Source organism: Triturus cristatus, chromosome 12 (assembly GCF_964204655.1).
Source record: "Triturus cristatus chromosome 12, aTriCri1.1, whole genome shotgun sequence".
NCBI classification, from domain to species: Eukaryota; Metazoa; Chordata; class Amphibia; order Caudata; family Salamandridae; genus Triturus; species Triturus cristatus.
The window spans coordinates 369,479,372-369,551,460 of NC_140595.1; positions in this window are offsets into that span (position 1 = coordinate 369,479,372).

A 72,089-nucleotide genomic window follows, 5' to 3' on the forward strand; every position below is an offset into this window, starting at 1 on the left:
ATCCTCCAACTACTATGGGGAAGAATTAAACAAAGAATGTGTGAATGTAATTTACAGAAAAAGGGATTAAATCTGGAGATGGGTAGCTGCAACTTACCCAGAAAGATCACTTACTTGCAGAGTCGATCGTGGCATGTATTTAGTCTACAGAGCTCTGGCACAGATGTCTACCAACTGTAATGTGGCCTCTGGCCAATGGACCACTACCTCCTCTTAACAATTTTTAAATCCAGTTTCATTTTTTGGTATTAATGCATCCCATTTTCCTTTAAGGAAAACGGGTTGCATTTAAAACAAAATGATAACTTTATTTAAAAGCAGTCACAGGCATGTGATGGCTGCGATGCTCAGTGGCATACAATTTGTGACCTACCTCATTATTATTCATGAGTTAGGCCGAATTTTGACACATTATGAATCGGTAAATTGCAACATGACCTATTTTTACATTGGTCACTTCACAAATTACCACACCGGTCGCAAAAATATGTGACCAATATTTTGCAACCAGTTCTATGTACATCTGGCCCTCTGTTTGTGTTCTCAAATTCAAACTGCAATTCGGGAGCAAGTTACTGAATCGTAATTTTGAGTTTGTACATTACAAGAAGCATCTTTGTGAATCGGGCCATGTGCAACATCAAAATGCTTTGTACATCTAGCCAATAGAGAAGGGTATATTGATGTATCTTGGGAGAGAAACATTGATAATTTAATTCATCAAATCTTAGCTCACTTGAAGGTTATACTATTTGTTGTATGTTGTTGTATCCTATATCTATGAAGCAATGGTAAAGGTTTTTTTCTTATGTAAAATACTTTAGACATTCATGATATATGTAAAATGTATTTGAAGTAGTTGTGATGTTTAGGTAGAAACTAATTGGTGAGCAATATAATTCTGATGGATATTTGTAACATTACAACTTAAACAAAATCTATCTTGGATATTCACAGCAATGAACAGGGTGTACGTACAAATAGAAGTTAGTAGTTAGATTACTATACAGAGAATGAGTTTATGTCCAAGACCGAATAACGTTGATAACATAGTAATTATTTATGTGCTAATATTCAGAACAAGTAGTATTTCACTTCAACACAGAGAAATATAGAGATATTCCAAAGGTACATAAGTTCCATGATGCACTATAGTAATCAGGTATCAAAATACTTGTCTTGTCTTTCGATGCCACTATGATCTTTGCGTTCAGCGTTGCTCAACTCAGAGCAATTTCAGAGTCAATCTAGGCAAACCCATTAATACCAGGGAGATGTAATATTCACACCCAGACAGGGACCCAGACATTGCCATTTACCACCCCTGTCTTGGGTCCTCCCCAGTCCCGCACCCTACTTTCCTTTGTTATGTTTTTGTCTGTGTGTTGTCTAAAATCTGACGCCACCACCTTTGTCTCCCAGGTTGGTTGGCGTGCGTACCTATGGCTAAATTAGCCCCAGACAGAAGTGGTAACACTTTTACCTTAGATTGGTAAGTGCCTCTTCTCCTGCCACTTTTGTATAAATATAAGAGTGTCACAATTGCGTGGAGCATAGTCCACTCCACGGCCGCTGAGATTTGGTATAAACAAAGCTTGCATTTGTCTCTCTCTCTTCTATCTTAGGTTCCATCGGTGAGGCCTACTGGACACAAGCAAACTGGTTCAGTATAATATACCGAGGCACCTTTGCATTTATCCATTTTTGTTGTGCACTTCATACTAGTTGCAGTAGTTGTTTATCACCTGATCCTGATTAAAGCCTGATGGCTGAAACATGTTGATCTTGTATATGTGGCTGTCTCTAATGGTGGAAACATGTTGATCTTGTATATGTGGCTGTCTCTAATGGTGGTCAGCTACATAACCCAGCTCATTTCTTTTTAATCCTGTCGCTAGGTAGCTAAATAAGGTTCATAGTCAGCTAGCCTCGCAGGCAGTTTGAAATTCACTATCACCTCCACTTTAGCACTGCACATTTTTCATGATTTTCGCATACACCACACCCACATAGAGTTTTAGTATAACCCAGTTGCCAATACCAAAAACATCCCTGAGCTCCTCCCTCATAGAGAGGGGGTTGTAGCCCGTGTTAGGACTAGGTCTTGACGTGAGGAGGCACCCCTATGATGAAGTATGACACCTTTGGTGTGTGAGGGGAACCATTCTGATAAGGGATTTCCCCTGCGTTGCGCTTGGCTTCTTTAGTCCACTGTTCTCTTAGGCATTCCTTCTGGACCCGCTGGCTCGTTGTGTGTGGTTGTTAACAATTGGGGAGTGCACCCACGCAGGTCCTTAAATCTCCTCTAGGCCCTCTTTGTGTGTTCACAGTGATAATTATTTGACAGAAGATTTGAAAACATGTCTTCATCTCAGACATTTGACACAATGAGCAACAAACAGAGTTTCCAGAATTTTTGGCATACAGTGGAAGTCATTCATTCTTCAAATGCTAAAACATATTAATCCTTTCGGTATCTACCACTGTACATTTCTGAGAATCATGTGTTAAAATGAGGACTCTGAGCCTGATTTAAAAATAGGGGAGAGAGTAGCAAGTTGCAAAAATGATGGAGAGTGCCCTGTCCGACAAACCATCAGTCCTCCTGCCTCATTTAGAGTCGGGGGGACTATAAGTATTTCATCAATAGAGCCACCATTAGCTCTGTTGACAGAATACTTCCTCTGACAGCCCAATGCAGTAGGGGGCGTGGAAGGAAGGACTTCACATAGTCTTCCCGATTTAGGGAGGATGGTGCAAAATCTTTTTTTTCCTCTCCGTAACTGCCAGGCAAAACCTGGTAGTGAGGGACGACAAAAAAATAATGACCTTGGAAAAAAACAAAAACATTTGAAGTTTTTCACTCCCAACCTTCATGGATAACAAAACCATCATTCAAAACTTTTGCACATTGACAGGAACCACCATGTCATTTTTGAGAGTTGTCCGCAGGGCCGGCAGACAACTCTAAATTTGATGGGAAGAGGTCCCTTTGGATGTCGGAAGTAGTGTCCTTGGCTATGTATAACTCTAGATCTGGCTCTCTGTATAAAACACAAAATGCAACACTTGATGTTATCAAGTATTTATTAATGTCCTGACCATATTCATATGACTGCTGTAGGATTAGTATATCTGTGACTGTCAAGATTACATTTCCTTGCCGGTCTCTTTTCTTCATGTGCTTTTCTCCCATCTGACAATCAGGACCCACTCAAGTTCAAGTTCAATGACTTAAATCAGTCACTCGACCATAAAAGCATTATAAAATCACAGTGAAACAAAATTAAAAACATCTCATTACAGCACTTCCTTTACAGAATTGCAGGAAGACAAACTAAATCATCTTGCTACAGTTCATCCACATCACAGTCAGGCAATAGGTATTAAAAAAGGACTATACCCCCTGCTAAGTATAGCGCATAGAGTGTTGTACCAAGTTTGATAATTGATCCATTTTGAACATTAAACATTTTAAAAAGCTAAAATTGCTTCGATTACGTAGCATATTTTCTTCTAATTTTCAATGCTTGTGTAGAAAATTAAAGACTGCAGAGCAAATCAGTTTGGAGTTAAGGTGCTGAAGGAAAAGCAGGCCACCCTGGTGTATAATAAGGTGCTTCCCACTAAGGATAGATTGGAAAAACCATGACCTGAATGGCACATATAAAGTGCAGAGAAGCATAAAGTGCTAAGTTGACTGGTGTGATCTCCCATCACAAGGACAGCATGGTAATGCTGGAAACCAGATCTCTAGAATTGGAAAAGCCAATAAAAATTGAATCTTATTCCCTCTCAGCTGTGTAAAATAAAATCTAAGCTCAGGGTCCTTTGCCCACATACTGTAAGGCTCCATACCATTTGTAGTGGAGAGTGGCACATATGATTGGACCGTTACTGAGTGCAGGACTTTTACAAGCCTGGCTTCCTCTTTGGGTGCACAACATGTTTCCTTTACCAGTTTTCTTGGAAAGGGGTGTCTTTGCTTGGTCATCAAAATGGTTAGTCAATCAGAACCAGACAAGATTTCCCATTCTGTCATGGGAAATGAGGAATAACTGGCTTGAACTCTGTCAAGAAATCCTTATGCCACTCCAATCAACTTTTGAGGCAGTAGAATATATTGGCCAAAACTAAAGGGGCTTCAGGATGACTCCATGAAAGGGCATCAGCCAGAATATTTTTGAAACCTGGAATATTCATGATGATAAAGTCATACTCATTAAAGAAATGAGACCATCAACCTTGGCAACTGTCCTGGTATTGCACATTCCTGAGACATTGGAGATTGCCATGATCAATGTGAATTTTGAAGAGTTCTGAAGCTCCCATTAGAAAATGCCTCCATTCAGAAGAAGCCTTCTACATAGCTAAAAGTTATTTTTCTAGAGCTGATTAATTCTTCTCAGACTCAGACAGAATGTGAGAGAGATAGAATATAGGATATTCTAATTCACCTTCTTCTTGAAGCTGAAGATAAACAGCACCAATAGCTATGTCAGAGGCACTAGTCTCAATGATAAACTTTTTATTTTGATCAGGATGACTTAAGATGGGAGCTTGAACAATAGCCTGTTTCAGAACATAGACGGCTTCCTCAGCCAAAGAGTTCCACTGAAAGCCTTGGCTAACCATTTTTTCTAGGTAATTGAGTGATGTTGTTAGTTAACTGGGCAACATTGTTAATGAACTGATTATAGAAATTGGCTAGACCAAGAAAGCTTTGGATTTCCTTGACACTTATTGGAGATGGGCAATCCAGAATGGCTAAAACTGTGTGTGGATCTATAGAAATTCCAATAATATTTATGTGAAAACCTAAGTAATCAACTTCAGACCGGTCAAATCCACATTTTCAAGCTTGCAGTTGAGTTGACTTTAGTGCAGTCTAGTTACCACTTGCCTGACATGCTCGTGATGCAACTGAGGATGTTTTGAGAAGACAAGAATATTGTCAAGGTAAACTATGACAAATTGAGTGAGCATGTCTGTCTGTGAATATGTGATCCATAAAATGCTGAAATACGGATGATGTGTTGTATAAGCTAAAAGGCAAAACCTGATATTCAAAGTGACCTAATGGAGTCCGAAAGGCCTTCTTTCATTTGTTCCCTTCCTTTACCTGGAGAAGATGGTAAGCTCCTCAAAAATCTAGTTTGGTTTATGTTTTACCATTTCTTATTAATTCTAAGATGTCCTTGATTAAAGGAAGGGGATTATTTCTCTTGTGCCATGATGTAGATCCAAATTCACTGGTAACACAAAAAAAGTGGAACTAGAGTCTCACCTGATCCTCCAACAAAAAGGACTTTGGATATTCCCATCCTTCTCCCTTTCATAAAGGACCTGACCTCACATTTCCAAAAGGTCTTGGAGGACGAACTGGACAATCATGGATCAGATCACAATATACACACAGGCATGTCTTCTAACCAGTTTCTCCTTCAGCATCAGGAAGACCTGACAAGGCCTATTTGCAAATGTTTTTCTTTTGGAATTGAAGATGAGGATTCTTCGGACGGAACCTCGACCCTCTGACATGGAATTTGAGTTGGGCTAAGGCTGGAATAAGAGTGAACCCTTTGTCATTCTATCCAACTATCACATAGGTGGTGTTCAATCTGAAGAATATGATCAATCAAGGTAGATAAGGAATCTGATTTGGCTGCATGAACAAGTTCATCCTCTGTGAAAGAGGGTTATCAGAGTTTGTTCAACCCAAGTCGTTTCAGCTGTCAGTTAATGGAAATGGGTTAAGTATGTTAAAACATACTGATTTCCCTGTTGTATTTCACAGAGGGCTTATACTGCTGAATGGTGAATTTTGACACCATCCACATATAATACCCTGAGACAACACTGTTGCACAATCTTGATGTCACAATCAAATAAGCAACTGTTATTGTAATATACTATTATTAAAATACAACTATCTCACTCAAACATTTATTTACATACCTATCCTCATATACATACAATAATGTTTTTTTTCAATAATATTATGTATTTTTTTAGCCTTTCAATACTATTCCACATATTGTAAAACAAGCAATCGAGTCCCACACATATTTTCCTTCTCCACTGTCTCTATTAAGATCTCTGCGCGTGGAGATGAGATCTCCATGTATGGATTGAGGTCTCCAGACTGATACAGCGGTCTCCAAATTCATGCTGAGATCTCTGCATACTGTGCCAAACAGGAAATGACATATACGAACAGGAATTAGGCTATTCTTGAGTCATTATTTCACCACAACAGATTCCCCCTCGATCCTGGTGCTACTTTGGGCACAGATTTACCATGGGGACATAATGTGAGAGCCCCCCAATACTTTGATAAAGAATTAGAGATAAATATGAGGGGGTTCTACACCAGTATCATCATCCATATGAAGGGCCTGACACCCAGCTGGTTAATACAGCATAGGCATAGATCTGGAGAGACATAACCATTCACTGCACTGCATGCAGTGGGAGTCCACACCTGCAGAGAGGAGAAGTGCCACAAGCACTAGGAGGAGCCCTGGCACTGGGCATATCTTAAGGCATAGAACTGGCTGAGGATATCTTCCTTGCTATATACGCTACACACCCATGGTTATTTGGGCACCGAAAGACGTTTGGGAACTTTTTTCAAAGACTTTTGCCCTAGAGCGTCTAGCAGACCACCATGAAAAGTATCAGTTTCATGGCGTTAGACTGAATTTCTGGTTTGCCTTACTTGGAGAAGAGTTTTTCATTAGAAAAACAACAAAGTTCCTTTTCATATTGGAACATAATTTTTTTTTAAACTTCCCTATTTCCAGGCCCTAGCAGGGCCTCTATACTTCTGGTCCTTGTTCCACTGCAGTAGGTCTCAAATCTCATCTAGGTTCTGGTGTACTGCTACTATAGACTAATATTGGTAAATCACCCGAAAATGCATTCATCCAGTTCCTCTTTTGGATTTTTTCATTTTGGTGTCATTTTGCTTATTAAAGCTTTCTCTATTTATATAAATTGGAGAGGGATTTTCATAGTATAATGATTTTGATTCTTTCTTAACTGTTATGGTACTTCTAAGTGCTTTACACATTTTCTGCTCTGTGCCATAGAAACCATGGGTTAAGCTCAGCTTCAAACTGCTGAAACCTTTAAGTGGACCTAACAATGAACAATAAAGGTTTAGTATGATTTTAAATGTACTTTGTTGTATATTACTTTGTCCTATACACATAATATTGAACAGACCATTTTGCCCCTTTAGCATGGTAAGGAGCATGCTAGGGGAACTGGTGGCTGAGCTGCAAGCATTGACATGCCCCAATCAATTCCACCTGGCTGTAATCTGAGAAAGATGTTCAACATTATGGGCATAGTTTCCGTTTTTCAAGTCAGGCCTAATGTTGATTTCCACTTTTAGGCTTTAAATAAAAAATGTGAAAAGCAGAAGTTTTTTGGGAGGGAGTAGTTTTCTATTGCGCAAACTGGGCCTGAAAGTATCAGAGTGCTTTACATGCGCACCAGTTGCATTACAGACGAACACGTTCATTTTGTTAGGCAAGGGCAGATGAAGTGATTTGCCCAGAATCACAGGATGTTGAGCATCCCTGCAGAGACTCAAACCCAGTTCCCCAGCTTTGAGGTCAACCACTGTAACCATTAGGACACATCTATATACAATTGAATGCAAAGGAAATTGAGCACCTGACAATGTCAGTCCATATAATATTAAATTCACATAACTTCTTCATATGTAAATGAATGTTGAGGCTAGGCGGACACAAGACTTTTTCCACCACTGAGGCAGGGGAACTAAGCACCAGTGGGGACAGTGTGCTTGCCTAGAGACTCATACTGCTGAACAAAGACTTCAGACAGAAGCTGTTGAGCTTACTGATGGGGGAAGAAGTAAACATCATATCCCAGGAGGTGGTGTACAATAGCACTCTTCCTGGTCCTATAGAAGATGATACAGTGGTGTTCCAGGAGAAAGACCCAACATCATCAGGGCAAACAGCCATCCCTCCATCACTTCTTATACCCTCATATCAACATGCTTACCAGCTGCATCCTCTGCTAAATCTCCATCTCCTTCAAGCACTCACTAAAAGTATTGTGGCCAAGGGATCTTTTGCCCCTAACCCAGGACTCCAACTTGGATGCTTACAAATTTATTTGCAACATTTGAAATTAGATTTTGGGCTTTTTTCAGTTGAACTACTGTTATTTCATTTCAATTTGTTAGTCCTTTTTTTCACGTAAATAGACTTGGCCCTGATGTTCCCAACATGAGATTCTAATTCATCCAGTTTCCTCCAAGTTCATACTTCCTATCTGAACTGAGGCACTACGTTCTTTAATTTGCATACTCCCCAGAGCTGATCCTAAAAAACAATGAAAAGATCTTCTCCAATAACAATACAATACTTTGTCAGAGTGTTAGGTGCACTGACAAAGGATATTCTGAAAAGAGGCCATTGCCATGACTGTCAACTTGATGTCAATCGTTTTCATACAAGCCTTTCAGTCAATGAAGATATGTATAATGCTTAAGAAAACACCAGAATTCAAAAAGGGTAAACATTTGTAGAAAACATCTGTAAAACTTTCAAAATAGTAAAAGACAATAATCTTTTTTTGGAGTGCCATTTACACCCTTAGATGAAAATAAATTTCACCTAGCATTACAAAATGTCCTAAAAGAGTGTTCAATGTTCAATCTGATATTGAAACAGTGATTATGGATATCTTATGATAATATTGTTCTCCAAAGTAGGTACATTTGCATATGGTTGAAGATGACATATGAGCTAAAATTATTAAGTAGCTACTTACGATTAGAAACAGCTCATCCTTATATGTTAAAGAGTGATCAGTCTTCCAGAGAATATTACTGTAATGTATTAAAACTGAGGTCTCTGAGACAAAATGGACCATTGTGAGTAAACCAGTAACTAGCAACAGAGATACTGAAACCTGAGTTGCTATGCAGACTGGCATCCCCAATTAAATGCTATTGATGGAGCAGGTAGAGCAAAATTTTGTATACCTCCTCTATTTTGCATGAAAAGACTTACAATATAACCTACTGATTATAATATTACTAACGGTTTGCGCTGTGATATTAATTCAACCTTTTGCATACACCAATTACACGTGTACGCATATTAATAGTAGAACATGCGGTAATAGATATCGCATGATTTATGTTGCTTATGTGATGTTTGCATTTCTGATTGGATCCTAAGGGTGAATATTATCACTTTAAATGTCGCTATATGCTAGGAAAATACTAATGCATAAAGGGATTAGTGAGGGTATAACATTAGAATCATCATTTCTTTGTATTAATTATTCTTTTATGTTTGTTTCGCCTAAGTTGACATTTGGGCCTACCCTAAAATGGCGTCGGAAATCGAGTTCAGAAGTGGCCACCATCTTGTGAGCGCGATACCTACTGCGCAGACTCAGATGGCCCCGTGAACTTCCTGAAGACCTGAGCACCCAATGTCCTCGGTCAAGGATAGGATCTTGGTGGACTGCCAAACCTAAGTCAGTAAATACTGGTCTAAATGAACAATTGGATCATACGAGTAAACCTAAAACATTGTAACATAAGGACAAATATACGCTACGGAAGTGAACCAGCAAAATCCATGGGAAACCTAACTGAATAAAATCGGACGTTATCAATCAGCCAATCACAGACTTTCTCCGCCTAAAAATGTTTCATGTTATCCCGAAATTTATTATAAAAAGAGTAGTAAAATAGGGTGTGGTCTGGCTTGTTCCAGTTTCCTGACGTCTATGCTGGCGATGACAGATGCTTGCACGATTTCTGGTCCTTTGGAGATCTTTGGGACTGTAACGTGCTGAGCAAAGAACTTTCGGACTTTGAGCTTTGGCCTGCTTTATTTGGTCAATTTAACGGCTAATTCGGATATGCAGAGCCAAATGAATTAGAGAAAATTCAGATAGCGAGAATAGGTAAATATAATGTCCTGTGATTTGAATTCATTAATCTAGAAATTCTAAAACTTTTGATAAAACAAATGCTAATATTAATTGCGAACAAAAAGTTAGATAAACAAATATTTGATTAACGGAAATTACGAGTTTGTGGTTTTTCGATGAAGAGAAAAGGGATTCTGAGTCTTAAAATGTGTTTTAGCTGATTCTAAATCACCATCAACCAATCCAACTAATTGGTCCGTCGACCAAGTGGGTGGAGTGCCTTGATGTTTGGGATTAGGACTCTATAGGTGGCGAATGTTAATGTATATTCTGTAAATTTACTTTTTCTTCCCTATAGGTTATAAGGTACCCCCCCCACATGTCCAGCGCGAGATCATCATCCCTCCTGTGTGCAGACTCGTGAGTGGAGGCGTGCGAGTGTTGGTGTTATGGGCCCCACCAATGACTGCATGTGAGAATGAGCTAGTGTAACATTGGGTCTGTGACGCAGGGAGGATAGCTGTGTATATATATATATATATATATATATATATATATATATTCACTGAAAAAACCATAGGTTTCAGACATGTTATAGTTAGCGGAAATTTTACTGATAAAAAACCAATGAAATTCCCCCGTTATAGTTAGTGCAGGCAACTATAACTCACGCGACCGCAATCCTCTGCTGATGCTAATACTGTATTTAGACACTTATTTGCCCATGTCTTCTTCCATAAATTTTTAGCTATACATATATTAGAAATATTTTTTTTTCATAAAGACACATATGTCATCAGCAGAAGATTGCGGTCGCGTGAGTTATAGTTGCCTGCACTAACTATAACGGGGGAATTTCATTGGTTTACCGCGCGCCCACTTTACGCAGTTAGTGCCGTACACGCAAGGTGGGCACGCAGTGCGCTACGCGCACCGCGTGCCCACGTTACGCACCGTGCGCACATGGAGGACATATTATGCGCTTCCTTGTGATAGGTAATCTGTTAAATTTAATTTGTAAGTGATGACAATAATATGCCATGCACAGAGAGTTTTTTTTTTTTATTAAAATTTTTAGCGTAAGCGCACCGTACGCGTACGGTAAGCGTAATCGGCGAAATTTTCAAAAAATAAAAATTTACCGTTTTTGGCCTTTGAGGACTCAACTAACATGGCTATATGCATGGGCGCTGTCTAAACAGCCCCTTTATATGTTTTTTGCCTTTATTTACAGCCCCCCCCCTCAGAGTGCGAGAGAGAAAATGGCGGCCGCCGCTTCCTGGTTTCGACCGATTCGAATGTTTACTTAGATGTAACAGCCAATCAGAATCGCGCTCGCGCACGCAACCGTACGCGTACGGTAAGCTTACGGTAAGCGTACCGTAAGCTGGCTCAGATATATATATTGATTTAAAGGCTATTTTCTCAGAATCTACTGAACAGATTTACACCAAACCTACAAAAGGCACTTCCTTGACCTGAGGACTACCTCTCTGCCAAATTTCTAGTAATTCTGTTCAGCCGTTCGGGCTGTAGCCCTGTCTAAAGGTCCTATGGAAAAATGCATGGGAAAAACGCGTTTTGGGACCCCCTTTTATCTCAGCCCCCGCTTGACAAATCCCCCCGAGACTTTCAGGGTAGGAGCGGAGCGTAGCGCCCCACCTATTTTGAGAAATTCGCGAGGATTCGTCGACCGGCGCCAAAGTTATTCAAAATAGAATGTTGCGGATTTCCTATGGACTAGGGGTCCTAACTATAACTACCTACTGGCGACCGCCAGTAGGTAATTACCTACTGGCAGTCGCCAGTAGGTAGTTATAGTTAGGACCTATTTTCCATAGGAAATCCGCAACATTCTATTTGGAATAACGTTGGCGCCGATTGATGAATCTTCGCGAAATTTCCAAACTTTTGGCCAGCTCCGGTCCGCTCCTATCCTGAAAAATTCACGGTGATCCATCAAGCGGGGGCCGAGAAAAAAGTGGGGTCCCAAAACGTGTTTTCCCCATGCTTTTTCCCATAGGACCTGTTGACACAGCTACAGCCCGAACTGCTGAACAGAATGACACCAAATTTGGGAAAGAGGTAGTCCTCAGTTCAGACTCATGCCTTTTGCTTAAATGGTGTAAATCCGTTCAGTAGTTCCTGAGAAAATTAGAGTTAAAAAGATAGATTTATCTGGGCGGAGCCTAACCACACATCTCATCGTGAGATCTGATTGGCTGTCAGTACTTCATCCAAGAAGTGTTGGCAGCCATCTTGGGACCAATATACATGATAGCACCTCATTAAAAAGCATTGCAGTTAATGGAAGGTTTTAAGACTTTAGTTACATTATAAATCATTTGTTGATGGTACCATACTCATTTTAGGAGTTGTGGTGTGTTCTAAGGTGATTTTACCATGTGAAAAAGCCTTCTACTGTGATATCATGAATCATGTTTGAGAGAAAACTATTTTCTCATGCTTGTCCCACAGAGGTTTGGAAGGTGATCTATAAGCTAAACTGAGAGCATATTTTCTGTAAATTCACATTATCTTTCTCAGTCATGTTAGAATGAAGTCTGACATTCTCAGTAAAACATGTACATCCAACAAGGTCAGAGACTGTCAGTTGATTCCTTTGTGTTCTACTGCAGCTTCCCAGAGTGTTCTAAAGAACAACTAGAGCGCTAACTGTCCTACTTATGACAAACGTATTGCACACCTGAAGCCATCTTGATTGGAATAAAGTGGTAACTCTTAAAACATTTAATTTAAAAAGGAACAAAATGAGAGGGTTCATTTTGCCATAGAAAGTATGATTAGTGTTGCAAAAATTAGGGCACATTTTGAGTGACTTCTCAAATCCTCTTCTATTTCATTAACAAATTCTGATATGCAGACTGAAACATGCACTTTCAATACCAGCAGCAGACTTCCCTGGTGAGCAGTAGCTTTACTACAGTGATCTAATGAGCAACTAGAGTGCTAACATTCTGAATTTATGGCAAATGTGTGGCACATCTGAATGACTTCTTGATGGAATCAAAGTAAAAACCTGAAAGTATTTCCTACTAAGGAGACTGTAGTAAATGAGGAAACTAGGAAACTTCATAACAAGTAAGTCTCCCAAAATGGCCACCAGAGACAAAATAGCCCAAATGTAGCACAAATATCACCCAGATGTAGCCCAAGTATAGCCCAATGACAGAATGTCCCAGAGTGTTCTAACGAACAACTAGAGCGCCAACAGTCTTACTTATGACAAAAGTATGGCACACCCAAAGCCAACTTGATTGGAATAAAGTGGTAACACTTAAAACATTTAATTTACAAAGAAACAAAATGAGGGGGTTCATTTTGCCATAGAAATTATGATTAGTGCTGCAGAAAGAATAATTAGGGCACATTTTGACTTCTCAAATCCTCTTCTATTTCATAAAAAAATTCTGACATGCAGACTGAAACATGCACTTTGAATACCAGCAGCAGATGTCCCTGTTGAGCAGTAGGTTTACTACAGTGATCTAATGAGCAACTAGAGCGCTAACATTCAGAATTTATGGCAAATGTGTGACACATCTGAATGCCTTCTTGATGGAACCAAAGTAAAAAACTGAAAGTATCTCCTACTGAGGAGACTGCAGTAAATGAGGAAATGATGAAACTTCGTAACAAATAAATCTCCCAAGATGGCCACCAGAGACAAAAGAGCCCAAATGTAGCCCAAATATCACCCAGATGTAGCCCAAGTATAGCCCAATGGCAGAATGTCCCAGAGGGTTCTTAAAAACAACTACAGCGCTTACTGTCTTAATTATGACAAAAGTATGGCACACCTGAAGCCATCTTGATTGGAATAAAGTGTTAACACTTAAAACATTTAATTTAAAAAGGAACACAATGAGGGGGTTCATTTTGCCATAGAAATTATGGTTAGTGCTGAAGAAAGAAAAATTAGGGCACATTTTGAGTGACTTCTCAAATCCTCTTCTATTTCATTAAAAAATTCTGATATGCAGACTGAAACATGCACTTTTAATACCAGCAGCAGACTTCCGTGGTGAGCAGTAGCTTTACTACAGTGATCTAATGAGCAACTAGAGTGCTAACATTCAGAATTTATGGCAAATGTGTGACATATCTGAATACCTTCTTGATGGAATCAAAGTAAAAAACTGAAAGCATTTCCTACTGAGGAGACTGCAGTAAATGAGGAAATTAGGAAACTAGATAATAACAAATAAATCTCCCAAGATGGCCACCAGAGACTAAAGAGCCCAAATGCAGCACAAATATCACCCACATGTAGCCCACATGTAGCCCAATGACAAAAGTGTGCAAAACACTTATTTTTTGTGTATTTGTAGTTTTATATTGTGCAGACTTGTCAGGTATTGGAGTGCTTTATATGAGCATTGGATACATCACACAAGATCAAATTCATTTTGGTTGTAGACATGGGGAGATTAAGTGATTTGACCAGAATCACAGAATGCTGAGCTGCAGCAGAAACTCCAACCTGGTTCCCCAGTTACAAAGTCTGCAGCTCTGGAAGTAACACCACATCCTCTCCCCTAAGTGCAACATTTAATCAAGTGGTCAACTGGATAAAAATAACATAAAGATTACAAATAATTTAAAAGTACTTTGTCGCTATTTTAAAACTCAGAAAATATGTCCTCATTTTAGTTTTTTAGAGCACTAACCATAATTTTGATGCAAATAAGACCCTCTCATATATGTAATTTCTAAAGGAAATGCTCTAGGTATTACAGTTTTGATTACATCAAGATGTCGTCAGGCGTTCCACACTTTTGTAATAAATATAGAATGTTAGCAATCTAGTTGTTCAATGGGATACTGTTGAGAGGCAGAGGCCAGGGGCATGGACTCTGAAAATTGAAGGCAGGTAGGAGAGTGCAGAGGCAACAATTTGACCACACTGGGCAGGCAGGAAGGGCAGTGGCAGCACAACAGACTATGGAGGGCAGTGGAAAGGGGGGCACGGGCAACAAACCAACAATACAGGACTGGCAAGAGAGGCTGTGGCAATATAATAGACCATTGTGGGCAGAAGGAAGAGGCAGTGGTAGTACAACCATACATGCCAACAGACCCGTTTCAGCCTGGAAACGTCCAATGTTTTTAAGCTCAAATGGGCTTTATTTGATCTGTCTCCTGTCTACAATCTCCTCTTTGTCAATGTAACTCAAAGGGGAAAATCAATACCCCAGTTTTTTTTCAAAATCTCCCTCTTACCAAGCTCAAAAAGGTTCGCAAGTATGGTACATTGGATCATGGTAGGCAGGAGGAATTGGGGTAGGGAGTGGGACATAGACTCGGATACCAGAGGACAGGAGGGACATGGAGAGGTGCACCAAACTGACCCTACAGGGCAGGCATCAGGGTTTGCAGTAGCACAATACACCACACAGGGCATGCGGGACAGGAGTGCAGCACAACAATCCATAGAAAGCACTAGGGAGGGGACAGGACCATGCACATGGACAACAGAGAACACAGGGGAAAAAGGCAATGGTAGCTAGCTGACCATAATGGACAGACAGGAGAGAAAGCTGCAGCATAACAGACCATAAAGGACAGGAGGCTCGGATCAGGGGCATTACAATAGAACAGACAAGCCAGGAGGGAGGGAATAGGGGTCTGCACATGGAAACAGAGGGCCGGGGGCAAGGGGGCAGGGCAGGAGCAGCAAGATGACAATGGAGGTCAGGCAGGATGGGCACTAGAAACAAGAAACACCATGGAGAGCAACAGTGAGACTATGATGGCATACACACAGACCAAGGAGGGAAGGTGGGAGGGGGTCAGGGGCAGCTAGCTGACCACACAGGGAAGGTGGGAGGGGCCATGGCAGCACAGAAAACCATGCATGGCAAGCGGGAGGGTTAGTGGCAGCACAATGGCTATGATGGGCAAGAAGGAGGGTGCAGGGGCATGCACAAAGGACCAAGGAGGATAGAAGGGAGGGTCAGGACCTGGGCACAGACAAGAGAGTTCAGGGGAAGGGGTCTCACAACAGACCGCGAGGGGCAGGCAGGAGGAGCAGTTGCAGCACAACAGACCAGGGAGGGCTGAAGGGCGTGGCAGTAAAAGGACAGGCAGGGTGGAGGTGGCAGGGACAGGTTACAGTCATCTGACAATGCTAGGCAGGTGGGAGGGGAGTGGCAGCTCAACAGAACACTCAGAGTAGATAGAAGTGGCAGGTCCATGGAACATGGTGGGCAAAATGGATGGAGCAGGGGCATGCACAAAGACTTCGGAGGACAGGGGGAAGGAGAATAGGGGCAGCAAGCTAAGCACAGAGGCTAAGCAGGAGGTCAATGATGGGCCATAGAATTGGGCAATGGAGGTCAGGAGGAGTGGACTGGTATATCATGCTAAATGGAGGGCAGTGGCAGCACATCAGACCATGCATGGCAGGAGGGAGGAGGCTAGTCCATGGATTCAGACAACAGAGGATAGGGAGGAGGTGGATGGGGCAGCAAGCTAACTGTTCAGAGAAGGTGGGTATTAGGAACTGTATTGTTTTTAAACTGTGTGTCTGTGCGAACTACTTAAAATAAGAACAAGTATGCTGCATAATCTCACTTTTATTCAGGAAGAAGAGGATGTTTGTGACTGTGACTCCGGGCTCACGTGGCAGAATCACCCCCTGACCCTCCGCCCCCATCTCAAAATGTAATGGCCGTGAAAAGTGTAGGTGGACGCAGTGTTATATAGAACATAGTCCTGAGAGCACAATTGAAAATGAATACTGTTGGACAGGCCACACGAAGGGCTTGCTCCCTCCCCGCATGACAGGGCCCAAGCCCCGGCCCGCCAGGCGTGACCCACGAGAATCACCCGCACCCCGTCTCCCGACGGAACTCCTGCCCTCGGACCTCCATGTATCACGGGCCCAAGCCACCACCGGCTCCCTCGGCCGGGTCAAGCCGCCATCTTGGGCCCTGCGCCGCGAGGCCGCGTGGCCTCCCCCCGACCCTAACCCTGGGCCTGGCCGGCCCCGACATCCCGGCACCACCATCCACCCAGGAGGTGAGCGGACCACTTGGCAGGTCAATGGGAGAACGAAGCGCCAAGGACTCTCCCCCGCCAGGTGACGATCGCCTCCAGCTCCCCCAGGCACCGGCTCCACCCTCCCGCTGGGTGTCTGGACACCTTCATCCCGGACCCTCCGACCTCCAAGTGCGAGGGTCCGGACATCAAAGGGCACCTGCCCGATAACTGGGGCAGCTCCGGAGCAGGAAGGCAGTTGTATCCTGGAGTCGAGAGACACCGAGAGAACTCAGCCCTGACGGACTACTGGCGCTGCCGTAGCCCTATCTTGTGAACTATCGTCCTGCCTGCTGGCGCGGCCTTCTGCAACATCCATCCTCATCGGGACCTGCTGGCGCTGCCGCGGCCCGTTGTAACGACCACCTTCACCGGGACCTGCTGGCGCTGCCGCGGACCGTACCTCGACCATCTTCACCGGGACCTGCTGGCGCTGCCGCGGCCCGTACCAGCTAGACCACCAAGCTCGAGGATTGTGAGCTACCCACCATACCATCTCAACTACCAGACTGGTAACCAGACTGTCCCGCTACCCCCCTTTTCCCATCTTGAGAGACTTGAATCGAGGGGACCCCTGAGTCCAGACCTCCTTGTACCTTGTTATCGTACCTTAAGAAGTGCTTATAAAGAACGCTAACTCATCTCCTTGTGTGGTATCTGTCTGTGGGGGGGAAGTTATTTGTCTGTACGATCGCTGGAGACGGCTCTCCCCGGAGACCTCTCCCCTTGTCCTCGGCCGACCCTCCCGGTCCGTCTAACATTGGTGGCCAGCGGCGCGATCCGAATCAACGCGTAATCGTACAGAGAGTAGCTCACCCCACGACAAAACCACGATGTCAGCCAAAGATAACGGTTCCACTGAAAAGTTCCAAATGGATAAGTTGGAAGAATATAGCCACCGCGAACTTAAACAATTCTGCATGGAACTAGGCATTGCTACCACCGGCCTGAGTACCAAAGATGATTTGAAGCGCGCCCTTGAGTCGTGGGCAGAAACTGGGATCGCCGGATCCTCCGACCAAAACAGTGTCGCACCAGAGGGGAACGCCACGGCTCCCGAGGAGCGGGGAACGGGCCTCTCGCAGGAAGAGATCCAGGAAAGAGAAAGGACCAGATTACACGAGTTGGAAATGGCACGACTCAAGATGGACGGTGAACTAAAGTTGGCCGAGCAGAAACTAAATCTAGAGCACCTGCGGCTCCGAGAGGAACGAGAAGAAAAACAGAGACAGAGAGAGCTTGAGGAAAAAAGAATAACACTCGAACACGAGCGCAAACTGGCGGAAATAGAACTTCGGAAACAGAATAAAGAACCGGGGGTGCCTGAGCGACCGCACACCCCAGGGGCAACCGAGAAAAAAGTCCACATCCCCAAGGATGTTGTCCGAGAGTATGTCCGAGAAGACGACATACAGCAGTGGTTCAAAGCCTACGAGATCGCCATGACCTCCCACCGGATCGACCGGAGTGATTGGGGAGCCGGACTATGGGGGAGGTTCGTCAACGAAGGTCGCGATGCCCTGTTGCAGCTCCCAGATCACCAAATGACGTCCTACGACCACATGAAGGCTGCCCTCCTCACCCGCTACGGTCTCACACCCGAGATGTACCGCCAGAGGTTCAGAGATTGCACCCGGATCCCGGGTACAACTTGGGTGGAGTACGTAAACTATTTCAGCCGAGCCTTCGAGGGTTGGATCAAGGGGAGCCATGTAACGACCTACGAACAACTCTTTAACCTTAAGGTATGGGAACACCTGTCGAACAACTGTTTCGTCGAGCTCAGGCAGCACCTCCTCGACAGTAAATTGACTGACCCCCGGCAGCTCGCCGCTGAAGCTGACCGATGGGAAAGCACCCGAGTGGGCCGGAGAGGACCACACGAGCAGAACCGAAGCAACCAAGGCCAGCACCGTCCTCGGGGAGGAGGAGGAGGCCAGGGGCGAGGGAGAGACACCCTCCCGGCAACACCCGTGGCCAGCACCCCGCCCCCGGCCGGCCGGGGAAACCCCCCGATGCGTCCAGGGTTCCGAGCCAATGTCACATGCCACCGATGCCAGCGAGTCGGCCATTACGCCAATGACCCGAGCTGCCCGCAGAACCAAACGCCCAAGCCCCGCCAGGTAGCTGCCGCCGCCCTGGGGGAAGAACGACTATCAGAGGAACAGGAAGAGTATGAGCCGGCCCAGCAAGAGTGGGAACCGGCCGCCATGGTTCTAGCGTGCCTAGGGGGAAAAGACATAGTCCCGCGGGCTCCCCTACCCGCCAACACCAGGAAATACGGTCAGTGGGTGACCATTAATGGGCATCGGGCCGAGGCCTTACGTGACACAGGCGCCAGTGTGACGGCCGTCCGCTGTCACCTGGTGAAACCCGAGCAGATCCTGCCGAACATTCTCTGCCCCGTCCGCTCAGCCGACAATTCCGAAAGTCTGTGTCAAATGGCCTGCGTCCCCTTCGAATGGGGAGGGCTCTCCGGCCTGTTGAAAGTGACGGTCCGGGATGATGCCCCCGTGGACTGCCTCCTGGGGAATGACCTGGAGAGTTCCCCGTGGGCCACCGTCGAGAGAAGAGAGCACCTGGGGATGCTGGGCCTCCCGGACTGGGCCTGCGTAACCACCCGGTCCATGGCCGCCCGTGCCGTCCCCCGACCAGAAGAACCGGAATGGCCGGCACCTCCGCCCCCGGTCGCCCCAGTAGAAGACAACGGCGAGGCCAACCCCCCGGGACCAACGACCGAAGGGGACGCGCAACCCCAGGACTTCCCCGGCCTGGCTCAGTGGCGTCAAGAAGGGGGGCCCACCCAAGAACAGTTCCGCCAGGAGCAAAAGACCTGCCCCTCCCTCGAGGGACTCCGCCAACAAGCCAGCGCCCAGAGCGCAGGGGACTCCACCGGAACTCACTGGGTCTACTGGGAGAACGACCTGCTATACAGCGAACAGAGAATCGCAGAGCTAGGGGCCGGTCGAGTACTGGTGGTACCTCTCCGCTTCAGAGACTTCCTGCTCAACCTGGCCCACGATGTCCCCCTGGCTGGACACCTGGGCCAAGACAAGACTTACAGTCGCCTAGTGACCCACTTTTTCTGGCCGAAGATGCGGAATGACGTCCTGAACCACTGCCGGTCCTGCCCCACGTGCCAGGCCAGCGGGAAGAGTGGCCGTAAGCTGAAAGCCCCTCTACAGCCCTTCCCAGTGGTCACCACCCCGTTCGAGAGGGTAGGAATAGACATTGTGGGGCCCCTGGACCCCCGCACGGCACAAGGACATAGGTTCATCCTGGTACTGGTGGATCACGCCACCCGCTACCCCGAGGCGGTGCCTCTACGAACTGTAACAGCTCCGGTGGTTGGCCGGGCCCTAATGGGGATCTTCTCCCGGGTGGGCTTCCCCCGAGAAGTCGTCAGCGACCGAGGCACGAACTTCATCTCAAAATACATGAAGTCCCTCTGGCAACAGTGCGGGGTCACCTACCGATTCACGACCCCCTATCACCCCCAAGGGAACGGACTAGTGGAGCGATTCAACCGCACTCTCAAGGGGATGATTGGGGGATTGGAAGAGCCCCTCCGTCGCCAGTGGGATGTACTACTCCCGTGCCTCCTCTTCGCCTACCGAGAAGTTCCCCAGAAGTCCCTCGGCTTTAGCCCTTTCGAACTCCTGTACGGGCACCCTGTGCGAGGGCCCCTCAGCCTAGTCAAAGAAGGTTGGGAGATGGCCCCCCTAAAGACCCCTCCAGACGTCTTCAAGTACCTCCTGGCCCTACGCAATCAGACCCGGCGCTTCAGGGAGATGGCCAAGGCGAACCTCGAGGCCAGCCAGGAAGACATGAAGAGGTGGTATGATCACAATGCCTCCTCCGTCGAGTTCGAACCTGGTCAACAAGTGTGGGTGATGTCCCCCACCGAACCATGTGCCTTGCAAGATAAGTGGACGGGGCCCTTCAAGGTGGTCGAGCGCAAAAGCCCCGTCACTTACCTCATCGACATGGGGACCCCCCGGAACCCCCTTCGGGTCCTCCACACCAACAGACTCAAACCACACTTTTTGCGCTCAGAACTCAGCCTCCTGATGGCTACGGACAGTGGGGCAGAGGAGGACTCCGAACCCCTCCCGGATCTCCTGAAGACTCAGGAGAACGACGGTTCCGTGGACGGGGTCCGGCTCTCAGATGCCCTCACCCCAGAGCAACGCCAGGGCTGCCGGGATCTCCTGCTGCGGTTCGCTTCACTGTTTTCCCTCACTCCCGGGGTCACCCCTTGGTGCTTGCACGACGTCGACACCGGGGACAGTCCCCCTATCCGACACCGGGCCTACCGCGTACCAGATCGGGTACGGGCCTGCATACAAGAGGAAGTGGCCAAAATGCTCACGATCGGGGTCATCGAGCCCTCGGACAGTCCCTGGGCCAGCCCGGTTGTACTGGTCCCCAAAGCCGCTGCCCCCGGCACCACACCTGAACTGAGATTCTGCGTCGACTACCGGGGCTTGAACGCTGTCACCCGAACCGACGCTCATCCTATCCCCCGAGCGGATGAATTAATCGACCGGCTGGGGGCCGCCCGCTACCTCAGTATCTTCGACCTAACAGCGGGCTACTGGCAGATCGGTCTCACACCCCGGGCTCAGGAACGGTCCGCCTTCTCTACCCCCGATGGCCACTACCACTTCAAGGTCATGCCCTTCGGCATGAAGAACGCCCCCGCTACATTTCAACGTCTTGTGAACCAGGTCTTGGCGGGGCTCGAAGAGTTCAGCGCTGCCTACCTGGACGATATCGCTGTATACAGCCGCCACTGGTCCGACCACCTCCGCCACCTCCAGGAGGTCCTACAGGCCCTCCAGCGGGCCGGCCTCACGATTAAGGCCGGCAAATGCCAAATTGGCCAAGGGTCCGTGACCTACCTGGGGCACCAGGTGGGAAGCGGGCTGGTGGCCCCACTGCAACTTAAAATTGCTGCCATCCAGTCCTGGCAGCCCCCCGTCACCCAGACCGAAGTCCGAGCCTTCTTGGGGCTCACCGGCTACTACCGGCGGTTCGTGAGGGACTACGGCAGCATTGTGGGGCCCCTCACGGGTCTCACGTCCAAGAACCAACCGAAGCGGATTAACTGGACCCCCGATTGTCAAGCGGCCTTCGAAAGGCTGAAGGCCACCCTGTGCACCGCCCCTGTGCTCCAGGCCCCCGATTACAGTCGGGAGTTCGTGGTACAGACAGACGCCTCCGACCACGGCATCGGGGCGGTTCTTTCCCAAGTGAACCCCGAGGGTCACGACCAGCCGGTGGCCTTCATCAGCCGACGTCTCCTGGCCCGAGAACAGCGCTGGAGCACAATCGAGAGGGAGGCCTTCGCAGTGGTGTGGGCCCTCAAGAAGCTCCGGCCCTATCTCTTCGGTACCCACTTCCGGGTACAAACCGACCATAGACCCCTGCAGTGGCTGATGCAGATGCGGGGGGAGAACCCAAAACTATTGCGCTGGTCCATCTCCCTGCAGGGAATGGACTTCACCGTGGAGCACCGACCGGGCCAAGACCACGCCAACGCAGATGGCCTGTCACGCTTCTTCCGCCTCGACGAGGAGAGTCCCCAAGAAGATGGGTGACTCTCCCCGCCTTCAGCTGGGGGGGACGCATGTTGGACAGGCCACACGAAGGGCTTGCTCCCTCCCCGCATGACAGGGCCCAAGCCCCGGCCCGCCAGGCGTGACCCACGAGAATCACCCGCACCCCGTCTCCCGACGGAACTCCTGCCCTCGGACCTCCATGTATCACGGGCCCAAGCCACCACCGGCTCCCTCGGCCGGGTCAAGCCGCCATCTTGGGCCCTGCGCCGCGAGGCCGCGTGGCCTCCCCCCGACCCTAACCCTGGGCCTGGCCGGCCCCGACATCCCGGCACCACCATCCACCCAGGAGGTGAGCGGACCACTTGGCAGGTCAATGGGAGAACGAAGCGCCAAGGACTCTCCCCCGCCAGGTGACGATCGCCTCCAGCTCCCCCAGGCACCGGCTCCACCCTCCCGCTGGGTGTCTGGACACCTTCATCCCGGACCCTCCGACCTCCAAGTGCGAGGGTCCGGACATCAAAGGGCACCTGCCCTATAACTGGGGCAGCTCCGGAGCAGGAAGGCAGTTGTATCCTGGAGTCGAGAGACACCGAGAGAACTCAGCCCTGACGGACTACTGGCGCTGCCGTAGCCCTATCTTGTGAACTATCGTCCTGCCTGCTGGCGCTGCCGCGGCCTTCTGCAACATCCATCCTCGTCGGGACCTGCTGGCGCTGCCGCGGCCCGTTGTAACGACCACCTTCACCGGGACCTGCTGGTGCTGCCGCGGACCGTACCTCGACCATCTTCACTGGGACCTGCTGGCGCTGCCGCGGACCGTGTATCGACCATCTTCACCGGGACCTGCTGGCGCTGCCGCGGCCCGTACCAGCTAGACCACCAAGCTCGAGGATTGTGAGCTACCCACCATACCATCTCAACTACCAGACTGGTAACCAGACTGTCCCGCTACCCCCCTTTTCCCATCTTGAGAGACTTGAATCAAGGGGACCCCTGAGTCCAGACCTCCTTGTACCTTGTTATCGTACCTTAAGAAGTGCTTATAAAGAACGCTAACTCATCTCCTTGTGTGGTATCTGTCTGTGGGGGGGAAGTTATTTGTCTGTACGATCGCTGGAGACGGCTCTCCCCGGAGACCTCTCCCCTTGTCCTCGGCCGACCCTCCCGGTCCGTCTAACAAATACTAGATATAGTATATGGTATAAACTATGCACCAAAAAGTGTGATATAAGATGAACCGGGCGTGAAATATAATATGCAAAACATTGCGCGCAATGACAGATTCATTGGAGAGCGCGAGATAGCACAGGCACTAGCGCGTACTATGCGATATGCGCCTTGGAGTGTAATATGTACAGGGCAGTGTTGTGTAACCTAACTAGTCTCTAAAGTTGTAATATAAAATATGTGCTGGGGAGTGTATCATTGCATATGCACTGTGACAAAGATATGGATCCCAGATTGTAGTATGTATGGCATAGCGCTGTGCGTTATAACAGAGGCATCGAGGAAGGCACGTTAGATGAGGCAATATAACCCGTGCGAAGGAAAATGTGTGGCATGACATATTCACGGGGTGGTGTTACAGTGCACATGGGCTAGAGAGTGTCATAGCATACGCACTAGCTGGTAGAATACAACTTAGACGTGTGTGGCAGTCGGTGGGCACTGGTGGGTGTAACACAGCATTGGGCTCAGCCAGGAGCACGCTGTGACTCTCAAGTGGGGTTCGTCTCCTTTCCAGAGAGTAAAATAAAAAGTATTACACATCCAGCAGTGAATGTGTGTTTCATTAACCGTGAGGGGGGTTTCTTGCATAGTTTGGTCGAATTTTTGTTGAATCCCCTTTGAATGGCTTGGTGTGCCTGTGTATTAAATGTGCCCGTTAATAGCTACCCATGTTTGTATAAATAAACAACAAGGGTGTCTACTTGGAGAGTACCCACCAGCGGGGGCGCCGGGATTAGGCACGGTAGGGCGTCAGACACATCAGAGCTTCACTAGCGGTGTAAATACATTCCCCGTGGATTCATTGTATGCATAGTCACCTTTTAATGAATATCACGCAAATCGTCATGGTGATAGGTACATACGGTTTGTCCAGCATGTCCTAGGTGTTTCTATAAATATATATTTTTTTTAAATAATAAAACACAAAGGCCGGCCCTGGGGGATGGGGTCCCCAGGGGCATAAGTGGCCTGAGGAGGGGGGCAACGTAGCCCCCCTCCTAAAGAATTTTTTTTTTAAATGAAGGCCTTGACCCGGGGGTTGGGGTCCCCGGGGCCGATTAAGGCCTTGGGAGGGGGGCCACGCGGCCCCTTCCAAATTAATTTTTTTCACCCAAAAAAATTAGGGTGAAGGCCCTGGGGGATGGGGTCCCCAGGGCCAACTGGGCCAATAAATTAGAAAAAGAAGGGGTGCCACACAGCCCTCCTTCTTAAAAAAATAAAATAAATAAAAGACCGGCATCGAGCCGGAGGCCATGCCCCCTTCTTGCAGCACTCTGCAAACGCGCCCCCTGGCCAGTTGTAAGTTGGAGAATTAATTCCCCTTCAATACTGAGGGTCCCTGAGGGCCAACTAGCCCAACAGGTATCTCCAGTATGCGCCAGGGAGCTGCGTTGCAGACAGGTGTTCTGAGGCCACGCCCCTTTTTACACCTCTATGCAACGCAGCTCTGTGGCACTTACTGGAGGTACCTAGTGGGCTAGTTTGACCCTAGGGACCCTTAGGATTCAAGGGGACTTAATCTCTCAAGTTAGAACGGACGCAGGGCGCGTTTACACAGTAGTGAAGGGAGGGGACGGGGCCTGAGGTGACGTGTGCAAACACGCCTTGTGGCGCGTTTTAAGTTGGGGAAATAATTCCCTTTCAATCCTGAGGGACCCTGGGGGCCAACTAGTCCACCAGGTGCTTCCAGTAAGCGCCACTGCTCTGCGTTGCAGAGAGGTTGTGCAGGCCGTGCCCCTTTTTACACCTCTCTGCAATGGCGCTTACTGGACATACCTAGTGGGCTATTTTGCCCCTAGGGACCCTCAGGATTCAAGGGGAATTAATCTACCAACTTAAAACGGCAACAGGTGTGTTTACACAGTGGGGAAGAGAGGGGACGGGGCCTGAGGTGACGTGTGCAAACACGCCCTGTGGCGTGTTTTAAGTTGGGGAAATAATTCCCCTTCAATCCTGAGGGCCCCTGGGGGCTAACTAGCCCACCAGGTGCTTCCAGTAAGCGCCACTGAGCTGCGTTGCTGAGAGGTGGTCCAGGCCGTGCCACTTTTTACACCTCTCTGCAACGCAGCTCTGTGGCGCTTACTGGAGGTACCTAGTGGGCTAGTTGCACCCTAGGGACCCTCAGGATTCAAATGAACTTAATCTTCCAACTAAAAATGGCCACAGGGCTTGTTTACACAGTGGTGAAGGGAGGGGACGGGGCCTGAGTTAACGTGTGCAAACACGCCCTGTGGCGTGTTGTCAGTAGGGGAAATAATTCCCCTTCAATCCTGAGGGACCCTGGGGGCCAACTAGCCCACCAGGTGCTTCCAGTAAGTGCCACTGCGCTGCGTTGCAGAGAGGTCGTCTAGGCCGCGCCTCTTTTTACATCTCTCTGCAACGCAGCTCTGTGGCGCTTACTGGAGGTACCTAGGGATCTAGTTGGACCCTAGGGACCCTCAGTATTCAAGGGGACTTAATCTCCCAACTTAAAACGGCCACAGGGTGTGTTTACACATTTGGGAAGGGAGGGGACGGGGCTGAGGTGACGTGTGCAAACACGCCCTATGGCATGTTTTAAGAGGTAGTTTTAATCCCCTGCCCTATTACATACTAGGGGCTTACAGAGGAGGTTATGATAATAACAGGGGGACCCCAACGCATAGTGTTCCCTAGTGTATGTAGGTGTTTTGACTGTATTCTGAGTGTCTTTTAACATAGCACTGGCTCTAGGACTGGTTAGTCAGACTCAGTTACCACCAGTATCCGTCTGAAAAAGTTGAGGGTACAGGATGATTTTGCAACAAGGCTTCTTTCTGCTCTTCTGTTTGTTCTTTCATCACGTTATCCTTCTTCCTGCACTTTTCTTCGTCTTTGAGGACTTCTGTTGCTTCTTTCTGCATTTCTATTTTTTCTTTCTGTGCGTTTTTTCTTCTTTCTTCACATGTCCTATCTCTGTAGGCATAGTTAGAAATTAGCATTTAAAAAACCTTTGAAATTCACTGAAAAAAACATAGGTTTCAGGCACGTTATAGTTAGGACTTAGCATTTAAAAAGCCTTAGAAATTCACTGAAGAAACCATAGGTTTCAGGGGCGTTATAGTTAGCTGGACTTTTCACTCGTACAAAACCATTCGAAATTCCCCTGTTATAGTTCGTTCAGTTAACTATAACTCGCGCGCCCGCAATGCACTGCTGATGACGTCACATATTACATCACTCATGACATGGTCAGTGACATCACTCATGACATCACTGATGACATCTCAAATGACATCACTGATGACATCATCCTTGTGATAGAGTGGCACACCTCCTCTCCCCTAATATAACCTTTGATACACACATTCAAAAATAGAAACTAAAATTTTCAAAACAATGGACATACCAATGCCAATTACAACAACCTATTCAGTAATTCTAAGATCCACATACACATCCACTCATTCACCAACAGTCCTATACAGTCACTCATACATGTACTCACTCATCATATGTACTCATACACCTATACATCCTGTTACACAACGCCACTCAACCATAGAGTTACTCACACACATAGTCACTCATGCTAATAAAGAATCAAACATCCATTTACTTGCATATACAGTTATACACACACCACCACACTTACTTCTACAGAAACTTACACATACTTAGTCTTTTAAACAATCACCTATAGAAACACATACTTATTCATACAGGAACTCTTCCAATCTCTCACTCTCACATATACTCACTTATATACACCAATAGTCATATATACTAGTTTAAAACATATGGAGTTACTCATAAAGACACTATTGAGACAGTCATTCCCTCACTAACACACCCATGCACACACTCATCCACCCATACAGTCCTGCACACATGCTGTCTTCAACACATACAAACAGTGAGTCACTCATTCATGCACCTATGCACTACGTAATACCGAACACCGAACCATACACTCAGACACTCATACTGATACTAAAAAAACACAACTAATAACCTATATAGACACTCGTAGCTACTCACCAACCCATGCAGCCACTTATACATAAAGTGAGAGACTGATACAGATATTTACATATTTAAACATTACTCACTAAGCCATGTATTCACTGAGATACACTTAATCAGTCAGTTATACAATCAATTTTTCAAAAACAAATCATCCATTTAGACACGTATATACCCATTTATTCTTCCATCGACCTTGAGATATACATATATAAAACATATGTAATTTTCAGAAAAACACTCATTCACTGGATGATGTCATCAGTGATGTCATTTGAGATGTCATCAGTGATGTCATCAGTGATGTCACTGACCATGTCATGAGTGATGTAATATGTGACGTCATCAGCAATGCATTGCGGGCGCGCGAGTTATAGTTAGCTGAACTAACTATAATGGCGGAATTTCAATGGTTTTGTACGAGTGAAAAGTCCAGCTAACTATAACGCCCCTGAAACCTATGGCTTCTTCAGTGAATTTCTAAGGTTTTTTAAATGCTAATTCCTAACTATAACGTGCCTGAAACTTTTTTTTTTTAAGTGAATATATATATAGTTTCCCCTTTTTCTCTGGTCTCGCGCAGGATCACTATGATGAGTTCCCAAGCCTGGATTGGAGAATATCATCCTCCACATGGAAAATAAAGGTTTCATTACTGCATGTGGTTCCTGAATTTGGGCACTTTTCTAAGCACATTTTCCTCCAACATTCAGTGGAAAATGTATGTGAAAATCAAACACAGTTTGCCGGTTGGATTCTTGCATGGTTAAAATATAGATGTGGATTTAACTCTTCTATTGAGATAAAGCCCAGCACAAATCATAGTGGGATCCAAAGTGACACCATCTGAGAAGATCAGTTTGAGAACCTAAGTGTAGCATATGTGTCTGTCACTGGATAGAATTTATGAGATACATTCTCAACAAAAACATTCTCCTAGGGCTCTAATCTAGGGCCACTTGTGTGCTTTTCATCAATTGAAATAATGAGGAATGGGTGAAAAATGATGATTCAAGGTTTGCATCTTTGGAACAGCATAATAAACAAATACAAAGGTTTTCCCACAGTAATTGCTGTTAAAATCCAAAGTCTAGCGATGTGGATACTTAATTATCAACCTAAGAACAACAGATATAACTTTGCTGTAAAAAAATAATAGCCAATTATGCCCCAAACACAATATTTAGATTGTGGTTAGAGCATAATTGGTTTTGATGTAAAAATGTAATGACCAGTTATGCTCCAACCACAATATTCAGATTCGAAGTATTGTGGTTGGAGCATGATTGGTTATTATTTTTGACATCAAAGTAATATCTGTTCTTCTTAGGTTGATAATTAAGCTTCATACAAACCCATCTCTTTGATAAACGCAGACAAGAAATTATATTCTAAGATCATTGCGCTCCAATTAGCAAGAATTATCGCCTCCCTGGTCAGCCCATGGCAACATGGCTTCATCCCAGGGAGAGGGACTATGGATCATGTCCGATGGGTAATATAATTATTTGATATAGCAGACGCTTCAGGAGAACAGATGTCCCTAAATCTTCTTGACGCACAAAAAAGCCTTTGACCAGGTCGAATGGGCATCCCTGTTGAGTAATTTAAGAACTAACCGATTTGGACCAAGTATATTAACTGCCTTAAAAGCAATGTATGTACAATCGTACGCAAGAATACAATTGATGGGTAGGTAGTCTTAAAGGATCCTGATCGCTTGTGGTACAAGTCAGGGCTGCCCCTGCTCTCCAATACTTTTTGCACTTCATATAGATCCACTAATTAGATCAATGTTACATGATCAGACACTTAAACCAATAGTGGTCAGGGGATTTAACACCAAAGTGTTAGCTTGTGCTGACGATATAGCAGTTGTCACCCCTGACCCATTGGGAGCAATAGAAAGGATCAAAGCCCTGGCCCTGGAATTTGGTAGGCATTCGGGGTACGGCTTGAATACCGATAAAACTAAGATTGTCTGTTCTAAAACCACTCCATGTCAGGACCCACGTAAGACGGAGGCTGCCACATACTTAGGGATAAACATATCTGCGGATGTTGGATCTATATGGGATATTAACTCGAACCCTCTCATAGAGAAGATAAGTGGAGATCTAAAAAGAATGGATAATTTACATCTGTCTAATATAGGAAGAGGCAATGTGCTTCAGATGATAATGTTTCTTTAAGAAATTAGACAGGATTTTCTCACAATTTATATGGGGCTATAAGAAGATCAGGAGATCGATGACATTAATGACTTTACCACAAGATCGAGGGGGACTGGCCATTTCCAACCTTTTATATTACTACTGGGCTATAACGCTGCAGCAAATGACCATATTGTTTAAAACTAAAATATGGGCAGAAACATCTCAGGGAGGTCAGGAAAGGGAAATCCCTCCTTCTATTTTTGAGCTAGCCATAGGTGGTGCAGCACCAGGGGTACTACGGAGGCAGCTGGAGGGTAGTTACTATAAGAAAACTCATTTCAAACCCCTTAGAGCACCCTGGAACGTTTGGCATAAAGTGTGTAAGATTCTAATTATGGCTCCGGTATTGAAGGACGTGTACCTGGAATCCATGGATGGTGGTAGGCTACCCCCCTCTATGAGAACAGCGCTGACCTCGTCGTTACTTAAACCGGGCAAGGACCCTACCTCCTATGACTCTTACCGGCCTTTGTCACTATTGAATTGTGACACTAAAATACTGGCCAAGGTCCTAGCCAATAGATTGCTGCTCTTAATAGATAAATTGGTGCTACCGGACCAGGCTGGCTTTGTGCCTGGCCGTGCCACATCGCATAACCTCCGTACATTGTTTTCCATACTTCAGAACGTGGCTCCAGATCTGTCCATGGCCGCAATCTTTCTCGATGCCACGAAGGCATTCGATTCCGTGGAATGGGATTACTTTAATGCAATCCTCCTTCGTATGGGCTTTCCATTACCCTTCGTGGCATGGATACGCCTGCTGTACACTGATCCCACCGCTCGGGTTCTCATAAACGGACATGCCTCCGCTGACATCCCCATATCCCGCGGTACGAGGCAGGGATGCCCACTGTCCCCCCTGCTCTTCGCCCTAGCGATTGATCTCATTGCGTGTAAATTACGGCAGCAACACCGTGAACGCGCTCTACGCTGTAACCTGAGACACATCCTCATATCGCTATATGCGGACGATATGACTTTATACATCAGAGACCCGCAGGATAATCTGAACCCAGTTTTATGTGAATTTATAGTGTTTGGTCAGCTGTCGGGCATCCAGATCAATTGGGTGAAATCCCTGATTTTTCCTCTCACACCTGCGGTGCCCCGGTTCACGCCTGATTTCCCGTTGGTTTGGTGTGACACAGATTTTCGTTACCTAGGGGTTAATATTGGGAATACCTGAGATGAGATACTGCGGCTTAATTATGGGACAGCAATTGATTGTCTGGCTTGCACAGTAACGAGATGGATAGCCTTGCCTTTGTCTATGGCCGGCCGGGCCTCCCTGCTCAAAATGGTAGTGCTTCCACAGTACTTATATCTGTTCCTGAACATTCCCTATCCCCCGGGTCAGAATTTCTTCACCTCTCTTAGAACAGAATTGCTGAGACTGTTTTGGGGAGGTAAACAGCCCCGATTGAAATGGACGGTGCTTACGCGCCCGTATGCGCAAGGTGGATTTGACCTCCCAGACTTTGAATTGTATTATGCATGTGCGCAGGTGCAACATGCTTATTACTGGATGAAACCTTCGAGTTTTCTGCCGCAGGTGGCGGCTGAGGACTGGCTGTCGGACCCAGTTCCATTGAGCGGAGCGCTTCATGCGCACTCACCTGCCAGAAACACGCCCCCCACCACTGTCACAGGCACGCACGCAGCCTGGCTTACCATCGGGAAACGTCTTAATGCTACAATGTTATACTCCCCACTGCTGCCACTTTCCTATCATCCACAGATGCCTTTGCTGCAAGAACAGGGGTTTCGTAGATTGTGCGCGCGTCTGCAGATTGACACCTGGGGGGATCTTTTTATACAGGGCAGATTTAGATCGAGTGCTCAGTTTTTCCGTCAGGTGGCTCCCACTCCGTTAGACACCTTTCCATATTTGCGGCTCCAACAGGGGTTGCGGAGTGTTGTTCCGGATTTTCCCATGGAACCGGACTCATTGATACCGCTCCATCGTATGCTATCTGCCGATGGCCCTGGGCATATGGTTTCTACGTTATACCATATGATCCGTACTCTTCAGCCAGAGCCTACGCATGCCACGGTGCATCATTGGTCTATTGATTTGGGATTTGACTTGTCTCCAGAGCAGTGGGGATACTGCTGTAGGCAGGTTGCGTGCATTTCAGCTAGCTGTAGACTGCGGATTATCCATTTTCGGTACATTCATCGAATCTATTGTACGCCCGTAAAGTTATATCGTCTCAGGTTGCGTGACAGCGCCAACTGCGACCGCTGTGGTAGCCCAGAGGCTGGCTTCATGCACCTTGCATGGGACTGCCCCAGAGTTTCGGACTATTGGCAAGAAGTTTTTGAAGCTTTAGCGCAGATGACATCTGGGGCCGTGTCCTGTAGTCCACTTGTGGCTCTGCTGGGATACACTGAGCAGCTGCCGCAGGCGTATCGTCGATATGTGGCGCTGGCGCTCTTGTTGGCAAAGCGGAGGGTGGCGTGCAGATGGGGTAGGGGACGTGCCCCCAAATTTAAGGAATGGCTAGCAGATATGATATACAGCCAGGATCAGAGTTCCATATACGCAGAAACGTTGCCTCGTAGCTCCAGACCCAGGGACATATGGGGACCACTGAAACACTATCTCCTATCGCACAGCTCTGAGACCTCCACATAACATGCAGGGTTGCACCTGGCAGAATGGTGTCTAGGCTTTTGATGCGAGGTCTTTTGGTCTCTGGCATGGGCTGGGGGTATGATATGGGGCTATGGCTGCGATCATCTTGGGATAATGTTGTGTTGTGCACCCTGTTTGGATTATAGTGGGGACTGCCGGGATGCTGTTGGTGATCCCTATTCTTTTTCCATTCTGAATTGACCTGTGATATACGCTTGTGTACATCTGTGAACGATTTGTATAGGTGATGCAATCTAACGGCCTTTGAACTTTTACATGGACTCTGGGCAATGGGGGAACGAACAAGAAGTGCGAGTACTTTGCTTTGTGCCTCGTCACTGAATGTTGCCATGCTGTGTATCACTGCGGACTATGCTACACTGGTTTCCTACTGTTTTTTTACTAATTACATTGGTTATCTATATGCAAATATCAATAAATAAAGTGTTAAAAAAAAAGTGTGTAAGATTCTGGAAATTCCCAAGTTCCAGAGATACCTATTATTATGGCGATCACCAGTCTTTTCGGCCCCACTTTATGACAAAACAGGTAAAAGCTAAGAACAGGCTGGAATGAATAATTTTGTAAATATTATCGATTTGAATGGAGTTATGTCATTTGGAGAACTTCAGGAAAGATTCAGTGTGGACTCCGGATCACTCTTTAAATACGTTCAACTTAGAGAGACAATTAAACCTGTTGTATTGCAGTCCACCAATATGGCTTGAATCCCGTTGTTAGAGTGTATTCTGTATAAGCAGCCTCGAATCAAGGATTTATATTCCATGTTGATAAGTGCTACCTCAGATGACATAGTCAGGACTGAAAGTATTTGGGCAGACGAGCTGGAGAATCAGGATGTTGACTTAAGTAGATCCTTAATGCTGTCTCAAAAAGGTGTTTTTATCCACCAACCTAAAAGCCCAACATTTTAAAACAGTATTTAGCCTATATTTTACACTGGCAAAATTGTTTGTATGGGGGAAAAGGGAAAATGATCATTGCCCAAGGTGTGGACAGGGTCCTACAGATATGGTCCATATGTTTTCCGATTGCAGCAAACTAGATGCATTGAAACAGGGGATCGAAACCTTTTTAAATCAAACTTTAGGGCGGGCTGTCCTTCTAGCCCCAACCATGATGCTACTTGGCTGTGATGATACCTTACAGCTGGAACTGATTCAAGAATGTTTTTGTTTCGTGGCAATAGCAATGGAAAGATGTGGCCCCTCCGACATACTAGGCGTGGTATGCCAGACTCTTTCATGTGTTTAATTTGGAGATGGCATTGTATAAATGTAAAGGTCAGAGAGCCAAGAGAAGGGGTCGTCAAGTGTGGGGGCCACTGATGGATCAATCGAAAAAAAATTGACCTTCCCCTCCCTTTCATTCTCTCTTTTATCGGCTTATTTTATTTTTCTACCCCTCCTTTTGAAGGTCTAGGTAGGGTACATTTTGTAAGGTACCACTTGGTCAGAATGATATCGTTATTATGTACCGAAAAAAAAATTGTATTGTATCGCTATTCTATGTTTCTTTCTTTGGATTAATTGAAATGACTGGTTTTCTGGAAAAAAAGAAAATTAAAAAAGGTTGATAATTAAGCATCCACATAACGAAAATTTTAATTTTACAAACAAGTCCAGGGGAAAAAACGTTTTTATTAGTTTGGCTGAATTGTAACCCCTGTTCCTTTATGAAAGGGGTTACTTACTAAATTGTTGATATCTTCTTGTACAGCCTGATAAACACCATGGGGCCTGTCTCACAAAGAGCCTTGGTAGAGGCCTCACAGTTGTGGGGTAGTTTCCACACTCGGGCAGAAACTCCGCAATGAGAATTCTCATTGTGGAGATTTCATCCCGAGTGTGGAGACTCCACCATGACTGTGAGACCTCTGCCACAAGTGCGGAGGCGCTTTGTGAGCCAGGCCCCATGTGGGTAGATCAAGATTAACTAAAGTTTAAGAAACTTTTTAAGACATATAACGACAAGAATTCCTTTTATCAAAATGATTAATGTCTTTTGGTCATTCTAGTTTTTACAGTATTCATCAGTAGTGCTTGTCTACAATCCTATGTGTGCCCTTTGAAGTAGCCAATAGTTTGAAATCACCTTAGAACCTACAAGCTAAAAAAACACAACTATTTGCTTGTAAGAATGAAGTTGGTCGCATATGTAAATGTTAGATTTGCCACTGTGATTATTTTAACTATATCCATAACTATGCATTTGAATTATTTTGCTTCATGTCAATTGGTTGGTCAGAATACAGCATAAGGAAGCAAATATAAAATAATGAACCAATGATTGGGAAGGTGTTTTTCCTCCTCTCCTCTGCTACACGTTTTAGGTAGATATTCACTACCTTCCGTGCAAACAATCTACGACCTAAAATGTACTTTCCCTCTTCTACTTTCCCTATGACATTCTTTCTCCAAGTCTTCTTTCACACATCTCCATCCTTTCATCAATAAATTAAAAATTATTGTTATGTGATTAATTAAAAACATCACATAAAACCAGGTTAAAAAAGGAGATAAAACATCAACTACTGTGGACCTTATTTACAGAAAATTAAATTATTCATATGGCTACTTGAGCAAATTTACAGACAAAAAGACTTACACTGGAAATAGAGATACACTGCACTATTAGGATGTTTAGCTATATCCCTAAAAGGTTTACATAGTAATTGTCCACGGTATGTCATATAAGTTTACTAGTTACCAAGTCCATAAATTTAAAGAAATCAACATCAGTTGTGGATCCAACACATTGTTACAGCCTGTGCACGTGTTCTTATTCCCTAAGAAATCATAATTGGTGTTAGACCTGTCATCCTTAGAGTGGTCTTTCCCCAACCTTCTGGCTCTCATTTTTTCAGATTCCTTTTGTTTTCCTACGGACTCTGAGCACTTTACTGCTGCTAACCAGTGCTAAAGTGCAAGTGCTTTTCCCCTAAACATGATGATACTGGTGTATATGTGATTGGTATATTTGTTGTACTGGTAAACCTCTTGTAAAGTGGTATACCATATACCCCGGGCCTCTACTTCAAATGCTACTAGTGGGCTGAAGCATTGATTGTGCAACCCACAGAAGTTGCCTTTCCTACCTGTCTCAAGCCAGCCACTGCAGTGCCTGTGTGTAGTTTACTGCCACTTGACATTTAAAACTACTTGCCAATCCTTAAATGTCCCTTTTATTGCATATGTCACCCCTAACATAGGCCCTAGGTAACACTAAGGGCAGGATGCCATGTTAGTAAAAGGTAAGACGTACTTGTATGTTTTGCATGTTCTGGTAGTGACAAACAGCCTATCTTGTATTTCATTACTATGAAGCCTACCTCTCTCATAAGCCAGCATCAGGAGTTCCTTAATACACGTTTAAGCTGTAAATCCTGATCAAAGAGAAGTAGCTTTTTATGTTTCATATATGCAGAATGGTAATGTTAAATCCTCCGTACTGGTGAGGTTGGCTTTAACATTACTGTTTTAGAAAATGCCACTTTTAGAAATTTGACATTTGTCTTTACTTACTGCTCTTTAGGTCAGATGCACAACTGTTTTCTGGGGTCGCAAATGGGAATTTGCCCTTTTACAACCACAAAATTGGTCTGCCCCTTTTATAAACCATATTTTGCGACTCGCTAACAAATTAGCGACTCTCAAAATATGGTTTGCGACTCGCTATTAAGGAAGGGGCATGCCAAGGGCGTCAATTCCTAATAGCGAGTCTAACTGCAATGTAAGATTGTTTTGTGATCGCATTTGCGGTCGCGAAACACTCAAAGTTTACCACCCTTTTCAAAAGGGTGGTAAGCCACTTGCAAACGGGAAGGGGTTCCCTTTTTGAATGGGTGTGTAAAGATTTTTAGGAGCCGACAGTGGTCCCAGGGACCACTGCCTGCCCTTAAAACATGAAACTGAAAATTTAAATATTTAATTCTTTTAATGTATTTCGTTTTCCTTTAACCCCTTAACCGCAGCGCGAATTCTCTTGCTGTGCGGGAGAATTAATGAGCGGGTGGGGCTTTGACATCCAGCGGACGTGCGCCGCACCAGGGAGGTAGTGCTTGCGTCAGCCATTGGCCGACGCAAGCACCGAAGCAGTTAAGGAAAATGGGCTGCATTTAAAAAAAAAAAACTGCTTTATTAAAAAACAGTCACAGACATGGTGGTCTGCTGACCCCAGCAGGCCACCGTCCCTGTGAGTATGAGCCATTCCCAATGGGGTCGCAAATTGCGCAATCCTCATGAATTTTAATGAGGCATGCAATTTGTGACCCCATTAGGAATTGCAAACAATATCTGAGACACTGTTGTACATTCATTTTTTACAAGTCGCAATTTGACGCAATTTGTGACTTGCAAAAATGAATGGTCGTACATCTGGCCCTTAGTGCCTGACAGCCTGTCTCCCATACATGTCTGGGTTGGGTGACAGCTACACTTTCTGCATTCCCTCTAGACAGCCACAAACACAGGAAGATGTGGCTCATCTGCATCCTGAACACTCATCTGCATTCCAATAGGACTTCCTGGCAGGGATGGGAGGGGCTGACACGTCAATAGGTAGTGACCTGTCCACACACAAATCACTGATTTACCCCCCAGAGTAATCCTGATAGACAGGACTGGGTTGGAAAGGATACCTTGGCAGTTCAGACAGATCTTTTGAAGTCACCCCCTACATCAAAGGTGCTTTTGTTTATAATACTGGGTCTTTGACCCCCAAAATCAGACACTTCTGGATCTTGAAGTGAACCTCTGTCAGAAGGACTGCTGTGCTTCTTAAAGGACTCAACTGGACTGCTTTTCTTTAAGGGCTGCTTATCTGTTTGTTGCCCAGCTGCCTGCTGCTACCTGACTCTGCTGGAAGGACTCTGCCTTCCTTCCTAGTGATCTCCAAGGGCTTTCTGGCTTTCCTCCTATTTTCTGAAGTCTCAGGGACACAAAAGACTTCTTACAATTATGCTGGTGTTGCTGGACTTTGCCTTATGTGAGTCTTGGCCTTGCCTGAGATGCCTCCTTCAAGCTCTGGGCCTCAGAAATGGGTTCTGCAGCTGTTTTAACAAAAAACTGATGCATTGCGTCAACTGCATGAGAAATTCCACCCCTTCACACTTCAATGCCAACGTAGAGTCTGCCTGATGACAATGGTTTGACAGCCTGCATATCTTGATGATGCTTCTCTGCGTGGCTCAACGATGACGCATTGCATTCACTTCAACAAAGCTTAAACAGAATGCAGGACCTCCTTTATGCAGCTCAATAATGACGCAGTAGATGCTTGACATAGAATAAAGCTCCATCCAAGGTGTTTCTTCAGTGGGACCTGTCTGGGTCCTGTAGCCGGTCTGGCGTTGATCGAGGTCGGCCTGAACTTTGGATTTTCACCAGTCCCTTGTGACTTCAAGTAACTTTTTTACCGCTAGTGACTTCAAAGCACTTTTTTTGCATTTAATCTTTAAACATTCATATCTTCACTTCTACTGATTGGAGTTTTGTCATTTTGGTCTTATTGTACTCAAATACATATTCTCTATTTTTCGAAACATGTGTGGTGTCTTGTTGTAGTGTATTTATCATGTTACTGTGTGTATGTGTTTCACAAATAATTCATTGATAAACCTGACTGCCCTGTGCCAAGCACAGCCTATCTTATTATGTATTTAGCTTACTCCGACTAGAATGGTGGTTCCTGCCTGGGTGCATACCTCAGCCAACCAGGAACCAGCAGCGGCCTGTGCAGGTAAGAGCTGTGGGGCTGGGTAGGGGGTATTTTGATGGACGATGATAAGGGAAAATTAAATAAATAATTATTTTTCCCATATCATCATTTGTCAAAATACTCCCCACCTGGCCCCACCACTCTTACCCGCACTGGCTGCTGCTGCCAGGAAGCCCATTGCTAACAATTGGTTACATTGGCTTCCTGATAAATGCATATAACATGGACTAAGGATTCTGCCTGACTGTAGCATATGTGACTGAGTATTTTTCTCTATATCTACTTGTTGGCCAGGCCTAAAACACAGCAAAGGAAATATGCCAAAACTGAGTCTAGCACACTTGCATTTCTGTTGCATAATTATTGGGAGATTTAAGTACTTTTGTGTCTGTTTATATACATCAGAAACCTTTATTATCCACACATTTCTTTTCTGTACCATCCCATAATACTCATTAAAAGAAAGAAGTTTGGCTTGTTTCATTAATACCAATTTAGCCTGAGCTAAAGGCAACTGTGCCTGCCAAATGGTTCCAAGCTGCAAATTGTGGACTGCTAAATCATAACAGTTCATCCAGGAATTATCATTCAATTTAGATGTGCTGTGAGTGAAACAATACTGGCCAAATTAAATGTATAAAAGTGCTTCCAATCTTCAAGCAGGCACTGACAACAATCACCTCTTGTAATTAAACTTGCTTCTGCAAATTGGAGCCTGCCTTGTATTGTCCAACAACCCAATCAAAATCTATATATGTATGATAATTCGCTATGTCTACCCTGCAAAAAATATTTGCCCTGAAAGACCACAGAACCATAATTTAGAGTTTGTCATGAGATTAGTGGACATTAGGCAAAGAATTGGACTAGGTGTGGGTTTCCTACTCAGTTTTATAAAGGAGGTGTTAATAACCAACAAATTAGAGTAAAGGGTAGCATGACATAACTTTGCACCCCTCTTTCCTCGATCCTAAGGCATAAGTACGTGTACACTGTGGCTGCTCCTGCTTGGTGTTATGCAAAAACCACTTTCTTCTTTTCCTTATACACTTTCCAATGACAACAAATGTTACCTTTTCTTTATTGAGTTCTACGTGGTTAGCAGTAAACTATGGGACATATTCTCAAGAACATGTGATAATCATCGCAAAAGTAACTTAATGCAACCTACAACATCGCAGTCTATTGTGGGAAATGTACGCCGTGTTAACCAAATATTCACAACACGGTGGTACCATGCGATAGTCACCAGATAACCCACCAAATGGCCGCATTAAAATCAACGCCTCGCCACAGAAATGCGAAACACGAACGCAAAAAAAGCTGCGATGAGGCCAAGCGCGATATAAAAAGCTGCGAAAACCAGCCATAGGCCTGCAAATCCCATGCGTCTGGCAGGAAAATGCACTATAAAGCAGAACAAGAAAAACACACCAGAAACAATCCAAAGTGCGCAGCACCATGGATGCACCCTGACCGAGCACAGAGGCCAACGCAAACCCCACAAGCCCCACAGACCACCAGCAAGGTACAATGGGGTCGGGGAAGGCCAGGGAGAAGAGGGAGAGGAAGACGGGGTGCAGTCCGCAGCAACACAAGACCAGCGTCACGGAGGTGACAGAACACTACCAGCAACTGTCCCACTATCAGACTACTTGGAATTCAGCCGGAGTGTCGAGGAGGCCAATGGATAAGGCCAAGAGGCGCTGGCATGACCTTAAAACCTAAACCAGGCACAAACCCGCTGCCAACAGGAAGACAGCAACGGTGACAGGAGGTGGAAGTCCTGCGACACAGGAGGAGCAGGAGGAAATGGAGGCCAGTCATCAGTGTGGAGACGGTGCAAGGAGGTGGGAGTACGAACACAGCTCGGGAGGACCTGACACAACAACAACAGGGTGAGAAACGAACAGGGACTTGGGGGACGGGGGAGATGGGCACAATGGCACACATGCACAATCAAGTATAGCACACCCACAATGACCCAGGATCATGTCCCTCATCCCCGTGGCACACTGCAGCACACACTCTTAGCAATCACAGCACATCCCATGACAATGTGGCACCAAGTGCAACACCCACACTGCAGAACAGGGGACACAACTGGGTCCGCTCATGCACAGAAACAGGCCAATCACAGTTATGCAGGGAACTGTGAGATGCATATGCACGGGTACAACCTCACATCCGTCATGTAGTCCCAATGTCCACTCTCCCCCTCAAATTGCTAGCACCACCCAAACAGTCACAATGTACATTGTCAGACAGTCTGCATGTAAGCAAGAACAATGCGCAAACCTAAATGTCAACACAATGTCAACATTCATCTCCCCTTCACATTGCAGAGGGACAAAAAACACCTCCAGCAGGTCAGACAAGACAACCCATCAGTGATGCCGGAGTCGACCACCACACCTCCGATACCGACCCTCTACAACAGCTCATGTACTTCTCAGGCAACCCACCCCCAGGAGCAGGGCAGCCAAGCTACATAGAGAAGACCCCAGCCCATGCACAGACCACACAGCAGGAAGCACCCGCCACCACGACTGGCTCCCAACACTTCACCGAGGCACACATTGCATTCCAATACCAGGTGTCAGAATGCCAAAAGTAGGTGGCCGAACAGGTGCGGGTGGGCTCAGAGCTCATGGAAGCCAATGTAGATCACATACGTGGGTGTTCAAGTCCCATCAGGGACTACCTACACCCCACAAAGGAGACCCACACCGCAACATATACACATGCATGCGCATATGTCCTGCAATGAACCACGCCCAGAGCCACGGAATCATCATTCACACCCCGACGCTGGTCCTCTACACGAGGGCCCAGTCCACTCCTCATACGCATTGATTGGCTGACAACAAAGCTACATGTCCAAGGTCTTACCCATTGCCTGCGGTGACATGTCTGCGCCCGCTGTTCACAGCACAATGTAATGTTGTAGGGCCCAGGGCCCTCATGCATACAACAAGACCACAGGGACACACGCATATATCATGTTGAACTGGCTACGGGCACGTGCGCCAGGCCCCTTTATTGGCAGGGCCACATGTACAGTGAAGCCTGTGCTGGATGTGTGTGGGGTGAGTATAAGCCAGCCCACAGAGAGTTCTTGGTGCTGGCAACAACTTGAACAGTTGACACCAGTGCAATGGAAACAGAAAACACCTGCATAACAGAGTCAGCTGCTGAGCAACATGGAGGGAGCCGGAGCAAGGACAGCGGTCACCCAACATTCAAACAGAAGTGTCTGTGTGTTGCAGTGCACTGAGGTTGGGGCACTAGAGATGAGCGCGCTCATGTGAAGAAATCACTAGTATTGTGTTCCTTCGGGTTAGTCCTGATGCAGATGCAGTGGGGTGTGTTACACCTGCATCAACTTCCTCATCAATGTCCCAGGCCTCCCACTCTGCCTGAGGTGCCATTTCTGCGCAACCTCTCAACAGCAGAAACTCAATCAGTAATGGTCCATGTGTTGCTAGGCACTGAGTCTGTGACCCCTGGAGTGCTGAGCAGGGGATTAGGCAGATGAGGGTATCCACAACAGGCCTGAGCAACTCTGTTAGTCTGCCAGTACCACTGTTTCGACTCTGGCAGATGGTGGATGGAGTTGGCCCTTGCGATGGTGGTGTGTGCCTCCTGGAGTGATGCGACATCCGGGCTGGTCAGGACTTGATTTAATGTGTGAGCCCTGGTGGTCCACAGTTGAGGCCGGAGGCAGCAGACAGCGCAGGGCCACATGCACATGGCGTCGATGACCCCAAGACCACCGTCACAGAGGTAATTCAATATTCATTTAGACAGGGTCCCTGACGTGAGCTGCACAGAGCTAGAGGCCCCGGATGCACAGCGGTCGTCACAGGCACACCGCCACAGGATGGTGACTTGCGATACACTGAGGTAGGGCCATGTGAACTGGGCAGGTCCTCATTGATGTCTGAGGTGAATGTGGCAGAGGGTTGCAGGGTACAGTGGAAGGTGTCCTCCAGGGCATGATGCAGGTGTCTGATGTTATCCGGAAGCAGCAAATGGAGAAGTGGAAAGCGACAGCCTTGTTACCACCACCAAATCGTTGGCAGCCACAGGAGGATGAAAACTACCCCCTAGTCCATAGACTCAGGCTGCACCAATATACGCCCAGAGAGTGTCCATGAATGTCGGGGAACAGACTTAGTGGCACCGGGGCTGGGAGGGGGTGCAGTCTGTGATGATGCCGGTACACTGATATGAACTCTGCCATCGCTAAATCAAGACTCTGTGACCTACTGGACTGCAGTGTAGGCCTGAGGCAGTGGTCAGCAGTGGCCCACAGCCACGTGTCGTTGGCTCACGATGCACAGATTTAGTGACACCAGGGCAGTTGTCGGTAGTGTTCGATCACCTCCGTAACGATGATCCTATTCCCTCCCGACTGCAACATGTCATCCTCTTACGCCTCTCCTTGAGTGCAATGATATGTATTCTGCCTTTGAATAATCAATGTTCCGTTCCAATTCTGTGACCTACTCGTGCACAGCATCGGCCGAGGGCAATAGTCTGTGTACGCCCACAGACACGTTTGGTTGTAATGCTATGCACAGACTTGGTGGCACCACATCGAAGGGAGTATAGTGACATAAACTCTGCCTTAAATAATGTACACTGCCATGGTGTAATCAAGACTCAGTTCCAAATGTGTGACCTACTTGACCGTAGTGAAGGCTGGGTGCAGCAGTAGAGTACGTCAACGAGAAAGGAGTAAAGCGGGCCTGTGTCGTGGAGGCCGTGATGGTCTGAGGAGGCTGCCAAGGTCACAGGCCTCGGGCTTGGAGCTTGCGCTGGCACGTGGTGGGCCCTCCTTGACAGATGCCGGTGTTGGCAGGTGATCAGTGTGGCCTGGCTGCGCAGGGGTGGGCCTGACAGGTTCGGGGTCCAGCGTGCCGGGGTACGGCACGTGCACAGGATCACAGGCAACTCCACTGACGAGGACTGCATCAGCCTCATGGCGGGGAGAGAGGCGCTGCCCTGGCAGAGATGTTGGGCATTCCGGAAGAGGACCACGCCCAGGGCTACGTGGTTTTTATTCACACCCCTACACTGGCCTGGCGTACTCCAGGCAATCCCACTACGCTCGCGCTTACGGGGGGACGTAACAGGCAACATTCTTTCGCACTCCATCACTGGCTGGGGTGACATGGTTGGGTCCACTGTCCACTACACTCCATACCCCAGCGGTGTATTTCGCCATGGATATGGGTGTGTTATGCATACTGCGGTCTGTCCAGCTAATCATCGCCACTTCTGGCATTGTGTACTTTCCCAATCATGGTTCTCCTGCCTCCTTCACACATGCCTGGTTCCCACCTCTCCCCACATTCCGCTATTGTGTGGCTGAGGTGCCATGCCGTTGATGACTCATGTTCACGGCTTGCCCAGGTCAACATTTTAAGTTGTTCTGTGGTGTCTGGTGGGTGGGCATGTTGTTTTGCATGTAGTATGTGATTTTGTGACGTGTGCATTGCCAGAGTTGTGAGTTGCATGATTGTGGAGTTGAGGTGTGTGGGGTACTCATTTGGAACTTGCCAAGGGGCTGTGCATTTCCCTTGGTGCCAGCCTGGTAGCGCTGGCTGATGATGGACTGTCAGAGGATGAAGGAATCATGCACACTGGCTGGGTATTTGTCGACAACACTGGTGGAGATTCCACGGTGTTCTGATGTTGCCTGCACATTGATGTGAGATGTGTGCTTTCTGTTGCGTTGATTGTGTGCTGTGTCACCAGGGGGCACAAGTAGGACATGTGTGCTGTGGATTGCCCCCAAACATGTACGTGCATCCAGCTATGGCGTATGGTCCTTGCTTGGTCTCCAGCGGATCCTTCGCATTGTGATGGACATATAGATACTGGGGTACCAGGCTGATGATGGCATCCAGGACAGGTGTGAGGGACTTGGATGCGGCTGGCTGTGAGAATCCTCCGTCTATGGTGGGTGTTGGTTGGGGGGTACCAGAGGCCAACAGGTGCATCACAGCCAGCAGCTTTGTGTGGGTTGGGATGTTGGTTGTCCGCTGTGTTGGTGCTGTTGGCCTGTTGGGCGATGATGGTCAGGATGCGTAGGATGGTTGTCCTCTTGAGCGTGTAGTGGGCAATGACATCCTCTGGTGTTAAGTCTGTGAAGCTGGTGCATTTCCTGTGGGTCCGCTGTCTTTTTCCGTGCTGCCTCTGTGGTGGTCCGGAGGGGGGTTCTGGGGGGGGGTTGTGGTCCTGGGTGTGGTGGCGGTGGGTGTTGTTGCCCTATTGGGGCTCCGGGCTGCATGTTCAGTTGCTCGGGGGCATCTGTTGTTCTTCATGTTTGGCTTTGGGCTGTGCTCCCTTGGCTGCTGCCGGTTGTCGTCTGACTTTACACCAGGTCAGAGCAGGTGTTAATTTTCTGCTGCTAATGATGCAGATTGGGGTGTACAAAATCTCCCTACTTCCACGGATAGAGTAATTTCACAGTTACACGCACATACACTCACCATACACTAGGGCCCATTTCACTAACCTATACTCAAATACTCTACTAGCATCGAACCTGTGGAAAGAATACTCCTAAACTCCTAAACCCCACACCTACACCGAGGTCGATAAGACCTAGCTATTGCAATTGTCATAATCTAAACAATCTATACATCAATAATCAAATAGAGTACTCAATAATTGACAAGAAATAATCACCAACACCGTATTAAAGTTATGATACTTTATCTAAAGTTAGTCAAAGAAATTAATCAGAATAAATCATTTTCTCATAATTACCTATTCTAGCTAAATGTCAGAATGGGTCATCAGGACAAGTCTCTCGGTAGAAATCTCCCAAGTCACCGTCCTCACAGCATCGATCCTCACCAACGCAGGTTTGGGAAGAAAGTAAAACCGCAATGGAATGGAACCCTCTCTGGTCTAATACATTTATAATAATTCAAACAAAGGAAAGAAACATTTAATTTCCTCTTCATCCGCCGAACCGCTGAGCAGAGCGAGAAGGAAAGGATGTAGCATCGCTACATTTTGAAAAATCTCCGCTCAGAAAAAGTCACAAAAATAAAAAAACAGAACAGGAACTAAGCCTACAAATGTTTCTTCTCAACTTCCACATATTTCCTCTGGTGAGCTCACAGCTTAGAGTCTTTCTTTAAGGCTCCTTTGTTTTCCAAGGCTGCCAAGGCTGCTGTCCAGTACATCTGGAGACATGCCCAGATCTGCTGCTGTCCTCACGGAAAGTTTTAACCAGGCAAGAACTGTGGACAGATGACTTGCGTCCATATTCAGCAAGGCCTTTTCCATCACAAATTCTCTCTCGTAACCAGGCTTCAAAAGTCAGCCATCTTTTAGTAGGCCACAATAGGCCACAATAGACCATCTTAATTAAAAGAGACAAAACAAAGTTACCACAGCATAGTGATTGAACAGTGTTAACCCCACTAATACCCTTATGTGTATGCAATTATCTAGCTTTAGCAACACAGAAAAGCATTAATTCAAAAGCGTTTCGTGCTTAAAAATAAACAGCACTCAGCAACGTTTATTTAATAAAACATGCACATTTATTAATAGCAATACAAAAGCATTTTCCCCGTGTCAGTTTTATCGGTTTTTTCTCTTGTTAATACATACGTATTGATTAATAAAAAACATTTACACAAAACAAATAATTAATAATTAAAATTAGTACTTTTATTTTTACCACGTTTAGACAACTGAAGCTTCAAAACCCGATGAATTTTCAACAGAAAACTCTGCTCCAGCAATTTTTATCACCAAATAATCCACAAAAAAAAAAAAAAAATTTAGTGAAATTTATTCCCATTTTAGGAGAAATTTGAAATGTCTTTTTCCTCCTTACACAACACTACACACCAGACACTCTTTCATCATCCCTCTTTGTTTCTAAGTAGACACTCTCCCTTAATTCTTCTAATTCAATTTCTTGTGGTTCTCTTTTCAACTTTTTATTTCTCTTTTCATTGTTTCTTTTAATTAACTTCTTTCTCCCTCCCCTGTTTTTACAACACACACACACCAATCTCAATATCAGTAAAGCAACAATTATACAAGTTAAAGGAAACAATATCTTACCTATAATAGTACTACCTATTTTTGCAATAAAACTCTTAACAGCTATCACCTTATTAGCTATTTTAGTCCAGATACTTTCAGCTTCAAGTGGTACCAATTCTTCATGCAAATCAGTAATATTTTTGATATAGACCTTCAGGTCTTTGCTTTCGTCTGGAATGTAAGTGCAACAATGTTGAACTTTCAGCATTCCACAAACTCCACCCTCCTTAGCCAATAATATATCAAGAGCAAGTCTATTTTGCATAGACATAGCACGTACGGCAATTAATTCCGTATTCACCAAAAGAAACCCTCCAGCGGTATTTGTCGATAAGCGATCCACCACTGTCGACAGTTTCCGAATCCCATTAGCATTTAAAGAAATTCCCACTGCTGGAATTAAAGCTCCAAAAATGTCACCCACAATTTCAGACCAAGTTTCCCTCTTGAAGCGCATTAGTAAATTAATATGTTCTACATCTTCTATTCTATCTATATGAAAAATCTTTGGAAAAACCAGGCCCACATAACACGTGCCATACCAATGGTCAGGCAACTTGTAATAAGCTTTATCCCACAAACATAATATACTCCTGGAAAAATTGTATCTTCTCCACCTCTGAAACCCCATCCTGTTGCAATGAAGTATGTATCATGACATTCACTAGTCCCAACAAAATATGTATCATATTGGGATTTCCCTCTTGTAATGCACAGCTTACCCTTCTGTGGTGCATCTAAAGCTAAAGTTGGACTAGCTCCATTTCTCAATTCTTTTCCCATCTCAATGTCCCAAATTGTCTCACTCACTTTATGTTTCCCTGCTTTTTCATGCATGCTCAATCTCCTCTCCTCCACCATGTTCAGGAAAGCTTTCTCCTCTTCTTCCAAACTACAAGTTAAATTATTCTTAAAAATGTAATCTAATGTTAATTCTTCTTTTTCAATAAAAATCTCACCAAAAATGTTAGCTTCTTTAGCTGGATTCAGCTCTTTGTTCATTGGCAAGTGCCCAAAAATACTATCTTTGTTAGACATCTTATAATATATTTTCCCTAACAAATAAAACACACTACTTAATACACTACAAGAAATTCCATACGTAGCTGGTAAATGGTGATAAGTAACACCCTCTGAAACGGATGCAGGTAATTGCATACAAACGTAGCAATCCCTTACTTCCATTGTTTTCACATATTCGTATAACAACTTTGAAAAAACATTACTAGAAAAATCATTAATTGACCTATCTTTATGCATGTAAGTATTACTAATTCTAGTTGGAACTACTTTTTGCGAATTCTTCTCTACATTTGTCTCATTCTCAGTATGTATTCCAAATGTACCTATTGAAACTCTAAATGTAACTAATAAAGCTAAAATACCCCATAATAGCATTAATAATCCAGTACAGCAGCAGCACATTCTACACCATCTTTTTAAGAAGGCACATCTACTTTGATTATTCTCTATGTTAGCCATTTTACTACTTTGACCTTGTCTTTTGACTTAGCCTCTACTACTCCACTACTGTATTACTCAAACTTTGGATTACTTCAGACAGCTGAATTTCAGACTTTCTCCTTTTCACTTTCTCCAAGTGATTTCTTCAGTTCACTCAATTTGGATATTCATCACTTTTCACTCCTTCTTCTTCAGCAACATCAAATTGTATCAGATCATCAACAACATCCTGTGCATCTGACTCTTCTCCAATGTCAGTCAGGATAACTTTTAAGATTCCAACAGATCCTTCCTTTTCCTCAACCACTTTTCTCAAGATCCCCTCCGGATTATCTCGAGTCACTGTTTCTTCTCCTCCTTCTTCAGACAGTGCCACATAAGACCATTCCGGTGATCTGTACTTTTGGTTGGGTCTTCTAATTCTCTTTATTTCCTCAGGTTCTCTTGACTCCTTTTGCTCCTTCCTTTTTACTTCGTTTTGACTCGATACTTCATTCACTTGTTCAGCTTTCGATGTATTTCCTCTTATCAGTCTGTATCTCAGCCTCTTTACTCTGTTGTTAGGCCAAAAATCTCCTCTTATGACCTTTTTCGGTCTTATCTCTGTATTATTTCTTTCTCCAATCCAAGTTCTCTTTCTCAGAACTCGACCCTTTGATTTTTCACTTTCACTTTCATCCGATTCTGTTTCAAATGCCTCTTGTTCTTCAGCAGTTTTCCTTCGCTCTTGTTCTTCAGCAATTTTCTTTCGCTCCACAGTCTTTTTCACCACTCTTTGAGACTTCCCTACTTCTTTCCCTCCTCGGGTCTCCAACACGCAATCTTCTTGCTGTCTACTTGTCCCTTCACCTAGCTTATTAGAAGTGTTCCCTACACCTCCTCGGGGGTCTTCCGCAATCTGTCCCTCTCTATCTTCTTCTGACCCTACTTCTTCAGAAATAATCTCAAGTGGTTCTTCAATCTCCTCCTCTTCTGATTCAGGAGTAATTTCTGTGGAACTGCTTTTTTCTTTTCTTTTTCCTCCACTGCTTTTTGGAACTTCAGGCTCTCTCTCAGAATCAGATCTTCTTTCTGAGATTCTCAATGGTTCTCTTGAACTTGTAGGAAAGGCTTCTTTCCCTGAACCTTGATCCTTTCTCACTGGTTCTGGGTCTTCATCATCACTGGAATCTGACTCTTCAAAATACTCTCTACCAGTCCCATCCTTTGGATTTGGAACTCTCAGAGTATGACTCGCATGCACCCAGTTCTTCACACCAGCACACTTCACTGCAGTCGTCGTAGTTAGAATGACTTGTCTTGGTCTTCCCCACCTTGGAACCAAGCAATTTCTTCTTCTGTGCACCTTAATCCTCACCCAGTCCCCTGGACTCAGATCATGAGCTTGCTTCTTCTCAAGTGTAGTAGCTTCTTCTCCAATCTGGTGAAACACAGAATGAACTGCGTCAGCCAGGCCTTTACAGTAATCCAAAATCATGTCATCAGTTATTGTCATTAACTTATTGACAGGTACATATGCATGTTGCATTGCACGTCCCATGATTATCTCGTGCGGACTTAAACCAGTAGTTCTATCTGGAGTAGATCTGATAGTCATTAGCACTAGAGGCAAAACATCAGGCCATTTCATGCCAGTGGCTAAGCACATCTTACCAATCCTGTTCTTGATTGTGCCGTTTATCTGCTCAACAACACCAGAAGCCTCTGGTCTGTATGCACAATGTAGCTTCTGCTGTATGCTTAATGCTTCACAAATCAAACTCATGAGTTCATTATAGAAGTGTCCACCTCTATCAGACTCAATCGTTACTGGAAATCCGTACCTAGGAATCAACTCTCTTAACAGTAACTTTGCCACTGTTACTCCATCATTTCTCCTAGTTGGATAGGCCTCAACCCATCTTGAAAACAAACAGACTACTACTAGCACATATCTCAATCTGTTCACTTGGGGCATTTCAATGAAATCAATCTGCATTCTTGTAAAAGGACCTCCTTCTCTGCCTATTGTTCCCAGACTCACCACTGTCTTCTTTCCAGTGTTAAATTGCTGGCAAATCAAACATCTTTGACAGATACTCTCTGCAATTGTCCTGAACTTTGCATTGTACCAGGTTTGTTTGAAGGACCTAATCATCGCATCCCTCCCCAAATGTCCCTGGCCATGATACATCCTTGCCATTGCTGACAGCATGGAGTTCGGCATTACTGGTCTGCCATCTCTATAGACCCAAACATGGTCTGTCTCTCTCGGGGCACAACCTGCCTTAATCCAATCTTTCTTTTCTTCCTCCTCTGCCTCATCCTGCAACTGTTTCACTTCATCCCATGTCTCTAAGACATTAGTAAACATCACAGAACAAAAAGACATTTCACCTTCTCGTTCCTGATTAATAGATTGATTATTTCTTGCACAGTATTGTGCAATGTCGTTAGCGTATCTGTTTCCAACTGTCACAAAATCGTCTCCTACTCCATGGGCAGCACATTTCACAACTGCTAATTCTTTAGGCAGCTGTATCGCCTCAAGCAATTTCCCAATCACTTCAGCATTCTTTATTGGAGTCCCACTCGACGTCAAGAAACCTCTTTGTAGCCAAAGTTGGCCAAAGTCATGCACAACTCCAAATCCATACTGACTATCAGTCATCACAGTCGTTCTCAAATCTTTCCCAATTTCACAAGCTTTTGTCAATGCAATTATTTCAGCAACTTGCGCAGATTTCACTCCTTTCAATGATGATGCTTCCATTACTTCTGAAACCTTACACACTGCATATGCTGCACATAGCACACCCTCATCATTCCTCAGGCATGATCCATCCACAAACAACACATGATCACTCTCATGCAAAGGAAGATCTCTTATGTCTGGTCTCGGTTTTGTACAGTAATCAAGCACATCCAAACAATTGTGATCATCTTCTGTTTTCACACCCACATTTTCAATATCCGGCAACAATGTCGCTGGATTCACATTCACACATCTCTCAAGAGTCACATTTGATGCTCCCAGAATGACTTTTTCATATTTAGTCAACCGACTATGTGACATGTACTGAGTTCTGCTTCTTGTCAAAAGAATTGCCACATTATGAGGTACGAATACCCTTACAGGATATCCCATTATGATTCCCTCACTCTGTTCTAGGCTTCTGCATGTTGCAGCCACAGATTTCAGACAACCTGGTAAACCCACAGCTACAGGGTCAAGTGTCGATGAGAAGTACGCAATAGGTCTTCTCAGTAATCCATGTTTCTGAATTAACACTGAAAGTGCACATCCATTTCTCTCACTGCAGTACAATTCAAACTCCTTTTCATAATCAGGCATACCCAAAGCAGGGGCTTCACACATTCTGCTTTTCAGCTCCTCGAATGCTGCCATTTGTTCTCCATCTAGTTCCAATGGGTCTGTCATCTCACTTTTAGTCAGCTTAATCAGTGGCTTCGCTATCAGCGAAAAATTAATTATCCACTGACGACAATAACCCACCATTCCCAGGAACATTCTCACTTCCCTCTGGGTCTTTGGGGCTTTCATTTCCCTGATAATTTTGATCCTGTCATCAGTCACTTTTCTCAGACCTTTCTCAATATTGTGTCCATGATAATGCACCTCTTTCTTGCAGAACTGCAATTTAGCTGGAGATACTTTTAACCCTCCATCTGCCAGATGATTCAGTAAAGCTATAGTATGTACTTCACAAGCTTCACGTGTCTTTGATGCCACAAGTAGGTCATCGATATACTGCACTAGTACTGAGTTTTCAGGCATGATCAAACTCTCCAATGACTTTTTCAATAACTGATTGAATATTGAAGGACTCTCTGTATACCCCTGTGGGATACGACACCATGCTAAAATACGCTGGCCAAATCTAAATGCAAAAATCGGCTGGCTGTCATGATGCAATGGAATTGAAAAGAAAGCATGACACAAATCAATCACTGTATACCACTCAGCATCATGTGGAATCTGATACAAAATCACTGATGGATTTGGCACAATAGGACAACATGCCACCACAATTTGATTAACTTTTCTCAAATCCTGTACGATCCTGAATTTCCCATTAGGCTTCTTTAGCCCCATTATCGGTGAATTACACGGACTACTCAGTAGTTCTCTCAGAACTCCCTGCTGAATCATTTTCCCAATTATAGGAGTTATTCCCTCAATTATTTCTGGTGTCATTTTGTACTGAGGAATGTTAGGATAAGTAATTCCCTCTTTCACTGAAATTTTCACAGGATCTACATTATTCATCAATCCCACATCCTCTCCAGTAAAATCCCAAACTGTCCTTTTCACTGTGTCTCTCAGCTCTTGAGGCAAATCCTCTGGATCAAACACAGCATATGCACCAATTAACTCACTTTCTCTATTTTCTAGAGTCACGCGGTACAAAACATCCTCATCTGGTGTTTCAAAAGCTATTCCATCTGGTGTACAAAAAATTGTACAATTCATTTTACACAATAGATCCCTACCAAACAGGTTCACTGGACTTGTGTCACACACGATAAATCTGTGCATGTCTGAGAATTTCCCTATTTGTACTCTTACTGGTTCAGTAAGACGTGTTCTGATTTGTGTATTTGCTACACCAACTACTTGGATTGCTTCATCCGAGAGAGGAAGATTTCTAATATCTGTTGACCTGACAGTTGATCTTGTCGCACCTGTGTCTACTAAAAAAGTAACACCTTCTTCATTTATTTTCCCATCCACAAATGGTCCTGTCTGGTCTATTTCTAGAGTTGCACCAAGTATGCACTCTTCCTCCTCTCTTCGGCACCGTCAATAATCACCCTCAGACTCACTCCCTTCATTCTTTAACAAGTACTGTTGTACCTGGTTAGAACGCCTTGGTTTGTTTACCTGCTCATCATTGTAGAATCCCGAATCCGGATTATACTTTTGTGCTCCTCTATTCTGCGGCAAGGGCGGTTTTGGCTCTTGACTCTGCTGTCTCACAACTTTCTGCTGTTGCTGCTGTTGATTTTTTCCCTCGTTCTGCACCTGTTGATTCAAGGAGTTTCCCTCATTATTCACTAATGGTGGATTAGTACATTCCGATCTCCAATGTCCCAGTTGGCCACAGTTGTGACATGGGAACTTCTTTTTTGCTTCCTCAAGATTCCCCTTTCCTTTCCCTGCATACCTAGGTCTATTCCCTGCATTATTTCCTGGATTATTCGCCTGTTCCACCAACTGTGCTTCCTGTCTTTCCGCAACTTTCACATGTGCCCACATTGCTTTCTCCTTCAGCTTTCTTTTTTGCTTCAATCTCATCACTGAAGTATTTTGCATGTCTCAGAATCTCATCTATTTTCTTACTCTGCCAATCCACAGTATGCTCACGAATTCTTTCACTAATCTCAGGTCTCAGGCCATATACAAATCTGTATACAAAATGACTCAAATCCTTGTCACCCAGGTGTTCATCTCCACTGAATTGTTTAAATGCCAGTATGAGCCTCTCGTAAAAAGCATGAACTGATTCTTTTGCTTCCTGATGTGTTCGATCTATTTTAACCCAGTCTGTTTCTTTTGGAGGTACTTTATTTTTCAGGTATACAATCACCTGCTCATACTTTCTCATTACTTCTGGATCTGGTGCTCCTGTTCTCTGATCTCTTGGATATTCCTCAGTAGGCCAACTCACAACTATTTTACACTCAGCCCACAAGTCTGCTGGAACAATTATATCAAACAGACTATTCAGGTCAATCCACAGCACTTTTGACAATTTCACAAACCTGTCTACCTGCCTGTACCACTCGACGGGCTTTTCTCTCAATCGAGGGAAATCATTCGTAAATGACAAAATATCCTGTCTGGTCCATGGAACATGTACATATCCTCCTCCAGGTATTTCTCTCATAGGATAAGTATCCACTGGTTTTTCCTTTTCTCTCACAGGAAATGCTGAATAAGTCCTATCCCCTGATTCTTCTCTCTTTTTGTACCATCTATCCTTCCACTTCTCAACATCACCCCATTTTCGCAATAAAGCGATCATCTCTTTAATCTGTCCTGTTCTACCAGTGCCATTCAAATTTTCTATATCCTTGTCTGTGAAATCCATCCTGTAATACTTCTGCAAAACTTTCACTTTATCAATGTCAACTCCATAGTCATTTGCTATTGCTCTTAATCTGTCATGTGTATTTCTCGCTCTCCAGGTAATATTTTTACACATGAATAATAATTCACCATCATGATGATTTTTTAGAATTTCTGTTGGAACTGTCCCTGCAACCAGCTCTTCTAATTCTACACGTAACCTAGCAACATCAATTGCTTGTGAATCTTTATCCCTCTTTTGAAGAACTTTCATCCATTCATTCAAATCCTCAGCTGTTATTTCAGTAGATTTTCTCACTGGAACCACTTTCTTCTGCGGTTCTAAAATTGGCATCCCTGAACAACTAGCTTCACCAGCATCCAGTCCTGAATTAGACTCCTCTAATCCTTCATTACATGTGTCATGTCTGAATTTTCCTGCCCTTTTTCCTGAATCTCCTGAAGGACCAGCCAAACTTGTCAATCTATTCCCAACATATGGAATAACCAAACCATTCTCACCCTTCCTCTGTTTATCAAAAACAGGCATAACCGGACCTATGGTTACGGGTACCATAACAGCATCTAGATTTTTTGTCAGTTCCTTGATCTTTTCAGTCAACTCCGATGTAGTTCTGGCTAATTCTCTCGTATTTTCGCCACTGCTTCTATTTTCTCTCTCCCTGAAAGGATTACCACTTCTTAACTCAGGTGTCACATTTTCTGTCTCAATGATACGATGCGTATCTCTTATCGGAGAAACAATTGGTGTACTCTCTTCTGGTTCCGGTCTATATGGAGGTGGTCTTTTTTAAATCATGTCATTTAAAACCTCATCCTCATATTCATTAACTCCATATCTTCTCACTTCTGCCTCAGGAACCCTTTCTGCTCCCTCTTCAACTGTTCTCACAGGATACAATCCCTCTGACATACTAGCATCTCGCCATCTCGTCATTCGATCATGATGAGTTTCACGACCATGTCTCCTCCCAAACATATACCTATAGTTGCCTCCAGACCTCTGTTTCTCTCGCTCATGTACTTCCTCTTCCCATTCCACTAAAGCCTCGAACTGTGTCGGCCTTGGTCTTGGGTCAAGACATAACATCTTTTCCCGTAAATTTTTCAACACGGCCAGATTAAATGAACCATGTTCTGGAAATGCTAAAACTCCATCTTCTTTGGTATACCTAACCCAATTCTCCAACCATATACAGGTATGATACCCATATCTCGCAGCCATGAAGGATGCAGCGTTTTCGATGGAGGTAACAATTCCCCCTCTCTCGTTTTAACATCTTTATCCTTGTCGAACCAATTTTGAATCTTTCTGAACAAAGATTTTTTCTTTTTCTCTTCTTGGTAATACATTTTAACGCTTACCAAAACTTTCTAACCCCTTCCGTAATACAACTACACAATATGATTTTTCAACCAATAACAGCGCGACTCACACTAACGCACCAATCCTGGAACGTTACGTCACTAAATAGCTCCACCAATCCTTGCGCGGCTCACACCAACGCACCAATCTCAGCGCGAGCACTATTCTGATCTTATATCCAATGAGAGCGCGGTCTGTTTGACGTCAGCAGTCGCTGCAGTTTCTCGCTCCTGTCTCCTGTCAGTCGTCTACCCCTCCTTTACAAAATTTCTCAGTAGACTTCGTGTCGAATTTCTACAAAATCTATTAGTTACAACATATAAACATCTCCATTGTCTGCTTCGCTAACCAAAGAATAATAAAGAAAATCTATTTCACAAGAAACCTCTCGTTGACACAGTAGCACATCCCTCTACTCTGCCCTTCTAACATACATTCATTAACTGTTTTCTCTAGGACTTGTCCAAAGAGTCTTACAATCAACTAAATGTATAAACATTCACGCACATTCATACAAGAAAATATAGTACATACACACAGAATCCTGCTTTTCCCGAGAACAGCGAACAATCTGCTCCACTACAGAATTATAACACACACCAAAGTTTCTCAAACAAGCTCAGAGAATACCTATTACTTCTCCCGCGATAAGCTTTAACGGCGAACCTTACGGATCCCTGGGACTTAAAACCAGAGTTTCACAGATAACCTTCACTACCATACGCACTCCTTATATACCAGAAATATCTCTAATAGTAACATATAACAATGTCACTGATTCCGAACCCAGACAATGTGAATTTTCCTGCATACATACAGGACCAACAATCCCGTCTTTCCTGAGAGCAGCATATACTTCCCTCTGCCCTACTACGGAACTGCTACTAGCTCCCAAATTCCAGAAGCACTACATATAACTCAGCATGACGACTCCAACATATAGTATTAGTACATATACCAACATCAATCAATAATCAATAATCAATAAGCTAATGTACAAGCAATCTAATCAGATCAAGACAATCATCAATAACCATCATCACTCTGCTACCAGGAACTTGATGCAGATTGGGGTGTACAAAATCTCCCTACTTCCACGGATAGAGTAATTTCACAGTTACACGCACATACACTCACCATACACTAGGGCCCATTTCACTAACATATACTCAAATACTCTACTAGCATCGAACCTGTGGAAAGAATACTCCTAAACTCCTAAACCCCACACCTACACCGAGGTCGATAAGACCTAGCTATTGCAATTGTCATAATCTAAACAATCTATACATCAATAATCAAATAGAGTACTCAATAATTGACAAGAAATAATCACCAACACCGTATTAAAGTTATGATTCTTTATCTAAAGTTAGTCAAAGAAATTAATCAGAATAAATCATTTTCTCATAATTACCTATTCTAGCTAAATGTCAGAATGGGTCATCAGGACAAGTCTCTCGGTAGAAATCTCCCAAGTCACCGTCCTCACAGCATCGATACTCACCAACGCAGGTTTGGGAAGAAAGCAAAACCGCAATGGAATGGAACCCCTCTCTGGTCTAATACATTTATAATAATTCAAACAAAGGAAAGAAACATTTAATTTCCTCTTCATCCGCCGAACCGCTGAGCAGAGCGAGAAGGAAAGGATGTAGCATCGCTACATTTTGAAAAATCTCCGCTCAGAAAAAGTCACAAAAATAAAAAAACAGAACAGAAACTAAGCCTACAAATGTTTCTTCTCAACTTCCACATATTTCCTCTGGTGAGCTCACAGCTTAGAGTCTTTCTTTAAGGCTCCTTTGTTTTCCAAGGCTGCCAAGGCTGCTGTCCAGTACATCTGGAGACATGCCCAGATCTGCTGCTGTCCTCACGGAAAGTTTTAACCAGGCAAGAACTGTGGACAGATGACTTGCGTCCATATTCAGCTAGGCCTTTTCCATCACAAATTCTCTCTCGTAACCAGGCTTCAAAAGTCAGCCATCTTTTAGTAGGCCACAATAGGCCACAATAGACCATCTTAATTAAAAGAGACAAAACAACGTTACCACAGCATAGTGATTGAACAGTGTTAACCCCACTAATACCGTTATGTGTATGCAATTATCTAGCTTTAGCAACACAGAAAAGCATTAATTCAAAAGCGTTTCGTGCTTAAAAATAAACAGCACTCAGCAACGTTTATTTAATAAAACATGCACATTTATTAATAGCAATACAAAAGCATTTTCCCCGTGTCAGTTTTATCGGTTTTTTCTCTTGTTAATACATACGTATTGATTAATAAAAAACATTTACACAAAACAAATAATTAATAATTAAAATTAGTACTTTTATTTTTACCACGTTTAGACAACTGAAGCTTCAAAACCCGATGAATTTTCAACAGAAAACTCTGCTCCAGCACTAACACGCATTATCGCATATTTCGTGGTCTTTTTGCCGATGTGGCTGGTTGTTGAGAATGTTGAGGAGTGGTGTTGTCGCGGCACAGGAACGCCTACTCTGCATCTCAGTAGTGATAGTTGCCGGGGTCATCTGTGGCAATGTTTTTTGCGGCTACTATCACGGATAAACTGGTGTTATGGGCTGTTTACACCAGCTTGTGAATGAGGTGATACATTTATCGCATCTTTGGCTGGGATAAAGTGCAGTTAACTCGGCGATAGCTCCTTGAGAATATGGCCCTATGTTCCTTATGCACAGGAAGACTTTGTAGTCCTTTCACTGTCTGATCTAATATGAGAGCAGCTTGCACAAAAGTATGGCTATCTCTTGAAATTTTGTAAGGAAATGTGATTGCCTTAATAATGCCACATCCAAATCATAGATAAAGAAATAAAAGAGCACCTTTGAGTTTGTCCTTTGTTGGTATAAGCCCTCACAGTCGTAGACACTGTGGGACTAAGTTTTACCTTTACCCTTGCATTAGAATTGACTGTTATAATTACATTCCACAAAGAGTTTTGGATACCCCATCTTGCCAGTTTGAACCAAATTAAGCATTGAGCCCCATTCTCAAATGCAGTTTGAAACTCTATAAATGCTGCGTACAATGAAAGAGCTCTTGTATGTACTATGTGTGAGATCAGAGATGTTAACATAAATAGGTTGTCCTTTATCCCACAGTCAATTTGAAACTGACTTTGCAAAATGGGATAAGGTTCTTACTGCCCACCCAACTCACCAGTACATGTAATACAACATTTGCATAATGTTTTCCAACACATTATATTACACAAGCCCTTCTTATTTATTGACATTGGAATAGATCCTCTCCAGTGCAGGCTGACTCCTATGTATATAATGGTTTAATCTATAAGCCTAGAAAGGGATGTAGTACTTGATCATCACTACCAGTAAACCATTTTGGCCAAGAGTGGCCTTTTTTTATGAATACCAAATTTAGTATCACTGTTCTTTTCTGTTTATCCATCAACTTGGTGTGGTGTTGTGTTTTCTCCTTTTCTATTGGTGCCCCCTGCATTATTAATTACCTATGTTCTCTTGTAGTATATATAGGTGCCTAGATGTTTAGTTACTGGAGATCGAGACTATGGTTCAGTTGTGGACTGCCAATTCTGCAATGAAGGTTACAGACTTTCATCTTTGGTCTTTACGTCTTTACTAACTTTGGTGACGAGTATCTGCAGCCTCAGATTACTGTGAAGAATTTATGCTGGAAGTCACTGTTATCATCTGAGCACAGGCTTTGTGGATATTTGGGCTACTGCTGAGGGTCAGTAGTTGTACACCATGTGATTGCAAAATGGAGTCAGCATGACCATCATTTCAAGTTAGCCATTTTGCAGCCCCCGGAGAATGGCATTGAATCGAAGTTGAACGCACAAGACAGTACAGGATATCACACCTGAGGATTTCTGTGTGTCAGTAGTGTTTGTTGAGTATAGCGCAAGTGTGGTGCTCAGCTCTCACACCTTGCATCTCCTCTTTGTGCCTTGCTTCCTGCTCTGACAAGCTGTGCTGTCTTCAACGTCACTGCATCGGGTCACGGCACGTGACCCTTCCTGGCAGCTATCTTTGTTAGAAGCACTCTGAATGGATTGAGTATACTCCTATGTCTCCACAACAATCAGTTGCTGTCATTTTTCACTTGGCTCTGAGACAGTCCACCATATTCATAACTTGGGGGCATATTATCAAGCACGGCATTAAAATTATCACCGCTTCAGCGGCAGAAAACTGCCGCCAAAGTGGCGATAATGGGCTTGATAACATGCCGCAGAGAATTCCAATAGAAGCCCATGTTGACACCAGAACATGGGCTTCAATGGGAATTCTCAAGGGCATATTATCAAGCTTATTATCGCCACTTTAGCGGCAGTTTTCTGCCACTAAAGCGGCAATAATTTTAACGCCGTTTCTTGATAATATGCCCCTTGGTTTCTTTCAGTTGATCCTGCTGTCTGGGTTAAGGTATTATCTATTAGTTTTTCCTGCTGGAGATTTGTAGGTTTCTGCCTTAATTCTTCGAGTGCATCATGGTGATCGAAGCTCCACACTTCTTTTTTTAACTTTTAAGCTGAGGAACTTTATTGCTCTAACTGTACTTTTATTAAGTGCCAAAATGTGTGCTGATTAAGCCTGTTTTCATTAACCCCTCCTCTACATTTTATGGCAGTACAGGGTGAACCCCTATTACTATGGCCCGAATGAAGAAATATTTAGTCAATTACATTGTAACAAATGATGACGATGACAATAAACTGGAAAGGAAAAAGAAAACCTCTTACATTTATTAGGTCCAGAAGGTTCGAAAATGTATAACCGTATGGGAAAGAAATTTCGAACTGAGAGGAATGTGTTCTTACCTGAATTACAAGATTTAGATTATTATTGTGCACCATGTGTCTGAGTTGCTATTGATATATATATATATATTTTGTTTTTTTAGAGTAAACAGGAAAGCCATGTAGGCATTGAGAATTATGTATCTTCCTTGAAACAATTTGCTTTTACTTGCAGGTTTGGACCACTGCATGATAAACGTATTAAAGATCAGAGTTCAGATCACTGAACATGTAAACAATGAGGTTGTTCAACAAAGGTAATGGGTTTATTAAGATTCTAAATTAAAGGAAGTCATTGCTATAGTTTTGAAGGCTGAAATATCTAATAAGTGTGCTGTAGTTGTTTTAAGTGACAAAGATAAAACTCAAAAAGAAGTGGTGGGAAGGTGGTACATAAAAATAATAAATGTAAAGATAAATGTAAAGCTGACTCGTCATTGAAGTACGACGGTGAATCTAACTATGCATCTAAATTTCTGAAAAAGAAGGTTAGCACCAAGAGAAGGAGGTGAATAAGATGGTCAGCAATTAAGGCTGCCCTTCTATCAGCTTGGCTGATCAATAAATTATCATCCAAAGCCTATAATCTGGGGCTTTTGTCAGGCAATCTCTCTATAGGGTAGGATATCATATGCAAAACTGTAGTTGAGGAACTGTGTAATTGGCTAAAGGATAGTTTGAATACCAATGGCAAAAGTAAGCAGGGATAGATTCCAGCATTGAGGGCTGGTATATTGAAGAATTGAAGTTGATTATGAGCATTTTTAATAGAACATTAATTAAAGAAATAATCAGCCACTCGCAACATTTAAGAAGATAGTGTGAAGTGAGAGAAAGAAAGCTGAAAATAAAAAAGGTATTTTGCAAGGTAAATGCTCTGTGTACAAAAGTAGGATCTGCTTCTTATGGTTACCCCAACTTTTTGCTTGATGTTACACTATTTTTGACTGGGATCCTGCTAATCAGGACCCCAGTTTATCTGCTTTCTCCCTAAAATGTTATGTCATGTACTTAGGTAGACTCCAGATTGGATACTTGGGTACCCTTATCAGTCCCTAGTATATGGTACACATGTACCCAGGTCATATGTTCCCCAGAGGCCTCCCATGGGCTGCAGCATGTATTATGCCACCCATGAGAGGCCATGCAAAATGGAACTACAGGCCTGCCATTGCAGCCTGTGTAAGATGGTGGATGCACCACTTACTTTAGATATAGGTTAACTATATCTATAGGTCACTACACTTAAAAACTAGAAGTCACCCCTACAACAGGTCTTGACAATACTGAAGGCATGGTGCTGGGTTTAATGTGAGAGGGTGCCCCTGCATGAGCAGAGAACCCCTGCAGCCTTCGGAGACCATTCTCCCCGGTTGTCAGTGACGCAGCCAGACATAAAGGTAGAGGTGCATTATATGCTGGCGTAAAATGCTATCTCGAAAATGGCTGCAACAAACCATGTCGTGTTTGGTATCAAACACCTTGGAATCATACCTCCAAACCGGTAACCGGTGTGGGAGGTATGATTTCACACTTCAGAAGCAAGCTTCGCGGGGTCCCTGGTCTTCCCGGTACCAGCCTTCTCGACCCAGCAGCACAAAATGGTTGCTGCCAACCAGACACACATTTCTGCTCTCCTGCTGCTGTGCCAAGCCCGATCCGAGGAAAGAAGCACAATAGACATCCTGTCAAAGGGAGGTGTGACTACCTCTCAGACTGGATTTAGTGTATTGGAGCTGGGTGGATGCACTTCCAAAGTGCCTGATAGTCTGCATGAGGGGCACATTTGGTGTCCCTGTGCATAGTCCAGTTCAAACCAGTCCTGGGAGCCGTCGGGTCCTGCTCTGGTGCAAAACTGGACAAAGGACATGAGAGTAACCTCCCCCTGTCCTGACCCTCCCCTGGGAGGGTCCCCTGAATCTTTCCAACCCTCTCCCAAGTGTACAAAAGGGCTTACCTGGCTGTAGGACCCTAGATTTGATGTGGACAAGATTCTGATCAAGAAACCGCTGACCATCGACCGTGTGGACAGTCTGGACTTCGCTAGACTTGGACTGGGCCCGACTTCATCTCCCTCTCCGTCCAAAGCATCGTCTGTGCCCGTGCACCATACAGGCTCTGTGTAGGACCTGTGGAGCATCAAGGACAACTGAAGTATCTCCTATGGGGTGAAGGAGTCACTCACCTGCATTCGCAGGCACCGTAATACAGCTGTCTAGTCGGCTGATCCTGAGCTCTTGCAGAGTTCGAAGACTCCAGCAACACAGGAGGTGGGTTCCTATGTTCCCTGAGGTCGAGCTGTCGTCTCACTGAGTTTGAGACCAGTGACCTTTGTGGGGACCACTTATCCCAAACCACTAAGCACTGCATACATTTGCAAATGCATTTGCATGTTGGGGTTTCCCAACCAAGGGCATTGGGCTATCAATATCCCCAATCTATGCGCACATTTGCACCAAGGACTTTGGCCTCCTTGCACTCTGTGCCCTGCAAGCTGTTGTTTTGTGAAACTGCTAGAGGTCCCCTTGCGACTCCTGTGCCTTCAGCCTGTGGATCCATTTGAGAGACAACACCGATTTACTTGGGCTTCCCTGGTTGCTCCAGGCCTGCTCTGATTGTGGTGAGTCTCCTGGTTCTTACTGGGCCAGACCGTGATATTCCTCATGGGTTGCCGCTGCCAAGGCTTGTTGGTGCTCCCCTCAGACACCGACCCCTCAGCACTCGACATCCTTCATGCGACAGCTTGTATCCGGCTCCTGGGTGTCCTTGACGTCTCCTGGTCCCTGCAGCTGTTGAGTCAAGGTCTCCATCTTCACACCTGCAGCACCCGACATCGGTGGGCATTCGTCTACCGAGCCCCTGGTCACTCCTGAAGGACCCAGACTCTGTCCCCTTTGCTTTCAGGTTCCTTCCTTCAAGAATCCTCCTGTGGGTTTCACCAGACACTTTTCTTCTTTCCATCAGTGGCATTTCTTTGAAGACACCCATTGAGAACGATGGCGGTGTCCAATGCCACTTTAGCCGTATGCACCCAGCTTCCCTGGGATAGGTAACTCTTGTACTTCATTTACCACAGGTGGAGTGGCTCTCCAACCTTCTATGTTCCAAAGGGTTTCTTCATAATCCACTGGGAAGGGTCCTTAATCTTTAAAACTGCAAAGCAACTCTCCCATCAGAGTCCTCCATGGGGTCCGTGCTTACTCACTTTGGGTGGTTCCTTGGGGTCCCAACAATTCTACATCCTCTAGACAGTGTCTCGACTCGAGTCGTGGTTCTTATACCACTATTTTAGTATATGGTTTGGCCTCCCCCTGGAGCCCACTGTGTTTTAGCGCTATTTACGATTGTTCTGTGCTACAGTATTGTGTGCTTTGTGTTTATCTGCATGAAAAAGATACTGTGAGGTATTTAAGGTGTTATAATAATAAATATATATTCTTATTCTACAGTGTGGTTCTCCTTTCATTTAACCAATACAATAGGATTGCATTCTGGTAAAACAAGCTGCTTAGCATTCCTTCAAGACTAAGCCTGAAGGCTGCTCTCCATAGCTACCACTTAGCTAGCTTTCTAAGGTTATCTTTGACCTCTTAAATCACCATAAGGGTTGTTTGCACTGGTGAAAGTTGCCCACTTCAATTAGTGGACATCATATACCAGGCCAGCTTCTCACACTCTGCATAAGAAACGTTATGTATACTGGTATTTGAGGTGTGCAATGGGTATATTTCAAGTAAGATATGGAACTACGTTAACAGATTAATATTGGTTGGTCCAGTTCTTCTCCTAATGTTGCCCCTTTTAATGAATGGATTAGCTATGTTGATTTACCTTTATGCGCCAGATAAAGCCACTAGTATCAGGTATGACAGTGAGCCTGAAATTACCTGAATGTAAAAATGCAAAGACCAAAGGTAAAAATAATTGATCTTTATTGCAACCTTAGCACCCACAACCACACCATAGACTCAATCTCCAGAAACTGAATATCTTCCAACCTATACATTCTGCAACACAATTTTGCAACAGAACATAATCATGTATTAATACATGAAACATCAAGGAAAAAGGAGAATCAAGGAAAATTTAAACATTACAAATAAAAAGTGAATATATACTAGTAGCTCACCGATACCCTGTGTGTAGCTTGAGACATCCTTTGATGTCATGTATTCAAAGTAAACGAGGCCTGTCTTTATTAGTGTCTTAATTTCAGGTCTTTTGCAGGCTTGCCCGCCTTCACCTAAACCAGCTGCTCACATAGGCTGAAAGGAATTTGGCTGAGGCAGGGCAGAGCAGTGATGTGAGTGCCAAAAGCCCGGCATGAGCAGTCATAGCTGCCAAGGTTTCAGTTTGCCATGTGTGACATTTTCATAATTTCAGTGTAATTATGAGTGACATTTGAATGACTATGAGTGACACTTTCTTGCAAACAAAATCAAGCAATGACGACGAGGGAAACATATAAATATCAGAAATGTCCTGGTGGGACACAATAAAATCGCATAACTTACAAATAGAAAGTAAAAGTATTGTAAACTGGTGGATTGAAATGAACACTGTACCCCTCATGCACATAATCTCTTCTTACCCCAGAAACAAGCACTGGAAAAGGTACAAGAGTTGGCTAAATATTTCATGTGCAAAGGTTCTTTTTAGTAAATATCTTATGTTGTGTGAAATATCTGGACGCGCAACCAGAAAACATACTGCATGCAACCGTATACACAGAGAGTATACCAAGAGGCGCGTAAATAATTGGTTGATGAACTCCTGTGTAAATCCGGATGATGGCTGCATTGGTTGATGTATGCATGGAAGTGGGTGAATGTTTGTGAATACACAAGAATGAATGGAAAGAAAGGGGGCTACCAGTGAGCAAGGAGAAGTTATATTTTGGCTTTTAGCAACTTAACTAGCCTACGAGAGGATGCATGTCACTCCTCAGGCTCTTACTGTTTGCGAAGGGCGATGGTGGCAATTAGTGAGTGCACCTCGTTGACTCCTGTGGCAACAATGCACATTCTGGCTGTATGGGTTCTGTTCTGCTGAGGAACACCCCGGTGGTGGCCAAGGTCATCCACAGATTCACTCTGCCACCAGCATCGGATCCAGTCGCTGGGTCATTTACCGTAGTCATGCGAGCAGCTGCGCTGTTATTGCCAGTTATTCTGTATGGCTTTTGCAACCATTTTTTACTCCTAATAATGCTCTGGATTGCTTGATCAGCAATCCGTGGTATTAACGTGGCATTATTCATTTTTGGTTGCTACCTTTTTGGCTCACTTTTTCGCATCTGTGCCCCATCTTGTTTACTGCGACTTGTCCCCTTTTCCCTTCAATCCATTAGGCACGCAGGGCGGGACCAGAGATAGTGTTTCCTTGGTACTCTGAGGCCTCTGGTCTGCTAGTCACTAGAGATGGGAGGGGCAATCCCCAGTGAGTATGTGAGAAACAGAGTAGAGATATATATGTAAGGGCAGGGAGGCACCGACTGGCGTTGGTGACTGCACCAGGCTGCTGGGCTCAGACCGAGAGCCCCCACCCTCCTGGCGGCAATCATTTTGGTTTGGAATGCAGCGGGCCTCTTTAGTCCAGGTCTTTAGTCTCTGGTGTGAGCCCTTTCTGCCCTGGCAGCCGCTGCATGAACAAAGACTCTGATGATATAAACTGGACTTGGCGCTCCCTAGAATATTAAAATCGGCTCAGGGGCGGCGGCCATCAGAAGCCCCATGGCATGGGCGGCCAGGCCCCTGCGATCGGACAGCAGCCCATAAACAACCAAGCGCCACCCACATACCAGTGAGGTGAGCCCCAAGGAGCTGGCCTTACTCACAAACTTACCACGGTGCTCTGGCAGCAGGACATGACGCCACCCCCGCGGTGCCACCAGCCAATAGTTTTAAACAACCTGACTGGGTCCCGCCCTGAAGTCAGGTTGTCTGACTCAGAGCCGCGCTGCACCGTGAAATCAGACCTGCTGATACATTGTAGCACTGCGAGCCTGCCAGTAGTTCCCCAAGCCTGCAGGAACAGTGTGACATGCCGCTGCCACAGGCGCATACTGCGCAATGCCACACATTCTAATTCCATCCACAGGCTTCACAGTGGCAGCTGCCATATGCAGATATGCGTGACAATGTATTTCAGTGCGGTGATGCGGAGCACCACACTGAAATGCGCTAGTCTAACGCCTGATGTGTGATACATGGCAGGACTGAGCAGTATTAGAGTGCCCAGCAGGTGCTACGCCGCATCTCTTCATATGCCTGGCACAGCACTACAGTCCTGCATGTCCAGTGGAGCCGGAGTGGCAGCCTTGTTTCAGTGTTGAGATGATGGGTGACATGCGAGCAGTGCTTTGTTATTTGAAAAGAATATATAAGTATCCCCTTCAAAATGCTACTTTAATTTCAGGGTGCATGTTCCGGGTGTTTGCGTTTAGCAGCTTCAAGGCGGGGCTGCACTAAGATTTCTCTCTGGCCTTTCAAGGAAGCTGCTGCTGCCCTTTGACGGACATGCTTTATGTATGCTGCCATTAAGAGCCAACCTAAACGCCCTGGTCTCGAACAGCTCCTGTCTTGCAGAGATTTCAAAACCACAGCACCAGGAGCTGTTGATGGTTTAGTTGGTGTGACTATTTCTATTTATGTCACCTGTAACATGTACCTATGCAAACAGTGGCAAATTGACATCCAGACTGGCAAACACCAATATTGCCACACTGAGATCTATCAAATGAAACTGTTCTAGAACAGAGACCAGCTTTTTAGTGCCACACATTCCGAAAACGTAGTGAATGCTAGGACAGAAAACTGTCAGAATACATGGGCTAAAATGCAGAACTGCATAGCTACTCATTTAGATGAACAGACCGCCTCCGGCACTTAAATGACAGAAGTTATGGTTACAGGACCAAACATGTTATGGACCTTTTAAGGATGATGGGCAAAGTAGGCCCATGCTGGAATTCAAACCAGTTCCTGTAGCTCTTGTGGTGGAACCTCAGCCAATTGAAATGTTCTATTAGGCTGCAGAGGCACTCTACATGCAGTAACTGCCACCATAAAATGAAAGTGGGAAGTGGGGGATGGACAGATGGATGGCGAGGGACAGGGAAAATAAGATTTGTTTTTAAAGTACCTTTCATTTGGTTGCTGCTGCCTCTGATGACCGCCTCGATGCTCTCCCGGCCGTCTCTGAGATAGCAGGCTCCCTACTCAATCCAGACGCTGCTCCCATGCTATGAGAGCAGTGCCAGGATTGGTCTGAGCAGGTTGGTCTGCCACTCAGACAGTCTCTGGGAGCTTGTAGTTTGTCTCCAACCTGTCTGTGAACACACCTGGGTTTGAGAAAAAGAAATCCGCATGGCTGTTGGCTGGCCTAATGCAGCTGGCCAAACTTACATGCGCACTTCTAAGTGCACACCGCTCCTCGCAGCCCGGCCCGCCCTGCCCTACACGCATGCCTAATCAGTCACAGAAAAATAAAAGTATGTTGTTTTATTATCATATTATTTTTCTGTCTCTGACTCTGACGAGTGTGGCATGCTCCCCTGCCAATACAGAGGAGCCGCCCCTGTCTACATGACACTGCATTATTTGCAACAGGAACATTTTAAACCTGGGTGCGTTTTATACACTTAACAGTGCATGTGGAAGGGTGTAGTCCAATAGAGAGTGGAGACATGCAATTAGAATAGTACTGCACAGGAGCCTGCCAAATCAATTTCCCATATACTATGCATCTGCTGGGTACGTATTTTTACATTTGAATTAATATGGAAATACTGGAATTCGCCCAGAATCTCACAGTTTTTGAGTAAGTGGAAAGCTGTGATTCAACACAAATCGGCAACTTGCAAGATTAGATTTGAAGACAGCAGGCCACTTTTCTTGATATTGGGAAGTTTTGCCAGAGGAAGTGTACATGTGACTGGTGTATCAACACTTGGTTGGATTCCACCACACTTGAGCGAGGACACCACTAGTGCTCAGAGGGAACGCCATTTGTAAGTGTGCTTCTCCCCATAAGTTAACGTCAAACAAGATATAAGGGGCATTTAACACGTCTTTCATATTTATCAGTAATTCAAGATTTCAAATCTAAGGAAATGCTAAAATGCACACATCATATGAACTGAAAGCGCCGTAGAAGCTGTGCTAGCTGTGTGTATGAACAATAAATGCTTCAGATACTTCTATATGTAACAATACAACAGAATAGAAGGTCTTTTAGCAGGATGCAAGCACTAGTATCCTGAAGCCTGTGTTTTGGCCACAACTTCTCTAATTATATTAAGAGTTTGCACCGGGGGATATGCTCTATCAGTCAGTGGCCCAGTTGCTCATTTCCTTAAAATATTGATCTGTTCTTAAAACAGGGTTCAATGTTCAACCGATGTGATCGTGACAGCCTTTGCAGGATAAGCAACAAGAGGTTCCTTCTCATTTAGAGCCACTGTACCTGTTTTTAAACTTATTTTGCTAATAATCTGAATTGGGTGAAACCCAAGTATAGGTGGAGATCGGGGCAGGAGGAAGGTGGGAGAGAGCTGGAGAAAAAATATGCTATAACTCTGCCAGCAGTGTCTTCATTATAACATGGCAGGTGGTAGGGGGTAATCATTGACTACGAAGTGAGGTGGGGGATAGCAACGACAATGGGAGGGAGGGAATAAAGTTTTGTTTTGTTTCTTAGGTGTGGACACGGGGGAAATACAAACAATGAATGCTTGCCCCAAGCAAAACAATGGACAGCATGAGAGGGTAAGCAACAAGGTGGACAGCTGGAGGAGGGTAGAAGGGACAGCAGGTATGAGGTATGAGCAAACAATGACATAGAGGGGCAAGCAGCAACATGGTGGGGGCAGGGAGGGGTCAGACAAAAACATGAACAGCAAACAGAGGTAAGCAACAACACTTTGTGGGTAAGCAACAACATGGAGACTGTAGGGGCAAGCAACAACACAGACAGTGGGTGTAGCAAGAAACAACATAAACAATGCGAAGGGGCAAGCAACAACAGCAACAGCGGTAGAGGGCAACCAGCAACACAGAGGGGGACTTAAGTCCAAGGTTAAGAGAAAGCAACACACTGAGGGGGTGAACAGCACACATGGGAGAAGGCCTCCAAAGACATATACTTTTATGGACTGCTTCAAAAATGATGAAAAAAAGCAGTTTGAAAAGCAGTGGAAGGATGCAAGTAATTGGGCCATGCTCCAGGAGAGGGAGACACAAATGATAAGTGGGCAGAAATTGCTTGGCCTTTAGTAGCTCACAATGATTTTCACTGAGCAGAAGTAGCTCTCACTATAGAAGAGGTTGCTGACCCCTGCTTTAGAGATATCTCCAATGCATAATGCTAATCGGATCACATGCCACACCTTACCAACACTTAATTTGGCTGCATTAGTAAAAGATTATTTAATCTTTAAAGAGTCAGAAAAATATTGTCTCATTTCCACATCTTCCCAGGATGTTTTTACCTGAACCAAATGCCCCTTCTTCACAATTACTTCCTTCACACCTTTCAAGATTTGCTTTGCACCTATAAAATATTGTTTTTTACTACTTCAGGTGACCAATTAACCAATTTGCTCTTCACTAACCAACACTAGTTATTCCTGGTAAAAGCTGTTCTTCCTATCATAATAGAAAAGCTAACATATCCCATTACTGTGGCAGTAATAATATAAGCCCATACAATTATTTCCACTTCCTTCCGCCAATTGATAATTTTTCTGCCATCTGAAGAGTTCCCATTATCACTCAATTAAACCTCTCAACTTCACCATTCTCTTCAGGGTGATAAACAGAAGTACGCTTGTGTGCAATTCCATTTCTCTACAGTAAATTTTTATATTCTTTTGCAATGAATTTTATGCCATTCTCTAACAATTCTATCTTAGGTAGGCCTTCATTATGGAACAATACATCTAAAAACATAATAATGGTACTAGAATTGTTCCTGTCCATAAATTTAACTACTGGCCATTTTGAAAAGTAAGCTATAACCAATGTAGCAAACATCTTAACCCCCTATCTTTTAAAATGGGACAAATAAATCTTTACTAACAATTTACTGTGTTATGTTATGACAACCAACTTGGTTAAGAGGAGGCCTCAATATGACCCAGGTTTTGTCTGCACTTTGACATTTATGGAGAAGTGTGGCTCAATGGTTAGAGTGGCAGACCTCGATGCAGAGCACTGGTCCGGGACCAGGGTTCGATTCCCGACGCGGCAGGGTCTCGGGCTATAAATTCCGCGGACCGGATATTCTCGCATCAGTGCCTATTCTAATCATGGGTCCCACGCTGCAACTCTGGGCAATAGCTTGCTTAGTCTCCACAATGGCCCCAACAGCGCTGGGATGCCTGGCTTCACCATGGGGGTGCCCAGGAGTGGACACTTCACACGGATAGCCAGGAAGGGTTCCTACAGCGGTATGAGTACAGCGCGGAGATACCCCCAGGGGTGATTCGGCGCTATATAAGCACATACACACACATTTACATTTAATGCAAGAACGTACCAACTCTTCTATATCTCCATGCAACCCAGGCCACCAATACAACTCCTCCACCCTTTTCCTACTTTTTACAATCTCCACATTTCCTTTATGGCACAGTTGAAGGATTTCCATCTTAACTGGATAGGAGAAACCATTCTGGTTTACCATGCTTCAAGGAAAGTTTGTGATAAACTTCCCAAAAATTTAAGATTTTTTATCTGAATCTCTTTTGAAAGCCCATCCATGCTTAATATATTTGCCAACATTTGCTAGATCTTTGTCACTGATGAAAGCTGTCTCCCATTCTTCATTTGTTATAATTTTACATGTTTCATTCTCTAACACATTTTCTCACAATGTAAAGGTGTTCTGCTTAAACAGTCTGCCACTCTATGTTAGTACCTGTAAAGTTTTCTAAATCATACGTATAGTCTATTAATCACAGAGCAAATCCAGAAATTCTGGGTGTAGCATTGAGGTACCCCGTTATATTTAAAACATTGACAAGAGGTTGTGACCACATCGAACTGTTATATCTGAATCTCACACCAATTGTGTGAAGTATTCCAATCATTAGACAACTGCCAAGGACTCTTTTTTAATGACTAAATGATGACCTTCAGTAGAAGTAGGAGCACTAGATGTGACTACCACTGTGAAGTTATTCCAATCTAGATCCCTTTGGGATAACACAGCACCAATGCCTTAACAGCTAGCATCAGTAGAGGCTCAGAGGGAAGAATCAAAACCATGAATTTTATTTGCATTTGCTGTACATATATCATATTTGATATTCAGAAATTCTTGTTGACATCAATAAGGCCAAAGAAATGTAGTCATATATATTAACAAATGTCTCATGTCATGAGTTTTTTCCACAAATGTATTTACAACCTTGCAATAGAATTTAAAAAATCTCAAAACAGATCTCAAGTCACCCTTGCTAGTTGGATAAGGGACATAATTGATGGCCCTCAAAAGTTTGGTTTTGGGTCTAATACCATCCACATCAACTTCATGCCCCAAGTAGTTTTTGTACCGCAAATTTACACTTTGTATCCTATGCTGTTAGCCCCTGTTCCTTCAAAATACACAGAACTTGCTTAAGATGTATATCATGTTGTTCTTTATCTTTCCTCATCACTAATATGTCATATTGGAAGTACATCACTGCTTCTTGGGAACTAAAATGGGTGTGCATTAATCTCAAAAAAGCCAAATGGCATACGCACATATTAAAACACACCATGGGTGTCATTAATGCTCTTAACTTTTAGATCTCAGGTAAATTAATCTGGTGGTAAATTAGTGAAAGGTCAATAGATGAAAACCAGTGCATACCTCTTGTCATTGCAAGCATCTCATTAATGCTTGGT